The sequence below is a fragment of the Balaenoptera ricei genome, chromosome 15, assembly GCF_028023285.1.
Source record: "Balaenoptera ricei isolate mBalRic1 chromosome 15, mBalRic1.hap2, whole genome shotgun sequence".
NCBI lineage: Eukaryota > Metazoa > Chordata > Mammalia > Artiodactyla > Balaenopteridae > Balaenoptera > Balaenoptera ricei.
In genome coordinates, this window is record NC_082653.1 from 85027215 (window position 1) to 85090208 (window position 62994).

Genomic DNA, 62994 nt, shown 5'->3' on the forward strand with positions numbered 1-62994 from the left:
TTTTGGCCATGCCACGCGGCATGTGGGATTCTAGTTCCCGGACCAGGTATCCAACTCAGACCCTGATAGTGACAGCACCGAGTCCTAACCACTGGACTGCCAGGGAATTCCCTAAACTTTCTAAATTACGGCTTTGCTGTCCAACATGGAAACCTGTAGCCAATGTGGCAGTTGAGGAGCCCTTGAAATGTGCCCAAATGGAGATGTGCTGTGTGTGCAGAAGACATATTTAAAAAGAATGTAAAAGTTCTCATTCATAATTTAAAAAATCAATTACACATTGAAATGATACTATTTTGGATAGATTGGGTTAAATAAAGCATATTACTAAAATTAATTTCATCTGTTTCTTTTTACGCCTCTCAATGTAGCTACAAATTTTTCTTTCAATGACTTTTATGGCTTGCATCTGGCATCACACTTCTGTTAGGGCTGGTAAAGAGAGCACATGAAAGCCAACCTGTAAATCTTCGTTGAATGAATATCACGTTTAAAGTGTTTGCAACATGCAGTGTTAACTTTGTGATCAGATCAAGAAAATAAAGTTGAGAAATGTTTAACGCAGTTGCTGATATTTGCGTGGTGACCCCAATCGCACCTCAGCCCCTGGGATTTTGCGTCACCTGCTGGACTGGGAATTAGTTGGTGGAGTGATCAAGAGCATGGGCTTTAGAATTCCACAGACCAGGATCTGACCCCAGCTCGCCCTTTGTGGCCTTGGAGGAGTTCATTTAATCTTCTGAGCCCTGGTGTTTTCAGCCACAAAATAGGGCGAAACACGCTTTCCTCCATAGGTGTAGCTTGACTAAGGCGCTTGAAAGGAGAACTTCTGCCCCTTTGTTCCCTGGGCTTGAGCTACCACCAAGCCCTAAGGTGCAGTTTCCCTCCTAACTTTGTGGAGCTGAGATTGCTGGCTGTCCACCAAATCCATTTTCTCCTTCCACCGAAATGAGGTGGTAGCTGAACACACCACTAGATTCCTTTTCCACCCCCTGCCTCCCTGGCACGTGATCCCTGTACCTCGGGCAATGTAGATTGGACAGCCAAACTGAGCTGAGCCACTCAGAGTCTTTCCTAGGAGTTTAGATATGGTGGCCAAGAACATGCGCCTCCCAGGTCTCCTGCTGTGGGAGCACAGCTGACTTACAGCCCCAATCAGATTTTAAACTCAGAACCAGGCAAGCACCTCAGTTCCAGTTCTCTGAGAGTGAACATCGGGGGATGGGAGGATGGGGGGTTGGACCTGGGGAAGCGATGCCTGACATTTGCCCACTGGTCACCACCATGCACGCTTTACACACACCCTGGGCAGTCAGTGCTGCCCCCTCATCGGTCACTCTTCCCCAGAGCATATTCTGAACCTTCTCCATCATCCCCAGCTGGAGATGCAACTTCCTGCAGCCCCAGAGTTGCCATCTGGGTGCAAGTCTGTCACATTCCACTCCCCCTCCAGGCCTGTGTAATTTCCTCTTTCTGCCTCTCCTTCTCTCTGTTTCTTTTGCACACAGTCTCTGCCTCTCTCAGGAAATAGAAAACCAAAAGCACCCATCCACCAGATTTTAGAAACTGGAACACAGATGACCTAGTGGACCTGACTTAGCAGAGTAGAGAAAGCTGAAAGCTAAGCTGTCAGAGGCAGAAGCCAAGAAGCAGCCACCTGAGCTCCCCAGACCCCCAGAAAGCCTGCAGAATCCAAGGCTTCCTAAAAACAGGAAGATTGGTACAAAGTATTAAAAGGAGCCAGTGGGCCCCCAGACCTCCCCTCCCGCTTTGTATCCAGCTAAGAGACCCCTCCTCCTCCACCCTGGCAGAAGCCTGAGACCAAATAGGCTCTGATTTTGGGAACACTGGGCAGAGCCAAAGGCAGGGAGAGTTCATCTTGAAAGCAGGGGAATTTGATGAAATCTGCTTTCTGTAATATGAGAATCCTCTTTTCCCTAGAATCCTCTTTTCCCTAGTTAGGCTCCTAGAATGCTCATGATCAAGTTACTTCTCCAGGCTGGAGCTTAAATGAGTCCTTTCTAGAAAAACTGAGTGGCCTAAGAGGAAGTACTAACAGGTGTTTGAGGACACCCCTCCCCCTGGTGAAGTTCTCCAGTTGTTCAATTCCCTCTCTTGTATGCAGAGTGACTCACTCCACGCATATGACTGAACAACCCAGGGTCACCTGGCATGCTAGGAAATCCTCCAACAGGAGAAACAAAACAAACACATTAAAAAACAAACAAACAAACAACAAAAGGAACTGGAGCAAACAAAGATGACAGAGGGAGCAGGAACAAAGTTAACTGTCCTCAGAGAGATGAGAGCAAGTATTGTAATCATGAAACAAGAACAGCAAGTATGAGAAAAGCAACAGCTTGAGAATAAGAAAGCACTGGGAAATTGAAGACAGGATAGCAGAAATAAAAACATTCAACAAAAAGCTTAGAAGAAAATGAAGAGAACATCCTCTAGATCTGGGCTCTAGAAAGTGTACTGAGAGTTTAAGTGATGAAAAATGGAAGAGAAGTTAAAATGACTTAAGAGGATTAGAACAGAAGGTCCAATATCTTTTTTATATATATAAATTTATTTATTTAATTTATTTATTTGGCTGTGTTGGGTCTTTGTTGCTGCATACAGGCTTTCTCTAGTTGCGGCCAGGGGGGGCTACTCTTCGTTACGGTGCATGGGCTTCTCATTGCAGTGGCTTCTCTTGTTGTGGAGCACGGGCTCTAGGCGTGCGGGCTTCAGTAGTTGTGGCACATGGGCTCAGTAGTTGTGGCTCATGGGCTCTAGAGTGCAGGCTCAGTAGCTGTGGCACACGGGCTTAGTTGCTCCGCGGCATGTGGGATCTTCCCCAACCAGGGCTCGAACCTATGTCCCCTGCATTGGCAGGTGGATTCTTAACCACTGCACCACCAGGGAAGTCCAGAAGGTCCAATATGTGAATAATCAAAATTCTGGAAAAGGAGAAAAGAAAACAGAAGGGGGACACTATCAAATAAATAACTCAAATTCATTTCTCAGAACAGAAAAACATGAGTTTCCAGATTGAAATAGCTGCTTGAGTGTCCATTATGGAATTTCAGGATACAGGTTAAAAAAAAAAAAAAAGGTTCCAAAGAGAAAATACCAGTCACATGCAAAGGATCAGGTATCAAAATGGCCCTGGACATCCCCAGTAGCAATACTGGAAGCCAAAAGGCAATGAAGCAGTGTCTTTCAAATTCTGAGAAACAATTGCCAATCTGTAATCCATACTCAGTCACATGAGAATGAAGGCTTTTTGTACACGAGGGTTCCCCAAAATTTACTTGCCATATACTTTTTCTGCTGCAAGACTTCAAACTACATTTCCCAGACTCCCTTGTCTTGGCCTCAGGCTAGATTCTATTATACTAGTGAGATGCACTAATGAGAGATGGAAGAGAAGACATTTCCTTTTTCTGGTGGTGCCTTCATGGGTGGCTGGTGGGTCTGGGCTCATGAGGTTGTTTTGGCCTCACAGTTCCAACAGTGGGTACAACAAGCTTGATGACATAGCTCCCTGAAGTATTGTTTTTCCCCTTTGCTCCTCCAGCCCCAAGGGCGCTAATTTCTGGGTGGTCTCATCTTCCCTCTTTGTAATACTGAAACCCTTTTAACATGTTTGTACCATTTTCCTGTATTAAATGTTATGTTAATTACTTGAGAATTCTGCTGTTTTCCTGAATGGATTTTCCGGGTCTCGGGCTGACTGAGATTCCACTCTTGTAGTTGTACCATCTGGAACACATCTCCTCCAAGGCCACACGGCAGCGGAGGAGTGAGATGGAGGAAGCACACCAGCTCATAAGAGCTTTGTCTTAGAAGTAGCATATGTCACTTCCTTTCATAGTCCCTTGGCCAAATTATTCATTTAACCCCAATTTAACTGCATGGAAGGCTTGGAAATATAGGGGAGCTCTTGGAATATTTGTTGAGCACGAAGTGTCTCTACTACGATGAGAAAGAGAAAGACGTGGTATGAGGAAACAGAATGATGCGAGAGAGAGAGAGAGAGAGAGAGAGGCAAAGGAAAGTCCCAGATTGATGGCAGTGGAGAATCTCAGGCTTATGGCAGCAGCCCTGAGGGCAACCTGCGCAATTTGGATCCCAAGGAAGGAGGCTCCAGAAGGGATGTCTCTGGAAACAAAATGAAACAAATAGATTTTCTGACCAGTCTCACCAGGTGGAAAGTTGGGTTGAGAGGCATGTATAGAGCTGAAGGAAGATGTGAGGAGACCTAACTGTTGATTCTAAGAATGAATCAAAGAAATTTAGGAGAGAAAGAGAAAAGGAGTGATTAATTCCAGGAAGAACCAAGAGTTGTATAAGAAGGAAACTAAGAAAAATACTAGGCTGAGCAGTGAACAACATTTGTATAGATATAATTATGGAAACAGTAAACATGGATTTACCAAAACTGATAAAATTGTGTTGAGAGGTGTGGTACTGCACTGCAATTCTGACACTGACCACCAGAGTTGGCACAGACTCCACAAGTTAAGGACATGATCCCTAACAAGACTGCCCTGACCTCAGCTATCCACTGCAAGTTTGGAGTTTCCCAGGCCACCTACACCTTCTGACCAACTGGCTGCAAATTCAGGGGTTCCTATGACCCACTCAGGTTCGATAATGCACTAGGTCAACTCACAGAATTCAGGAAAGCACTATACTTATGATTATAGTTTTATTATAAAGGATACAAATCAGGACCAGCCATGGGCCATGAAGGGACCCAAGGTCTGGGAGAGTCTTGAATATGGAGCGCTCTGTATCCTCTCTCTGTGGAATCAGAACGCATCCCCCTCCTCTGATTATCACCAACCAGGAAGCTCAGTTGAGCTTGGTGTCCAGAGTTTTTATTGGGGTTTCATTACTTAGGCATGATTGACTGAATCATTGGCCATGAGACTGACTTCAATCTCCAGCTCCCCACCTTCTCCCCAGAGGTTGGGTTGATATCACTGGCTCAAAGCCCCAGTTACAGAATCACATAGTTGGTCTTCGGGGTATGACTAGCACCCACCCTGAAACTATCCAGGGGTCCAGCAGGAATAACAAAGGCATTCCTATCACCTAGGAAATGCCTAGGGTTTGAAGCTGTATCCCGGAAAACGGGATAAAGGCCAGACAAATGATTGGACAACAGGAGGATGAGAGGGAAAGTATGCATGTGTTTGTGTGGTTTAAGGAGTTAAATCTGCACCTTCCAAAGTGGGATGTCAATAGATACCATCTAAACTGGAAAACTCAAGTAATAGCATTAGAAGCATGTTATTTAGAAATATGGCAAGAGATATTAGAAGAAATGGGAGTGGACTCAGAAGTGAGGAGGTACTTTTCTTATTGCTACAGATTTTGTAGAACTATTTGACTTACACAGCTCGGTATGTGTGTTACCTTGATTAAAAAAAAAAAAAAAAATCAAAGGGAGGGAATTCCCTGGCTGTCCAGTGGTTAGGACTCCATGCTTCCACTGCAGGGGGCACAGGTTCGATCCCTGATCGGAGATACTGCATGCCCTAAGCCGCGGCAAAAAAAAAAAAAAAAAAAATTAAAGGGAAAACGAAGAAGAAAGGGTGGCTGTGGTTGAGCCGGTGCTCAGCTATGGACCAGAGAAATGATGCTCTTAGGGAGAGAACTGCTGACCTGGGAAGACACCTTACTGCAGGTTTGCAGGATGTAAAGGTGAGCAAGGAGCCTGTGGTAGGAAGCAGAGCCTGAAAAGGCAGCAGATCAGGAGGAAGGGGGAGCCAAGGGTGTTCTCCCAGCAGCCACCAGAGAGATGTCCCAAGCTGCCTAGAGGTGGAATGAGATGAGAGATTCAGTGACATGGAAGTCCCTGGTGACATTAGGGAGCTATCTGGGTGGAGTGGTGGGGCAGAGGCGAGGCTGCAGAGGGGGAAGGAGGGACAGGCTAATGGGGATATGGATGGAACTATTACGGGTCATCTTTCCGGGAAGTTTGGGCACCCAGGGCAGGAGAGAGAGGGGGTTGTATGTTTTTAAGATGAGAGAGCCATGAGAGTGAGTAAATGCTGTTGGAAAGCAGCCAGCCGAGGGGGAGGTTAAAGATTCACGGGGTGAGTGGATCCTCTGGGTATGAGGTCTCCCAAGAGGCAGGAGAAGGCAGAGACAGCTCTGCCCTCGGCCCTCCCCGGGGAGCGGAAGGTGCACACCTGCCCTGTGCAGGAGGGAGATGCTCACTTATCCTCAGACACACGGCTAGTGGGGTGCAGTCCCCACCCCACAGATGGAAGGCAAAAATTGGCCTCATTACGTGGCTGGAAGAAGTCCCTGGGAACCCAGATTTTTCTGTCTCCAAAGCTAGGCTCTTACTGCACTTGTTCCGCAGAGGAGGAAGATGTGGCCCTGCCCTCTGGAGCTCCTAGTCTGAGGTGAAGCTGCCAGACAGAGTACAGGCAGTTCAGGCAAGGGCCAGAGGGGAAGCCCCAAACTCCGTTGCCTGAAGGGCCAGGAAGAATCCAGAAGTGGAACAAGGGGGCCACATGTGTGGCAGCTATGTGAGCATGGAGACAGTAAGGAGGGGAGGGGGCTGTGACCACATGAGGGCTCGTGTCCCCCTCCAGTGGGGCATTCCCATAGTCCACCCCAGGAGCAGCTCCCTACGGCCAGCTCTTTGGGTTTTGAGAGAACTGGAGTATCCCGATTTCAGGGGGAACTCGTCTCCAGATCAGAGAGACAGTGCAGTAAAGGGATGGGATGTTGAGATGGAGGGACCCCTGACCAGCCGGGAAGTGGCTAGGCACGTCCAGGGAGGCCGCTGCCAGGTGCTGCTGAGGAGGGGCTGGGGAGGGCAGAGGGTGGGCGTGGGGCAAGGGGCCTTGTGCACAGAGGAAGCGAGCAGCGGGCGCGGAGAGGGACGAGCTGACCAGGGTGGCCCGAGGGTGGCCCCTACGACGCCATCTGGTCCTTTGGGACCCACGCCCACCATCCTCGCTGCAACACTCCCCGCCCCCTCAGGCCTGTCCTCGCCACTCCAGGGTCCAGGACCGGGGGTCCAAGGTGAGGAGGGGGAGGCCTCTTCAGGCGGCCTGGGATGGGGCTTCACTAACTGAGTGTCATCTAATTGAGTGCTAATTAAGCCCAATTTGTACCCTGGCCTGGGGCGCCCTGAGGCCGTGCCTGCCCTTCACGGGGCGGCAGGGCCCCAGCTGGGAGCCTCCCGTTACAGTCCTGCGGCGACAGTCGCCAACCCCGGCGCGGACGCGCGCACCCAGGGATGCGGCGGGGCGAGTGGCCGGGTGGGGAAGGGTTAAGCCCACCGAGCTCGCGGCTGCCTAGAGCGGCGGCGGCGGCGGCAGCGGCGGCCGCGGCAGCGGGGGCCGGGGCGCGGGGCCGCGCGGGCGGCGGGCGGGGGACAGGATGCGGATGCCGGGGGGACTTCCTGTGCCGGCCCCCGCCGCCCCCGCCCCCGGCCCGGCCGCTGCCCGCACGGACGCACGGCCGGCGGGTTGCACGCTCGGGCGGGCGGGCGAGCGAACGGGGACCCCGGCCCGGCCGCGGCGCCCGCCGCCCGCGGGGCCCGGCGCAGGCTGCCCGCCCGCGGGCTCCCGGCACCTGTGGCCGCCGGCGGACCCCGGCCGGGCCCGCGCTGCCCCGGGCTGAAAAGACGCCGGTGGCACCCAGCCCCGCCGACCTCGGGCCGGGCCGTCCACCGGGGCCGCCCTCGGGGCCGCCCCGCAGCCCTGGGCGCCCGCGATGGTCCCGCACGGCCGGCCCTGAGCCCCGCGCTGGTTCGGGGCTCGGCCTCCTCCAGCCCCCACCCCAGGGAGCCGACACCAACTTCTGCTCTTGAACTCCGCTCTGCCCCCTTCTTTTGGCCCAGGGCGACCTCGGCAACCAGACCGCGGCAGACCCTCCTGAGTGCCCAGAAAGGCCCCGGGGTGGCCTGGCGCCTCCCCGGCACTTTCTGGATGGAGGCGCCTCGGGAAGGTGCTGGCTGAACGCTTTGGCCTTCACCTTCCAGCCCCTGCTGACCACACCTCCCCTAGTGCAGAGGCTGCGTGAGGAGCAGGAAATGCTGTACCAGGTGAGGCCCAGTGGGTAGGACACTGGGTGAACCTAGGGACGCTTCTCTTAAAGAGGCTTTGGACTGGATTCTGCAGGGCTAGGGAGACCTGGAGTCACCCTGTTAGGAGGGGAGGGAGGACTGGACATGGGCACACCTCTGCGGGGGCCAAGGTGGACGCAGGAGAGAGGCGGGGGCCCCTCCAGACCTCAGGACTGCCTGGGCACCGGGCCAGGCAGGCAGCCCGCTAGTTCCGTGGGTCGTGGTGCCCTGGAAACCTGCCTTCCTGGGAGCTGAGGTGGCACCTGGACCGACCCACATGGCCTGGCACCGCTGGTCTGCTGGCGGCCTGGGAAGGTGGGGTGAACCCCCAGAGCAGCCTGGGAGGCAGGAAGCCAGGGAATTGAACAGACTTGTCAGTGCTTGGAAGGGGGCTAGGGGAGTGTGAGATGGACAAGTCTCTCTTTTTTCTGCAGACTTCCCCAAATGTCCCTTCTGGGAGTGCAGCTAGCCACCTTAGTATCGTCCCTCAGTGACGCGCAGCTGCACGGGCTGCCCCGGGTGTGGGGCTGAATGCGGGCCCTGCACAAAGTCTGGAGAGGCGGGATTCCTTGTGCAGGCGAACGGGCTGGGGATCCAAGCCTCTAGGCCACCCCTGCTCATCCCTTTCCTGGCTGTGGACCACACGGTCCTCCTTTCCAGCAGGAGTGAGCTGCCAGCTCTGGGGGGCGTCGAGGGAGTTGGTGCCCCTGGGCCTGGGGCTCACAGCACTCCCACGCACCTGAACAGCTTCCTTCCTTCCTCAGCACAGCTGGCTCCCTGGGATCTCGGTCTGACTGCCAGGATGGAGGTAGGGCCAGCAACCAAGACCTTCGTGCTGGAGCTTCGGTGTCTTGAAGATGGGGGCTCAGGGCCTGACACCCTCTCAGGTGAGGGGCTGGGGGGGTGGCCTCCGACCTCCTAAACCAGGAGATGGTCCTCAGGTCCCCAGCGAGGATCCTTTGACGGAGCCCAGGCCTGCCACAGCTGGGAGGGAGCCCTGAATGGTGGCGGGCAGCCTGCTGTCCGGAGGGGCGCCCACCTGGCAGTTTCGGGGTGTGGAGGGCAGGCTGCACCCACTCACATCGGCAGGTTCACCTCGAGAGAGCAGTGGCTCTCTCAGGCTGCAGTCTTGCTGGTGAGGGCTGCTTGGCAGCGCAGATGTTCTCAGCCCCTGCCCCGGACCTGGGTAAGTGCTGGCTGGGACCCTCTGCTGTTTCCCCAGGGCTCACACAGCCTCCATTTTCCTCCCACTTGTCCCTGGCTCCAGACTCAAGGTCCCAGATCGAATTCAGCGGCAGAGGGGCCCTCTTGTCATTGGCCGCGTGGCTTTTCTTTGGCCTCTGACCTCGTCCACTTTTCCTTGACCTCTGCTTCCATCCAGCTTTCTCCCCTCTTGCCCAGAGGCAACTGTGGCCCTGCAGAACCTTCCAAGACCCCGTCTCTCTCTGGGACCTGCTCTGGGCGAATCTTCCATGGTGGCCACACTCGTGGGACTCGAGTCCCTACTCTGGGCTTCGAGGGTGCTGAGTGAGGGGCTGGGGCAGGGTTGAACAGAGCATGAAAAGGACCAAGGGAACTGGAGTGGTTGGATGGGGATGTGTGGACTTAACTAGGACTCTTTTGGCTTTTTTTTTTTTTTTTTTTTGCCCATGCTGCGCAGCTTGCAAGATCTTAGTTCCCTGACCAGGGATTGAACCCGCACCCTCAGCAGTGAAAGCTCCGAGTCCTAACCACCAGGGAATTCCCAGGACTCTTTTGGCTTAAATATTTAACTGACAAAAATCTCACGAGAGCAGACACATCAGGTGACACTTAAGTATACGTTTACTACAACATTGTTGTTAACAATGTTTAAAATGCCATAAGAAGTCGGGAGTGGCCGTATGGTCAAGCACTGTCCTAGAAATGAGAGGACCCACACAGAGGTGTGATGTGTCCCTGCTGCCCCCAGAGGTGGTGGGAGAAGGGAGTGTCCATGTGACCTTCGATTTGCCGAGAAAACAGGTTTTCATGGCTGTCTTCCCTCCCTTCCTGCATACTCCCACCTGGTGTGAGTGTATAGGAAAAATGCATTCATTGGTCCATTAGTCTAAGCAAAGGTTATTGGGAATAGTTTCCTAAAAGGGAATTATTTACATGTAGATATCCCTTGGCTTTATTAATTCAATATACTCCTGGAAAAGTAGCCAGAAAACAAAATTTACAAAATCAAACCTCTACTTTCCATTACAAAATTGAAAAGATGATATTGTAGGAAGAACAGATGTTGAAATCCGACTTGGGAATGGAGAAAGACTCTTCGGATTTTCTGATAACACAGCAGGAATGCTCAAAGTGAGAAACTGCATGTGGGTTTTGTGAAACAGCAACGGAATGAGTCCTGTTTAGCTGAGCTTACACTACGTCCTGTACCGTGCTGGGGCTGTACATTTATCCCCTCTAATTCTCACGATTTCCCTGAAAGGGATTTGTCTCCTTTAGCAGATGGGGAAATTCAGGTTCCCAGAGGTTAAGTAATTGGCCAGTTGCCATGTTGACTTGGGGCTGTGAGTTGGTCCTTTCCATCCCAGAATAACAATCTAAAACACTTCCAGCCTAAGGACTGTTTCAGATGGAGCTAGTTATATCCTCAGTATTTCCAAACTGTTTGTTAGTTTTCAAACCCATTCCAAACCCACAGGGAGAGGAATTTTTCAAGCACCTGCTAGGGGTAATGTCAGGGCTCTTCCTGCTTCACTCATCAAGCTGTTGGTGTGGGTGTCCCTAAGCTATGTTACAGACAAGGAGGGCCCTGAACCTGCAGGAGGTTAGACAGCTGCTAACTGGTAGAGTTTTTCTGAACTGAGGACTTCCGACCTGGAAACCTCGCGTTCTCTCTGACACTTTGGTGACGTTTAGAAACTGCCACAGAAACACTTCCAGGCAGCCTTACAGAAATTCTTTATTATGTACAGAGAAGGTGAGTTCCATTTATTTGAGGTGTGACCTTAACTGAGGTCTGAGTTCAGCATGGGCTTGTGGCTTAGCCGTGGGAATGGCTGCTTCACTGTTTCCTACTGGATGGCGGTTAAGCCCGAAGGACTTCTCAGGGAGTGGTGTTGGGGAGCCGCAGGCACCCACGGTGGTGTCACTGCCAAGGTCTAAGGCATGGAGCCTGTGTGGAAGAAGGCCCAGAGGAGAGGTCAGGGGGCTGGGGTCCAGAGTGATGTGACCAGCTGTCCCTGGGGCACACTTCCAAGCCAACTCCGCACCTCTGGGCATTTCCGTTTCTACCATGCCGCCATTGTCACTTGGTCCAGTGTTTTGGGGTCCCTGCTGAGGCCTCGGGAGTGTATCGTAGAGTGACTGTACACGGGGCAGGGTAAGGGGGGAGATCCTGGGAGTCTGGATCGGAGAGCTGCCTGTAGATCTTTCTCTCCTGGCTTCCTGCCATTTCCACTACAGGTGGCAGCGGTGGGAGTGAGAGTCAGGAGGAGGAAGAGGCTCAGGAGAGGAACAGCAGCCCACCGCGGCCAGCAGTCTCAGCCCCGACGGGGGCTGGTGCAACCGCTGAGGGAGCCCCGCCAGAACAGCAGGAGTTGCAACCCCAACAGTTAGAACAGCAGCCAGAGCTGCAGCAGCAGCCACAGCAGGAGCAGCTGCAACAGCTGCAGCCACGAGATCAAGTGTCAGGACATCAGCCAAACTTGCAGCAGCAACAGCAGCAGCAAGACGGGCAAGAGCAGCCGCCTCGACCACAGCCGGAAAAACCCCAATCTGTGCAACAGGAGCCACTGAAACCACAGCTGCAGCTGATGCAACAGCAGAAACAGTTACAAGAGCAGCACAGGCAAGAGCACCAGCTGTCACAGCAACAGCAGGAACAGTTCCAGCAGCAGCAAGATGGGCAACAGCAGCTGCCTCGACAGCAGCCAGAACTACAGGAAAATCCCCAATCTGTGCAATATGAGCAGCGGAAACCACAGCCGCAGCGGCTGCAACAGCAGGAACAATCACAGGAGCGGCAAGTGCAAGAACAGCAGCTGTCACAGCAACAGCGGGAACAGTTACAATCTCAGCAGCTGCCACCACAACAGCAGCAGTTGCAACAGCAGTTACAGCAGGAACAGTCACAGCTGCAGCAGCAGGAACAGTTACAGCAACAGCAGACACAGTTACAACCACAGCAGGAACAGTTACAGCTGCAGCAGCAGCAACAGTTACAGCTGCAGCAGCAACAGTTACAGCAGCAGCAGCAGCTGCAGCAGCAACAGTTACAGCTGCAGCAGCAGGAACAGTTGCAGCAGCTGCAGCAGCAACAATTGCAGCAGCAGCGGCTGTTGCAGCAGCAGCAAGAACAGTTACAGCAGCAGCTGTTGCAGCAGCAGCAAGAGCAGTTGCAGCTATTGCAGCAGCAGCAAGAACAGTTACAGCAGCAGCTGTTGCAGCAGCAGCAGTTACAGCAGCAGCAGCTGCTGCAGCAGCAGCAAGAACAGTTGCAGCAGCAGCAGCTGCAGCCCCGGCCACTGGAGCCGGAGGAGGAGGAGGAGGAAGAGGTGGAGCTGGAGCTCCTGCCGGTGGACCTGGGGTCGGAGCAGGAGCTGGCGCGGCAGCAGGAGCTGGAGCGGCAGCAGGAACAGCGGCAGCTGCAGCTCAAACTGCAGGAGCAACTGCAGCAGCTGGAGAAGCAGCTGGAGCAGCAGGAGGTGCAGCTGGAGCTGAGCCCGGTGGAGCTGGGGGCCCCGCCGCCGGAGCTGCAGCTGGAGCTGACCCCCGTGCCGCCGGAGCTGCAGCTGGAGCTGGTGCCCGCCGCGGGGGGCGGCGCTGCCGCCGTCCCGGGGACGCCCGCCGCGGTCGTGGTGGCGCCCCCGGGCTACGTGGTGCTGCAGGAGCTCATGGTGCTGCCGGCCGTGTCGGCGCCCTCGGTGGTGGCCATCCCGGGCCCGGCGGGCAGCGCGGCCCTGACGCCGGCCCGGCAGCGGCGGCGGCGGCGCGCCCGGGACCGGCCGACCATCTGCGGGGAGTGCGGCAAGGGCTTCAGCCGCAGCACGGACCTGGTGCGGCACCAGGCCACGCACACGGGCGAGCGGCCGCACCGCTGCGGCGAGTGCGGCAAGAGCTTCTCGCAGCACTCGAATCTGGTAACGCACCAGCGCATCCACACGGGCGAGAAGCCCTACGCGTGCCCGTACTGCGCCAAGCGCTTCAGCGAGAGCTCGGCGCTCGTGCAGCACCAGCGCACGCACACGGGCGAGCGGCCCTACGCCTGCGGCGACTGCGGCAAGCGCTTCAGCGTCTCGTCCAACCTGCTGCGCCACCGCCGCACGCACTCGGGCGAGCGGCCTTACGTGTGCGAGGACTGCGGCGAGCGCTTCCGCCACAAGGTGCAGATCCGCCGCCACGAGCGCCAGCTGCACGGCGCCGGGCGCTCCCGGGGCCTGGGCCTGCTCCGCGGCGCGCGCGCGGCCGCCGGCGGGGCCCCGCGCGCCGAGCAGGCTGCGGACAAGGCGCCGTGACCCCGGGCGGGGCCGAGGTCGGGGAGGGCGCCGCTTCCCCTTGCCCCCCACCCGGGAAGCGCCGCGCCCGCTAGGACGTCCTGACCCAGTTCCGGGGTCTCGGGACGTCCTGGAATATCGCCGGGAAAAGGCTGCCATCCTTCTCCCGGGTCAACTGAGTGGTCGGACGGGTTCACCCTCAGAAACACTCCGCAGGAGAAAGTCGACGAGGCTAAAACAGCACGGATGTTGCACATCAGTACAAACAGCACACGGTTCAAATTCGGCATCGGGTACCGATGGGTGAGAAGTCGGTCAGGGAAGCCTCCCTGGGAAAATTGGACTTACCGGAGATGAGAGCCGCAGGGGAAAAATTCCAATGACAAGACGAGACAGTGGGTGACGTTCGACAGAGCTCGAACACTGACCAGGGAGTCCGATATACGTGGTACAACGCACGTGAAAAGGATTTGGTCCTGGTGAAAATTATTTCATGGGAAAAAAAGGAAATGTATCTGCACTACGTAGAAAACTGATCAAGGCATTAAATTGTCCTCAGTGGCATTTGCCTTGAAAATACTTCCTAGAATGAAAATTCATCAGGGTGGATAAAATCCTGATTAAAATGTTTGTGTTCATAAACACAGGGTCCGAGTGTCCGCTGGGTCAATGTGCAAACGCCAGGAAGTCCACTCTGGCCGAAGGTGAAACCTTCCCTCCAGGGCCACCCAGGCAAGCCTCAGGCTGGCTCTAGGCCTCTTTGCTGCCGTGTTCCCATGCCCGCAGCCGCTCCCTAATGCCTCTTGAATAGAAGCCTGGCGCTGAAGCAGAGGGCATTCTGGGAGTGCTGTCCAAGGTCCTAAGGGGTGGTCCCTCCATCCTTCCCAAAGAGCTCCGGGTAGCCCCACGCTAGCCTCCCTTCTCAGATGCCCGTCCAGGGACTGAGGCTCTGGGGTCGGGGCCTTGAGACGCAGGGGCAGGTTCTCCCGGGCCAGGCTGTGCAGAGTAGACCCTGCCTCATCGCCAGGAGTCAGAGGGAGAATGTCAGGGACAAGGATTGGAGGCAACAGAAATGCTCTTTATGACAATTTTGTAAACATCTGGGGCTCAGTCAAAGCAGCAGCAATCATGATGCCTTGTGGGAAGGCAAGATGATGCCAGGGGCGGGGGGCACCTGTCACCTCAGGCCCCCAAGCCCTTCCTGCTCTCGACTCCCCCGTGCAGCTCCTTAGATGCTGCCCTGCTGTCCTTCCTGCTTCTCCTTTACTAACAGAGCCTGCTACGTTTTACAGATGTGTTGGTAAGTGAGAAACAAACAATGAAAAATAAATAAAAATGAGGAAATACCTTGTCCTGCCTGTGTTTTCACCTCTGGGTTGTATGGGGCTTCGTTTCTCTGGCACATTTTCCTGGTCGCTCTAGAAGCAAGGGACTCAGTATTCAGGCCCGTGTCCAGTGCTCCTCACCCTACAGCCTTCCTTCTAGCCTGAGACCCTTGGTGGGGGATGGGCTCATTCAGTAAAACCCTCCTGGGAGCAATGAGGACCAGAGAGCGGACGCTGGAGGAAGGCGGTTTTGGCGTCTCCATGGCCTTAATAAATCACTCACACGTAGACCCTGTTTCAAGGTCTGCTCCTGGGGAGCCCACCTTAAGACTGACGGTGTTGACAGCGGTCTTAGCAAGTGGAGTCTAAAGTGGGGACCCTGGGCTTGGACCACTCGCCCATTGTAGCAACAGGGGCCCCCTTGTGGATGGTGACCCCTGGCCACTATACTGATGGACGGGACAGGATACCAGGTGAGAGGGGATGCCCCAGCTCATGCGGTATCTCGAGCACTTCAGAGATGTGAGAAATGGTTATTATAGGTACTGTGGAATTGGTTGGTTTTGCTGAGCACCATTAAAGCCACGATGAGGGTAAAAGAGAGGCTCGGGACCACAGTTATCAACTGAAGGCACAGAGAGACCATCAGAAGGCCTCCATGCAGTATTTAAAGGGACTCAGTTCTTTCTGCCAAGCGTCGACTACCAAGGACTAAGCACAAGGCGTAATGCAAGAGTAGTGAAGCTTCTGGCTTGGATCGGGGTATCTGGGCAATGACCTTGAGAACACCAAGCCCCAACATTCCCCTCAACTCTGGGCAGCAGATGTGACCCGATTTCCCTTGCTAGAAACACCAGCTGTGCCTCTTACCTTGTCCAGAGACCATGCAGAGGTCTGGTTGAGGCAGATGTCTTTCAAGACAATACTTGCCCTCCTATAATGAGGTTCTAGGCCCGGCGCGGCCTGGCTGGGGCAGCGCTGGCTCCGCCAAGGAAGGGAAGGGATTATTCACCAAAGGACCTGCAAGTCCTGGCTAATACCTACCGGCGGGAACAAGGGAAGCACACCTAGGAGTGGATCTGGAGGTTGAGGGGCTGGGAGTGGGTGGCATATTAGCCTGGAGATTGAGACACACCTCTGTGTCCCCCTGGGTAGTGCCCTGGCAAGGGCACCTGGAGCTGGTCCTACTGCTCTGCTGAAATGACCACTGGAAGCTTGGACATGACGATGGTCCACAATAAGTGAGCTGGGGTTGCCAGGACTGCCTGGGCAGAGTGTTGAGTTAAAGTATCGGAAGTCTGGAGAAAATAGATGTTTTATTCCAAAGAACCCATTGTTGACTATGCTCTGGGAGAGCCCAGAGGACCTTCCCTCCCCGAGGAGATAAGCAATGTGCAGGTGAGAAGGCACTGGCTTCATTCAGGAGCTGAGCAGAGGCTGCTGTCTGTAGACCTGGGCTGGCATTAGAAGTGCCTTCACGGAACTGGACTCTCTCTCGTGTCAACAGGGTGGCAGCATCCTTGGAGTGGCAGCGGCCAGCTGTAATGCTTAACTACCAGGACAAGGCGGACATAGTTACTGGAATGGGCAGTAAGCTTGGGATGGTGACCAGAAGGCCCACGCCTGAAGGGATCCATGGTGATGGGTAGCAGACAATGGTGTTCCCAGGGACAAGATGGGTGAACAGCCAACTAGGCTATTGCTTGATTTATATTAAAAAAAAAAAAAAAAGCGGTGACCTTGAAGGCCAATGTCAGCTTCCCCAATGGAAAGTCACAATCTCTTTCCCAGTTCCTAGATCTGAGCCAGTTCTGAGCCAGAGCCCACTGATCACCGGAGAAGCCGGCCCCCTGGGGAAGGACTTTACGATGCAACAGTTCCCAGTATTCGTATAGAGTAGTGTTTCCTTGGTCCTTCCCCCAAATAGACCTGGGTCCATTTCCCTGAGCAACCATTCACTGAGAGGACAAGGGTATCCAGATCTTTCAAGCAAGGGCTCTGGCCCCTTGGGGGTAAAGTTCTGAGTAACCCCATCAGACAAGCCACCTAGGCCAGCAGAGATGCTAAAGGCAAGGATGGGGAAGATGAGAAGCATCAGCTGGGGCCTCAGGGGCTGTACGTGACCCCACCAGCCCTTCTCCAGTCAGCGTTCTCCACCCAGAGTGGAATTCTCATGGGACGCGAGTGGATCTGTGTGGGTTAAGGAGGGCCCGGGACAGATGTTGATTCTCTGCCCACCTCTCCTTGGACGGGTCCTTACAGACGTACGGTCCCCCCATCCCGCCCCACCTAGCTTCCCACAGCAGCACCTGTGGGGGAAGGGGACGGAGCTCCTAACTCTGAGGAGTGTGGGAGTGTGAAAGCCCAGCTCCCTCCTCAGGTCAGGACAAGGCTGTGGCACCACTTCTCCCCCTGAGGAGCCCTGGGATGCCATGGAAGCTTCCTTCCCTCTGTGTGGCTGTGCCTGAGCCCTCCCTCCCCCTCACTCCCCTTCCCTGTGCTGCGTCCCCCTCTCTCACCAGCTTCCCCTGGCGGCATTTCCTTGAGTAACCACTGGTGCGCAAATGGTCTTCCGTGGTCTGGTCCTGGGAAACCTCAGACAGGTGCCAAGACAGGAGGGGAGGCGAAGCTGGTGGGCGGGCGAAGGTTGTTCTGGCGGCAGGGTGAACAGGCATCGCTGAAGAGCTCAGAACCCAGGGGGAGAGGGAGACACAATGGGATGGGCCGCGGGGACAGAGCCACGAGCTCTGCCACGGGGACCCAAGTGGCTTCACGGGAGAAGTCTTCCTGGGTCAGAAGGTGTCTTTTTGGTTTTTGTTGTTGTTGTTTTCTGGCCACGCAGCATGTGGGATCTTAGTTCCCCGACCAATTCCACGCCCCCTGCAGTGGAAGCTTGGAGTCTTAACTGCTGGACCGCCAGGGAAGTCCCAGAAGGTGTTTGCAAGGTGAGGGCTGGAGGGACAGCGGGGCTGGCTGTGGGGTGGGAAGCATCCAGACGGAAGTCACGCTGTGTGTGAAGGATCAGAGCCGGAGAAGCTCTGGATGTGGTTAGGAATGAGGAACTCCAAGGGTTTCCCGAGGGCCAGACGGAGGTGCTATGGGAGACAGTTGTTGGGCTGAGGGGGTGGGCTGGGCAGGGGCTACAGTTTGTGGAATCACATGATTTTCAAGCCAAGAAGCTTATATTTAACCCTGTGGATCAGGTTTCCCATACCTTGGACACTGGCATATTGTATCTATTATATTCACCTGTACTGCCATTGTCGTAATATTTGTCTTAAATGACTGATTTTGTTCTTAAACAGATGTATGTGAAAAGGGAACTGGGTTTCACCAGTACAGATGGAAGGCCAGTGGGGCAGCTCTGTGTGTCAGCTGGGTTGAGCCAACCACGTTTCCCAGAATCCCCTTTTCTGTCTCTGGTTAAGGAGGCCACACTCGGGGGCCTGCTGGGGGCAAAGAGAACACACACTGGGTGTGCAAGAAAGCAGTTCTAAATACAGTTACAACCACGTGACCCGCTGCACAAACCAGGGCTGTAATAGTTCTCAGCGTTCCGCCCTTATTTTGATGTGAATCTGTTCATTTACATATTAACCATTGTCTCCCTTTCCTTCTCCCATTTCTCTACCGTCTCACATAAAATACAGTCATAGTAGTTAATTTCATAGCTCAGTATTTAAGTTACAGAGAATTAAAGGTAGAAGGGAAATGACGGCACCCAAAGATGGATAAAGGGACTTTGTGTCCTCTGCGGGAAGGAGTTGGTGTGCTTTGGTTGCACGGGAATGGTCGCACCATCGTAGGTGGACTGGTGTGTCTGCTGGTTAGGTAAGGTTTGTGGTTGTGGTTTCACACACCTCTGAGGCCATGTTAGTGATGGCGCTGTGATCCATTTTCATCACATCCTCTCCCTTACGCTGTAAGAATTCCCTGTTGAACCACGGATCTCTGATGGGCTTCACAGGAAAAAAACCAACCAGTCACACTTAAAAATAGAGAGCACACATCTGATTTTAATTCCCAACAATATAACAATATAATTCCCAACAGTAGAAAACATATATATATATATATATATATATATATATATATATACATACACACACATACATATATATACATATATATATGTATGTATCTATATCTCACATCTAAGCAATCATCTTCAGGACGTGGCATTTCCACTTAGCACTGGGAGGACATGTGTGATGCTGAGATGGGAAATTCACAAAAGTTCCGCCGTTCATCCCGGCTCCCTTGGAAGGCCACCTGCAGAGACCCCCGAGTCTCCACTGGCAGAGCCTCTTCCTGGAGTCCTGGGAGTTTGCACAGCTGTCCTCTCCCCATCTTCTCTCCCAGAACCCATGGGTTTCCAGCAGCATCCTTGAAGGTGACTGCAGGGTTGAGATTGAAGGCCTCCTTACTTGTATGGACAAAACTCCACCAGGAAGCCCAGCCATGAACAATCTCGGGGGACACTATCCTTCTGACTCCCATGCTGGGTTCTCTGCTCCACGGCTAAATGTGGGCAGGTTCCAGGGTCTGTCGGAGTCTGCTCCTTCCCTGTCCACAACCTTACACCAGGCGGCCTCGCCTAGCCCCCTGCCTTAATTACCATCCCTTTGCCCCAGACTCCCAATATGGCTCTGACTTCTCCCCAGAATTTCTCAGCATCTCTCCCACCCCTACTTGACTTCTCCATTCCAATAGCATCTTAGACTACCTAGGCCTGCCCTCTGTGCCTGCTGTCCCCGGGATGACTCCTGAGTCCTGAAGCCAGCCAAGTGTGGACCCTGGAAGGCCCATGAGCCAGGCCCTGCCACTGGGGTTCCTGCCCAATACTGATCCTCGCCTTCCCCTCTCCTAACCCTCCCCTACCTTGCTCTTGCCAGTTTCCCTCCTGAGTCCTAACCCTAACCCTAACCCTAAGTCACGGAGGAACTCTGCTTTTCTGGGTTTATATCACATCTTGGCCGTTCTGTGCTGGCAGCCAGCTAGACCTGACTAATTCATATGTGTTGGGAGACATCAAAGGAAAACATAGAGACAAGAATATTACGAAAAGGAGTCTTCCTTGGGGAATTTTGTAAAGCAGTCCAGACCTTACAAGGCTGGCTTATCAAGTGAAAAAAATACAGTGGGAAAAATTTTTTAACCCCCCAAATTACTGAGTATAATTAGTCTCAATTTTTCATATAATGATCATATCTGCAAGGGTTTGCAAAAGGTAGGGAGAAGGTTGTTTCTATGAGGGAGTCAGGCTAGGACTCAAGGTTTTACCTATTTTAGGCACTAGTGTGAGACAGAGGGACCAGGTAAGAAGTCCTTCCTGTCTCTTTGGGATGTGTTAGTCACAATAATGGCAGTAGGGCAGGGTGTCATTCTTCTTCTTAGCAATCAGGTAAATATCTCTCTGGGCTGACCCTTGGGCTGTATTTGTGCCATATAAGGGGCTGGCTGGCTGAGCCCAGAAGTCTCTGGTAGAACAGAGAATCTCCAGGGAATAAGATAAAGTCAGACTTTGAGTCAGCCTGCCGTCTTTCAGAAACTAGCAACGGTCCTCCAGTGAGGACTTGGGGATTGGAATTCTAGTCACCAGTTACTATGTGACAACTTTCCTTGCCTTTAGAATGTGAGCAAGAGGGTCTATTGTTCTGGGTTATTGTGTGTCAAACAGGTAAAATAATATGTGCGAATGAACCTGGCATACAGTAGACAGTTGGAATATGTTTGTTACATTGAAAGCAAGAGACCAACACATACTCTTTCCTCTGGTTGGATTTTCTATGAGATAAGGCTTTCTACTATTCCAAGATTGAAAAGTTTAGACACTGTAGAAATGAAGACTTTGTGAGGCCCCCAGATGGTAGAAAGGCAGAGTGATGCCCTTAGGATTCTCCCTTGCAGGTAGGGCCTGGTAGGGCCTGGTAGGGCTCCCAGGTAACTTTATCCATCCTGTGACATCAGCCACCACCCAGGCATCTCCCCAAAGCCCTGGACCTGAGGACTCATTGGTCTCCCAGACTTGGATGTTCCAAAGATCTAAAGCTCAATCAGGCCACACGGAGCTCTCAATCCCTGGCCAAGCCTGTACCTCCTGATTTCTCCCTTCAGTGGCTGGCAGCACCGTCCACATGGAGACATTGAGACACAAACCCAGGAGTCCTTCTAGATGGCCCCTGCTTCTCCTAACACCCTCTGTTGCAGTTAACAATTGCTGTGCAATAATCCACCCCAAAACAGTGGCTTAAAACAACAGATACTGTATTATTTCTCACGGTTCTGCAGGCTTCCTGGGCTCAGCTGGGTGGTCTTTCTGCTCCATGTGATGTTAGCCAGGGCTGTATCATCTGAGGGCTCCGTGGGGCTGAGACATCCAAAAGGGTTCATCACGAGGCTCATAGTTAATACTGGCGTTCAGCTGGAAGCCCAGTGGGGCTGTGCCCTGGGGCACCTACACGTAACCTTTCCATGTGGCCTGGCCATCTCTCAGCAGGGTGGCTGGGTCTCAAGAGACCTGGGCTTGGAATCTGCAAGACTTCTTAGGATCCAGCCTTAGAAGCTGTGCGGTGTCACTGATGCCACATACTACTTATTGAAGTCAGTCACCGGTCCAGCCCAGAAGAAGGGGAGGGAAACAGAGTCTACTTCTTGATGGGAGGAGTTGCAAACAATTTTCAGGCATCTTTTATCTACCACATACCCCATTCACGTGCACCAAGTTTTGCCTTGAAATTAAGCACAAAAGTTTCATCCCAACTCCCTTCTGTATTGTTATTTCTTCAATATTCAAGAATCACTCTGGGGACGTTGATCGATATTAGGCACTAAAGAAAATCTCAATAAATACGTAAGGTTGAAAATGTGCAGGCCACATTTTCCAAAATAATACAATATTTAAAGTAAAATTAAATTGTAAAAAAAAAAAAATCACTCTGGTAGTTTTGCTAAAAGCAATAACCCCAGGCCCCCATCCCACTGTCACTCCTTTAGGTCAGGCCACGCTCCTTCCCATCTCTGCCCTAAATTTAAACATGTGTTGAATTTCTCAACCACTGATGATCCCTTCCTGTTCTCTTTGTCCTTGTGGACTCATACCTCCTTTTCCTCCTTTACTGTACTTTTAGTGATGTTTTGGGAGGGAAATGTAAATGGATGAGGTCAGCTCTCCATGTTTAATCAGAAATACTTGCCTTCAGTTTCCGGCCCCTTTTAATCCAACCTCCCCAGCATTTATCACGATGGTGATTCCAAAACACCAATCCGCCGATGTTCCCTCCTCTGGCTAAACTCCTTCTGTGGCCCTCTTTTCCCTGGACCAATGTTTGTGACTTCACTCATTTTTGCCATATGGACCTACCACTTGTACTATCATTTACTTGGCAACGTTCTTTAAATCCGGTCACTTTTCAGCTGAGGTTAATTTATTTTAAGGCGATTATTGATATAGTTGGATTAATAGCTACCATACTTGTTACTGTTTTCTATTTTTTGCCTTTGTTCTTTGAATCTTTTTCTGCATTCTCTGGTGTCAGAGAATTAAATTTTTTTTTTGTTTTTTGTTTTTTTAGTGATTGTCCTGAGTTTACAGTATACATTTACAACTACTTTCAACTCAGCTGGGTGGTCCTTCTGCTTCATGGGATATTGGCTGGGGCTGTATCACCTGAGGACTCAGTGGGGCTGAGACATCCAAAAGGGTTCATCGCGAGACTTGTCGTTGATACTGGCGTTCAGCTGTGAGCTCAGCGGGGCTGTGCGCTATACTATATCATGGGAGATAGATATATCTTATGACAGGGTATTCCCAATTCCTACTTCTTCTCCCTTATAACACCCCAGTCATTCATGTCACGTCTCCATGTGGTCCTCCTGGAGGTAAAACTCACACAAGTGCAAGGCCTTCCTAAGACTGGAACCTCTGGAATTTTTAAGTCTCAGACTTACCGCACCGAGGTCCTAACAGTTTGTCTGTTACAGTTGAAGTCTTGCTGCACCAGCACCGGCTCCAGTGCAGTTTCTGCTCCTGCAGGAGCTACTGCTCTAGTAAGCTGTGATTCTCTGTATCTGCTGTCTGTCTCTCCAATTTTGGGGGCAGTGGTTTGCCCCATGATTTCAATTCTCTGATGGATCTAGGATGAGTTGTTGATTTTCATTTGTTTTCTTGTTGTGATGATGGAGTAGTGACTTCCAAGCTTCTTAAATGTTGGACCAGAAACTGGAAGTCCTGCTAAATTCATTCTAAAAGCTAAATTTATTTACCGTAACTGGAAAACCAGTGTCACTTGACATAAATAGAAGGTAGTTGTAAAAAAAAAAAAAAATACAATGGAAACAAAACGACGTTGTTAAATTATCTTTGTTTAAATGGGAGATGAGCAAATGTCTGAAAGGTGTTAGAGACCAGGGAGCCCCAAACAGAGACTTTCTCTCTGATGTTATCAGAAGAAGGAGAAGAGTAAAGGTAACAACTGCTTCCGAATGGAATTCAGTGTTACTGAAAGTCCCTTCCCAACACCTCCTAAAATGATCTCTGTCTCACATGACCTACAGGAGAACAATCTAAATTCCTTACCTCAGTAAAAGGCATTTCAGACTCTGGACGCTTTTTATCTACTAGGCTCTTTCCTACCACATTCTGCCAGGCACTAAAAACTCTGGCCATAAATTGATTTACCCTGCCAGTTTACTTCCAAGTTATTTATCTGTTTTAGGAATAAGTAAACAATGATGTAGTAAGTACATAAACATGAACCAAATTTAAATAATGCAAGTTAAACTGCCCACCAATAATTTGTGCCTCTTGCTCCCAGCAGCATGGCTTACAAGCTGCTGAGTGACTGACTCCGGAGAGGGGAGGCGAGAAATGGAGTGGGGTTAGGTCGTCCATGGCCTTGGGGAGCTGCTCGACCAGCCCCGGACCACACTTCTTCTCTGACCTGAGGACAATCACATCCTTGGTGTGCATAGATTGTTGCTTAAATGATCTTTCCTGTTACTCGGTGCTGAACTCAATCTTGACTGATTTCCCAAATTCACCTGGAAAAGAAGTAACTTTACCTATTTATTTATTTATTTTTGGCTGCTCTGTGCAGTTTGTGGGGATCTTAGTTCCCTGACCAGGAATCCAACCCATGCCCCCTGCAGTGGAAGTGTGGAGTCCTAACCACTGGACCACCAGGGAATTCCCAAGAAGTAAATTTAAACACATCGAAATAAGGTGTAAGAAATCGAATGGTCTCCAAAAAATAAATCAGATACTTTTGCATTAATAAAATTTCCTTTCTTATAGATCTATAAACCTTTTAGTGGATGCATATAAAAATGTATCCACGAAATCAAGTTCATGGCGGGAGTGGGGTGTGTCATCTGCCTAGGTGCTGCTGTGCCCTCCACGGGGGATGCTGGTGGTGAGGAGGCCGTCAGCCATCCAGTGACTGCCATGAAGTTCATTCTGTGTGTCAGCCTTCCTGTGGCTCTGCAGCAGGGACACGGGATGTGAGAGGTACGAGGCATCTAGGTGCATTTGGAATTTGTGAGATCCAGGATGTCTCCTTCAGGGCATATGGGCTTTGATCTGTCCCCACCTTTGCACAGACTCATCCACAGGCGTGCACTGCCTTCAAAGGCTGGCCCCCCCAGCTGGGCAAAGCTCCCTCCCACTAGACTCTTAGGACATGCTCTGCTGTCACCACCTGCAGGTAGTCCTCCTGGGTTCTCCTGCTGTGGGCTGGCAAAGAGTCTGGCACAGAGGAGTGCTGACCAACGTCCCCACCCAGCCCCTACATGCCCCGTGTAGGGAGAGGGCAGTAGTGTCACTGTCAGAGAGAACCAGAGAACATCACCTAGGGAATGGTGGGGGTGAGGATTCTGATCAGATATCCAGGGTGGGGATTCTGGCTAAACTGACCTGACAGGATTTCTGCTAAAACTGGGCAATGCAAAGATAGACACGGGAGCCCCAAAGTGGAGGCCTAATTGAGATGAGCCTCAGACTAAAAGTTTGGTGTGGGAGAGAGTCTTTGTCACACTCGGCTCATGCCTCATCTCTCTGCAGTCCACACCCCATCCCTGCCTGTTCCCTTCTGCCTGGACTTGAACCTCTGCCCCTGTTTGGTGGACATTTTTGTCATTTCTGTCTGCACCCAGGCTGGGAGGGAGCTGTCTGCTCTTCCTTTCTGCCCTCTGGCAGTCCCCTGCCTGTCCTGTCCCCAGACCCGGCACAACCACTCTCTGCCAGCCTGCCCTGCACTGCTGGGAGGGAGGCTAGGATGGACTCGGGCCGGGCAGGGGCAGGCATCTGAGGGAGGGGCTGGGGCAGGGAGGGGCTCCCTCCGGAAGGACAATGGGCAGAATTCTTCACAATAGTGTCAAGGATCACAGAACCAGGAGGTGTTCCCAAACTGATCAGGTTTCCCCCCATCAGCAATTCCCATTTCCACAGCTTAACTCTGTCACCTTGTGCTACAGACTGAATGTCTGTGTCTGCTTCCTGCTCCCCTCACCCCTCAAATTCACACGTTGAAGCCTAATCCCCAACGTGATGGTATTAGGACGCGGGGACTGTGGGATGTGATTAGATCATGAGGGTGCAGCCCTCATGAAGGATATTAGTGCCCTTAGAAAAGGGACCTCCAGAGACATCCCTCACCCTTTCCACCGTGTGAGGACTCAGTGAGAATGCTCCAGTTATGAACCAGGAAGAGGGTTCTCACCAGACTGAATGTGCCAATGCCTTGATCTTGGACTTTCCAACCTCCAGAACCGTGAGAAATAAATGTTTAAACCACCCAGTCTATGGTAACTTTGTTATAGCAGCCCAAATGGACTAAGACACTTTGTTACCTTGAAGCCTTGTCATTTTCCACACGGGTTACCTCAACAGCCTTTGGACAGCACCCTGCATCCCATCTGGACCCCTGCTATTCCCACCACCCCCCCCACCATCCATCTTGGTAAGTGGCAACCCACCCCTCCCTGATGCCATTGCTGGCTGCCTGCTGCTGTGGTGCCCCCACTGAGATGTGAGGCCCCAGTCATGGGATGGCCCCACCCCCTCCCCAGACTTGCCCCAAGCTCCTCACCTACAGGCTCTTGCTCAGGCCAGGTCTCCCCTGCCCCATTGCATCCCAGTCTCTGGCCATCTTTCAGGTATGGCGGAAATGCCACCTGTCTCATGAAGGCGTGGGGACCTCCTCACTGCAGCTCCCCTCAGCTCCTGGCCCATGGCTCTCACAGTTGGGACCTCAGGACTTGCCCTCCTCTGGGCATGGAGGTCCTCCACCCCTCACTGCTCTGTCCACCCTTCACCCCAGACCAGCCCAGGTGGCAGGCGCTGGAGGAGCTCACGCTAAGGCCAGTCCTTCCCCCTGCCGCTTCCCCACTGCCCAGCCCACCTCCACCAGCCCCTTTTCCAGAACTCCAACTAACAGGTTAGTGCTGGCCAGGCCAAGCGGCAACGTCCAGTTTGGGTCTCTGTTTTCCCTGTTCTTGCTGCTTCCTGCTCGCTCGGGCTACAGGCCCTGGCGGGCCCTGTCCCTGGGACACGCTGCCAACCACCCCTCTCCTCTCTTCTTCTGGCTCAGAAGCAGCTGGTGCAGGGTGGACCAGCCCAGATACAGGCCCACTCACCCTCCCTTTATCCCCAGGCAGCCTCGTGTTGGCAGAAGTCTCGAGTGGGCCTGGGTCCCTTCTTCTGATGGTCCTTGTGTTTCTGGCCCATCAGCTGCCCCTCACAGAACCAGGCAATTGGAAGGACTGGGGCACATCTGGTTAGCCCATCATGTCCAAAAATGGCATCAAACCCCTACTCCATTTCCAATTATCCACAACATGGAATACTGACGCCTTGTTTTCATTTATAATTGTTTTCAAAGGGCTCTCTATCGCTGCCAGGCAGGATCGTATATTTGAGTTCTGAGAGACCCCACGGTAAATTCAGATGGCCCTAAGTGGGTCTCCCTGTGGGTGGCGCTGGAGCCTTAGCTGAGTCTGGACTCACGAGTTGGGTCACCAGGTTCTCCTGGGAACGCAGTGAGTCCTGCGGGCCTTCTCAATACTTCTCTTCCTGGTCCCACCCCTCCTAACCTCTCTCTCCCATCCCCTTTCACGCCTCAACCTGCAGCCCTTCTGCCCCCATCAGGTTCTCACACGTTTCTACACACGATCCTTAGGGCCTGGTGAGCCACGGGGCCCCCCATCTCCCCCGCCCTCCCCACCAACTGGAGTAAGCACAGGGTCCAAAGCTCATCGGGTGTGCAATGCATATGGGCTGAGTGTAAACACGTGGACACACACCCAGATCAAGAATTCCCGTTGAGAATGAAGGAAAAGCAGGGATAGGGCTGCTGGCCTCGGAGGGAGTGAAGGATGCTGTTGAGAGCCTGAGAACCCACAGGAAGGGGTGGCCAGAGAGGGCCAGTGGCCAGGACTTGTTGAGATTCATAAAACCCAAGCAGCGGGGTCACGTGGTGCTTTCTGGAACATCACTGCGAGGTGGACTAAAGGGGGGAGGGGAGGAGGAGCTTCAAGGCTGGAACCTGGGTCTCTGCTGTCCAGGAGCCCTGTGAAGATAGGCCTTCCTGGCAGGGGTCCTGCCCCATGGTCTGTGCCTACAGGTACCTGGGGGCAGCAGCCCTGACCCCTGGCAGCTCTGGACTTAGGTGGCTGTAAGGGTCAAGGCCAGGTGACTTTGGGTCATGAGAGGCCCAAGCGTGGCCCATTTGGGACAGCCTAGCACTGCCCTGAGTAGGCACAAACGTGACCTCGGGCCTGGGGGAGGGGTGGGGGGGGCGGGTCATCTGCAGAGGCTCAGCCAGCCCAAGGCCGTTGGCAAGCCCCACACATCCAATCCAGGTCCAGTGGAGAACAGGCCTGGAAGGAACGGGGTCAGATGGGGTCACAAGAGTGGGGAATTACATTTATTTGATTCTGAAATAAACACAGATACTAAGGACCCTATCAAGTGGCTTAGGTCTTATATTCTCACAGAACAGTGGGCGGGCTACCTGGGCACACCCGGCTCCTGTAGTCGAAGGCGCGGGGCAGGGGAGGGGTGGAAGTTGACCTCTGACCTGGAACACACTGAACACAGTGGGCTGTGTGGTCACATCACTCAGTGTCCTGGACAGGACGAGCTTTGGGGACTCTGCCTGTCACAAGGCAGGAGGAAGGAGAGGCTCTGGGGGGTCTTGGGGAGGAGACCCTCAGAGAGGGAAGGAAACCGAAGCGCCTAGGGTGGCAGCCTCTGCTCAGCCTCTGGAGGATGGCGGTCAGCTGAGGGCAGAGACTCGGGCAGGGACAGGGAGGGCGGGGCCTGCTGAGTGGGCGGGGACTGGTGGGCTCCAAGCCTGTGAAAATCTGCAGACACACAAGGGGAAGAAATCGGGTCTTAGGTTAGGGATCAGGTGGGAACAGGCCAAGAGGACATCTGAGGAGATGCTGGGGCACTGTGGGCTCCCTGCCTGCCAAGCTGGAGGGTTCTAAGGCAGGGGTGAGCTGTTGGTTCTCTGCTGTATCTGCCCCGTCCCCCATTTGTTTTCTACCTGGCTCTGGGCCCCGACTCTGACTGCATCCCCTGGGCTCCCCTGCCCCTCACATTAGGAGTGGATTTGACCAGTGGGCAGCACAGGCAGGGTGGGAGAGGGGAGGACAGGGCTGGCGGAGTCTCACGTCAATCCCAGCTCCCACCTGGTGAGCCATCTCCATGGCTCCAGCCCTCTGCAGGCCCAAGAGCATCCTTCCCTGCCCCACCCCTTCAGGTCCAGGTGGCAGACTCTGGTGCCTCCATTCCTGTTGCTCCCCTTTACCTGGCCTCTGCTACTCTTGTGAGTTATCTCACCTTCGGATCTTCTCATTGGAACCACCTGGGGTGAAGGGTGGGGAGGGGGTCCAGGGTTCCAAAGCATAGAGGACCACAGGACCAGAGGGGGGTGCCACGTAGAAGAGGGCCTACAGAAGTGTCGGGGGGACGGTGGGCATGGAGCACCTCAAAGCCGAGGCTCATCCACAGGGGCTGCTCACTTCTCAGGTCCCTGACCAGGGCCCTGCAAACCATAAGCTCTACATTGGCAGAACTTCTGATTTTTTCCATCTTTTAATGAGAGACCCTCAATTTTTAAGTGTTAGTTATTCATTTTAAAACATTTTTAAAACACCAGGAGCCAAACAATAACCGTGAGGAGCTGGATTCAGCTGGAGGCCGCACAGCAGGTGCTTTGGGCTGGGGAAGGCAAGGCTTGGGACAGGGGGGTGGGGGTGGGGGTGGGGGTGGGGGGGGGGTGGGGCTGCAGGCAGGTTTGAGTCCTCAGTGGGCCTGAGCAGCTCCCCAGCCAGGTGCTGAGGTTCTGGGAGGGAGAAGCTGTTACTTCAGGTAGGTGTGACCCCTCCGCGAGCCCAGTCAGACTATGATGCTGATGCCCTGTCTTGAGGCGCGGGGACACTAGTGAAAATGTAAGAATAATGGTACCCATGGGGTAGGAGCTGGGGAAGCAGCAGGGCCCAACCTCCGTGGGTGCAAGAGCTCACCGGCAGACCCCAGCTGCGGCCCCTGGGGGGCGGAGGCAGGTAGGTCTGGGGAGGGCTGCGGGCGTCCCCTGAGTCCACCAACCTCACCTTCTCACACCTCCTCGGGCGGCCATCTGTCCTTCCTGCCTCCTGCTGGGGGAACGCTTCCCTTCCCAGAGGCAGGCGCTCCCCATGGATCACTTGTAAAGCCTCCAGATCTGAGGCCGTTATTGCATTCATCCAGCTACCCCGGCCCACCGGCCCCCTCAGTCCTTGTCCTGGTCCGTTCTGGGAACCCCCTCCCCCCGCCCATGTTTACCCAGCGTTGGCCCTGCACGAGCTGTAGACGTCCGGCCCACCTGCTCCAGTACTGCGGGCCCATCACCAGCAGGGATCGCCCCCCGCCCCTGCCTGGGTCTGAGGGCACGCGGGCCCTCATAGGGGTCATCGCCTCCCTCCACCGTCGTGGGGCCCGGGGAGGGTCCCGAGGCCCGGGTGGACCTGGCCGGGTCTAGCGCTCGGTAGCGCCGCCCCCTAAATCATGTTTGCATGAGGAAGCCGGGCGGGTTTTGGGAAGCGGGCGGACCTCGCGGGCATCTCTAGGGGCAGGGCGGGGCCGGGGTCCCCAGAGGTGGGGTCGGGCCCTGGGGCGGCGCGGGGCGCGCCGGAGTCCCCAAGGCCCGGGACGCAGTGCATACGAGCGCGGGGACCCAGGTCGGAGGGCACCCTCGCACCAGGGCCGCTTCCTTTCCCCCCACGCACTCCCCCTCAGGGGCCTCGCTGGACCCCGCGTGACCGGAAGTGCCCCCCCGTGGGCACCGGCGGGGCGGAGCCCGGTGGCGGCACTTCCGGTGCCCACGCGCCGCCGCCGCGCAGCTCCGGGGCCGTCACTTTGTGTAGCGCGGGGCGCGCAGGCCCCGGCCCGGCCCCGGTGTCCGGCGGCGGCTCGGCGGCCGGCGCGCGCGGTGAGTGGGCGGCGCGGCGAGTGGGTGGCGAGGCCGGCGGGAGGCGGGCGCTGGCGGCAGGTGCCGGCGGGCCAGGCGCGGGCGTGGGGTCGGGGTCGCGCCGCCCCTCGACGCCGGCGCGGGAGGCCGCGGGGAGGCAGCGGCGCGCAGCGGGGCGGGCCGGTCCGGGTCGGGCTTGGGTCTGAGGGGGCCCGAGCGGCGCTCTGGCCTGGCCTTCCGCGGCCGCGCCCACGCTCGGCGCGGCCCGTGGACCCCCGCCCGGGCCTGCGCGAAGGAGGCGGGCCCCGACCCCCAGGGCCGGTCCGGGCGGGCAGCGCGGAGTAGGCGGGCTGGGAGGACACACACCCGCGACCCCTGGGAGGTGCCCGCCGCCGTCTCGGCCGGAGGGGCGGGGGTTGGGCCGCGGCCGCCCCTGGGGACACACCCATCCAGGAGGGACTGTCACGGCCCTGCCCTGGCTTCTGAGGGAGGCGGAGGCCCGATAAGCCCCCTGGAGGGATGGAGATGGCTTGGCGCCCCCGCGAGCTTGCTTAGTGACCTTGGGGGCCTTGCCTGGGTCCTCCCTCTGCAAATGGAGGCTCCGGTGGGCTGCTGTGCCGAGTCTTCTACCGCCAGTAGGCGGGTTGGGGAACTCATTTCTGGGGTTGGATGGGGTCTGGGCTGCCCCATGTGGCCGGAGAGGTGGGAGAGGGGCTGGCCTTTGGTGGAGGACCCAGTGGGCAGGGGGAAGGGGAGGTGTGCAGGATCAGGTCCCTAGCTGTGCCTGTGTGGGGAGACCCTGGTACTGGGTTTGGTTCAACACGTGTTGGCAGGTCTGGGGAGCTGGCCAGCAAGGTGAGGGGCTGCCCTTGGGCAGCAGGGTTGGCCCCGTGGATACACCTGCACCAGGAGCAACCCCAGGAGAGCAGGGGAGCCCAAATCCGTGGACAAACAGTGAGGATCCTGGTAGTCAGGGAAGGAAGGTTTCTGGGCAGAGATGAAAGCCTGGAAGGCCTTGAGTAACAGGTGTGGTCAGTGAGGCCACCAGACGGAAGGAAGGGGCCTAGGTCTACCTGCACCCACACATTTCTTCTACTTCTCTGTGTAGGTTCCCTGGATATGGGACTTCAGTGGAGAGTTGCTAAAAGTTTTCTAAGTTTGCCTCTTTCTGTCTGTGTGGTCCTTCTCCCGGAGGCAGGCATCTGGTTAACCGCCCCTCCTCGCCCCGCGCTCCATTCTAAATTCTGCAGCACTATATCCTAGGGTGCAGCCCCGCCCCAGCCCCCATGGAAATAATGGTCTGGGATGACCTGAAGGGTTATCATGATCAGGTCGCTTACCTGACTCTCTGTGGCGTCCTGAGCTGGATGCCGGAAGCGAGTTTCTGGTAGGCTGGCAGGCTGGAGAGAGAAGAAAGGAGAGTGTGTGCGTCTGGGGGTATGCCCAGCACACACCTGTCCTGGGGGGGCAGAAGGGGCATCTGCCACCCAAGTTACCGAGGCCCGTTTCTCAGAACCACTCGGTTCTGGATGCCGGGTCAGGGTTTATGGGGCGTCTGGCTGTGCTAGGCCCCGTCCCACCTGCAGGGTGACTGACCACCTCCACGACTGCTGGGTCTTTCCCTCCTCTGGTCAGCAGCAGGTGCACCTCTTGGGAGAAGGGACCTCAGGTCGTAACCTCTTTAGAGGCAGAGACTCTCCAGTGGGTTCTAGTCTGAAGGACCCTCAGCAGCAGTCATCCTGTTCTGGGACATGACAGTGGGGCCAGAATACTGACTTTGGAAAATCTCATGTTCATCACGTTGACCGCAGACTTCAGGGTCATTTTTTTCTTTCTTCTTCTTTTTTTTTTTTAATATTTATTTATTTATTTGGCTGCACAGGGTCTTAGTTGTGGCACATGGGATGCGGCACGTGGGATCTAGTTCGCTGACCAGGGATTGAACCCAGGCCCCCTGCACTGGGAGCGTGGAGTCTTAACCTCTGGACCACCAGGGAAGTCCCTAGAGTCATTTTATCAATAAATATTTGAGTGCTCACTCTGTGTCTGGCACAAGGAGATTCAGAGATGAGCAAAGGGAACTTCTGCCTTCTTGGAGTTGAGTGTGTATTTGGGGAGACAGGCAAAAAGCAGACAGTTCTGTAAGTATATTAAAATGTGGGTGCTAAGAGGGCAGAGTCCAGGGAACTGTGTGTGTCTTAGGGGCCCAGGGGGCTGCCTCCAAAGGATCAGTGAAGAAGAGGGGAGGAGAGTGCCAGGGAGCAGGAATGGCATGTGCAAAGGTCCTGAGGTGGAACAAGCACAGGGCCACTTTATTCCTAAGCCTCCGGTCCTCGGACGGGGGCCTGGCCTGCAGGAGTGTGCTCTGCGAGGGGGCCAGGCAGGAGGGGCTCTGCTGAGCTTGGCACGGCATCTGGGCTCAGCCTGAATTTGTAGCCCCATTGTCCTGTGTGGCCTGACATCTCAGGCTCCTCCGGGGTTCGTGCTCTCTCCCCGGGGTTCTGGGGTCGCTGTATTTGTAGTGGGCTTGGCTTACTTTGGAAGTGGCCCTAGTCAGGTCTGAGAGACTGATGGGGCCATGCTGGCTGATGGACCTGTTCTTAGGTTTGCACTCAAAAAGGAGCCACAGAAACTGGCTCGTCAAAACCCATGACTCTGTCTTGTCCTGGGACTTCACTGGGGCTGGTGAGGAATGCGCAGCTGGGAGGGAGGAGTGGCCCCAGGGCCCGTGGTATCCCATCCCTCTTGGGTCCACAGCCCCGGGCTCCGTGCTGTGCGGCGGTGTGGCTGCATCTCCCAAGTGCCTGGGCTGAGCCGTCTCCGACATCGATGTGAGAGGTGGATGCTGTGAGCCACTGGGGCTTTGATGATTCAACACTTAGGATTCTCTGATCCCCAAACGTGAAGAGGTGTCACAGGGCATTTTTTTTTTCACCTTTGCTGGTCTAACGATGAACCAAATCCCTGATCAGCCGAGCTTTTTCCAGATGCCCTGGACGGAGCCAGCGGTGAGGGGGGCACAGGGGTAATTGCCTGCTCAGGGCCTCTTCTCTGCCGCCTCCCACAGGAAGGTGCCTGACCTGCTGGCTTGGTAGAGCGGGCCCTCCCGGCAGGGTGGTCTTACCCTCCCCCGCCCGTCACACTGCACTGGGGTTCCTGGCCCACCCGTGCTCAGACCTCGGCTCCCACACTCCCTGCCGCCGAGTTCGTGCCCAAGTTCGTGCACGTTCAGAGCTGGGCGAGCATCTCCTCCGCCCCCGTATATCAGGTGCACTGTTCCTTATGGGCTGTGTGCACCCGTTTCAGCTAAACGCAGGCTGGGCCACTCTCGGGCGTGTTGCCTGGACTTGATGCTTCCATGTTCTTGAGGATAAAAACCCGGGATTAATCCCTGGCTTACTCCAAGAAAGCATGGCAGTTCACACCAGGCCTGTCGTTGCCTGCAAGAAAGAGCTGAGGCCGCGTCACGGGGGTCACGGTGAGGGGCTCTTTGGCAGCTTTTCTGTTACAGAATCTAGGTTGTGCCACATGAGATCATGGAAAGAGCTCCAGTCGTGCCTCAGCTCTGGTGCTGTTACTGTATCGCGGGGCAAACCAACCCCACCTCCCTCAGAGGGCTGCGTGCCGGGCGGCTGGTCACCGTCGCCCGTCTGTGTTGCAGGCCGAGCTGAGGCTCCCTTCCAGAGACGATGGCAGCCCTTCACACGACTCCAGACTCCCCAGCCGCCCAGCGGGAGAGGGCGGAGGACAGGTCGGAATGTGATCCTAATCGGGAGGAAGAAGAGGAGGAAGAAAAGGGGGAAGAGGTGGAGGAGCTGGCGGACGAGGAGGTGATGGTGGTGGAGGCCGAGGAGGACGAGGCCGTGGTGGAGGTGGCAGAGGAGCTGGAGGTGGAGGGGGTGCAGGCAGGGCCGGTGCAGCAGGTGGAGGTGGAGGCGGAGGACGACGACGTGGAGGACGTGGTGGCAGAAGAGCGGAGTCCGGCGTCGGGGACCCAGGAGCGCCTTAGCTGTGGTGGGGATGCCCAGTCCCCAGGTCTTCAGGAAAAGGGTAAGAAAAAGGAGCTAGTCTTCGGGGAGGAAGTTAGGGGGGGCTTGGGTGGGCAGGCCGAGAAGAGCTCTTTGACCCGACAGGGTGCAGCTGGAGTGGCAGGGCCCAGGTTTTTTTCTTTTTTAAAAAAACTTATTTCATTGATTTATTTTTATTTTTGGCTGCGTTGGGTCTTCGTTGCTGCACGCGGGCTTTCTCTAGTTGTGGCGAGCAGGGGCTGCTCTTTGTTGCGGTGCGCGGGCTTCTCATTGCGGTGTCTTCTCTTGTTGCGGAGCACGGGCTCTAGGCACGTGGGCTTCAGTAGTTGTGGCACACAGGCTCAGTAGTTGTGGCTCACGGGCTTAGTTGCTCTGTAGCATGTGGGATCTTCGCGGACCAGGGCTCGAACCTGTGTCCCTGCATTGGCAGGTGGATTCTTAACCACTGCACCACCAGGGAAGCCCAGGGCCTAGGTTTTGAAAAGAGGGAGTGGCCAGGAGCTGCTGACCCTGGTAGCTGGATGGACAGACGTCGGCCAGGGCAGTGAGGCCTGATGCTAAAGGCTGGCCCCCAAGAGGTCTCTCCCCTCAGCCCTGCAGGCCTTCCGGGCTCCAGCCATGTTGAGGGATGAGGACCTGGAGCAGGACGAGGACGAGGACGAAGAAGAGGAGGAGGAGGATGAGGACGATTCCCTGACATCTGGGTCTCAGGTGAGCTGCTCCTTTATTTGGGGCTCAGTTAACCAGGCTGGGTTTTCCCAGGGGGATTGGCACCCACTGTCCTGGAGACCCCTGTTGGCAGGGCAGTGGCACTGTGGTCCTCAGGCCGAGCCCAGGCTATGGGCCAGGACGGGGCTGCAGGAAGCAGCTGGGAGTCTCCAGCCCCAAACCCGTGGGGTATGGTTCCGCTCTCCTGGGGCCCGACCCTTCCCGGGCCGTTGGAATGTCCTGATCATGTTGCCCACCAGCAACTCACCTGCAGCCTGCACAGTTCCGGCAGCCCTGGCTCTCCCCCAGGGTCACGCTGTGCCCTTACCTGGAGCGCCTGTCACCTGTCCAGGCTCTGGTTTCCTGTTGAGCCCAGTTAGATCGGGTGCCAGTGCCCACACTCAGTTTAGTTGGTGCCGCTTGTCCAGCAAGGCATGGGCCCTCACACCACTGACGTGTCCACTGGCTTGAGGCAGACAGTGGAGTAGGAGGGGGCGAGGTGCCCATGCAGCACATACATGGGGTCTTGCGCTTCATCGCCTGTGGACTTCGGCGTGAGTCCGGGCTCTGCCCCGTCTGAGCTGAGCGCTCTCCCTCTCTGAGCCTGGGCCCCTAATCTCTGGATGGGCATGGGGTCCTTGCCTCCCGGGGCTGTGACAGGCCTGCAGGACCCTCGTTCCGTCGGGTGTTTGTAGACTTGCAGCTGCTGGGCTGCTGGGCTGTGACCCCTGAGCTCCACATTGCAGGGTCAGCTCAGCGCCCGCTGAAGTGAGCTCCTGTCTTCTCCTCGTGGGACGCCCCTGCCTCTTGCCGGGGCAGTGTAGGGCAGCGGCCAGGGTTCTTTGTTTTCCAGGGGCTGGTGACCTTTGAAGACGTGGCCGTGTACTTCTCCCTGGAGGAGTGGGAAAGGCTGGATGCGGACCAGCGGGAGCTCTACAAGGAAGTCATGCAGGAAAACTACGGGATCCTGGTGTCCTTGGGTGAGCAGAGCCTTTTGTCCCCAAGAGGCATCCTGGCGCTATGGCTGCCAGGGGCTTAGCTGTCTGAGAGGGTGGTTTCTGGAGCCCCAGGGTCTTGGAGAAGGAGGTGTTGGAGCCAGCCTGCCTCCCAGGGAAGCCCTAGGGACCAGCCTGGCCTCTGGGCCAGGGCGTGTCTTGGGGGGGGGCCCCCCTATGGCCCAGCAGCGCCATGACCCAGGTGGACATGTTCTGGGGAGCTGCGGTGCCGCTCTGGTCTCTGTGCTGTACACTCCTCAGAGGCCTCAAGGGGTGAGGAGTCAGGTGACGAGGAGAAGGGCGGGCGCCCTGCAGATGGCAGTGTGTGGAGGGGGCTGGACAGGGGAGCTGGGGATGAGGGCAGGGCTCCAGAGAGAACGGAGTGTGGGACTTCCCAGCGGAGGCAGGGAGCTGGGAAGGCTGGTTCTGGAAGGGCCGGAGAGAGGAGCCAGTGGTGGCGGTGCTGTGTGGGTGAGGGTGGGGCCTGCAGGCGCAGCCCTGCAGCTGCTGCCTGTTTTTTCCGGGGCAGGATACCCAATCCCCAAGCCGGATCTGATCTTCCGGCTGGAGCAAGGAGAGGAGCCTTGGGTCCCGGATAGCCCCCGTCCCGAGGAGGGAGACATCGTCACCGGGGTCTACACAGGTGAGCGTGACACAGACTCTTGCGGGTTTCACCAGACTTCGGCCTGTGCCTTTGCTCTCCACTGCGGCCCCGGTACTGCTGATCTGCACTCTTGGGGGGCCTCTGTGGGGACACAGTGGCACTGGGGGCTCACCTCTACATTTGTGGGTTGGCTCCTCTTGGTTCTGGTCTGCAGAGGCCCAAAGGCTGGGGAGTCTTTAGAGAACCTAGAGGTTCCTGTTACGAATCTTTAACAATGATGCCCTGTCCCTGCCTTGAGCCTCTGATTGTTTTTGTGTGTGTGAGGGTCAGTTGTCAAGTTACCAGCTCAGAGGGGCCAGGTGAGGAGCAGACCGTTGCCCTGCAGTGCTGGAGCTGGGCTTCCGGCTCCCAGGATTGAACGGCTTCCCTGCCCATTTGGTCATCTCCTCTCCCTGGGAGGCCCAGGGTCGGGGCCTGGGCTGGCAGCCCTGGACCTTCCAGAGAGGAGATTCTGGAGAGAGACATACAGGAAGCGTTCAGGGTGTCGGATTTCTCTGAGACCTCGGACATGGCTCTGGCCCTGTTCCTTCAACTTTCTGGGCCTCATTTTTATTCATCTGGAGAATAAAGAGTTTGAACAAAACCCACAGTTTCCCACCCGAGGCCGTCGGACCACTGGTTCTGTGGAGGTGCCCCATGGAGGTCTGTGAGCTGTTCCCCGTGTGTCAGAGGTTCAGTGGAGGCCCTTGCACGGTGTGTGTGTTTGGCTTTGGTCTCGGGTGATGCCAGCCTAGTGCGGGGCTCTGGATGTCTCATGCCACTCACGTGCTTGGATAGACTGGGAGCAGCTTGTAGAGGTTTTAAAATAAAATACAGAAAAACATAGACAGTGCTGTGTCTACACGTGTACTCTTCAGAGTATTTCCCTGTATACTTTCTATCCTCGTAACAGCTCTGTGAAGTAGCAGGGGAGGGATTATTGGTCTCACTTTACAGTCAAGGAAATTGACTTTTAAAGTAGTGATTAAGTCACTTGCCCACAGTGGGTTCAGGCCTCGGGCCTTACTCTCCACTGTGTTTCGGGGTGGCCTTCCTGCCCTACGTCTCCACATTCTCTGGGACCCTCTTGGAATGTCTCCTGGCCTTCAGAATCAGGAGGGCTCTGGCTGGCAAAAAATGTTGCTGCTGCCTCCAGGCTGAGACTGGGATGTAGGTGATGTTTCTTGGAGGGTCTACTGGGAGGTGTGCCCTGTTTCTGGGCACAGATCTGAAAAGCCACCTGGAGAGGAAGGGGCTGTTGGCCTCCACTGGCCAGTCTCCACACGTGGTCTGGATTTGCCCCTGTTCTCCATGCTTCTTGGAGGGTCCTGGGGTGGATCCTTTTGCAGGCTCGAGTCTGGGTGGTCCCCACAATGTGCTCTGTGAACCTAGCTGGGGTTTGGCAGCTCGCTGAAGGGGCAGGCTCGCTGGGCCAGTGCCTCCGCCTTCCCCTGCGGAGCCGAGGTGGGTGCAGGATGCGGGCACAGGCTTCCACGTGTCACCTGTCTCCTGGGAGGGGCTGTGGCAGCGAAGGCTGGGGTCAGCTCGGGCAGAGCGAATCTATCTGAGGTCTCCCTTCTTAACTGTCACTGTAGCCTGTCTGCCAAGTGCCTTCCTCCCCTTTTCTCCCCGTGCTCATTTCTGTGCAGCTGAGCCAGTTGAGAATTGAGAATTGCTGGGTCTGGGCAGGACAGCCGGTGTTCCAAGCCTGGCAGAGTTTCTGTATTTCTAGATCATAGTCCTGCAAAACACAAGCATATCCATCTCTTGCGCTTCTTAACAAGTTGGGCCACACATAAGGTTTGGACTCTGGCCAAACGCGCCCACTCAGGTGCCCCAGGGCCTCTGAGTGCTGAATTAAAGCCTCCTTGCTCTGGCTCCCCTCGACCACCACCTCCCGCTCCCTGGTCCTCACCCATTACCTGCCACCTCTCTCCTCACCCGGCTGAGATAGTAGGCTCCCCCATTCCTTGCAAATGCCCAGTGTGGTCACCTGGCAGATCCCTGCCCGTGGCTGAACCCTATTTCCTGCGGCTGAGGATGCCCTCGCTACCTTGGCTGGGTGCTCTGGCCTTACTTCCTCGTCGCATTAGCTTTTCTGCTCTGCAGGAGGGACGCCACGTGCCCCTGGTCTCTCTGCTGCCTCTGGCTGCTTCCCCACCTGCCACTGCATGTCTGCAAGCCCCAGGACAGCCCTGTGCCCTCTCCTCTCCTCTCTCTGGGTGACCCCCGCTGGGCCAGGGACTGAAGTGCTCTTTGTGCTCACCTGCCCATTCTCAGCCTCTGTCTCCAGCTCTGACCTTGTCTGTTCCGCCGTCTGCTTGACGTCTCCACTTGGGTGTCTGAGGGCATCTCAGAGTGAGCTAACCCTGAAGTGGCACCATGTCTCCCACCCCGGGCCCCTCCTGCAGCGTCCCTGGCACGTGGTGGGCCTAGCTGGGGCCCGAGTGGTCCTTGTCCCTCTGCCTTCCTCACCCCAGCCCTGGCCCAGGCATGAGGTTGTCAGGCATGTGGCCACAGGCGTCCCTGAGCTGCTGGCTGCCCCCCACCCCTAGACTTCCCCGGGCACTCGGCACAGTACCTGAGATCCTCTGCGGCCTGGGGGCCTGCACCCCTCACACACCCATAGCTCTTCAGGCTCAACTCCACCGACAGCCTTTCTCTTCAGGCTCTCACCTGCCTCGGGGCTTTGTACCTGCTGTTTTCTCTGCCTGGAGTGACCTTCGTGTGGCTGGCTCAGCGTGTAGGTCCCACTTGAGTCGTGTGTGTCCTCTGACCACCTTGATGTCGGGAACCCCGCATGTCACTGCAGGACGTTCCCTGCGTCTGCAGCGCTCAGCGAGGTCTGGAGCGGTCCCGCCCAGGTGCCTGCTTCCTCATTTCCTCCAGCAGACTCTGTGAGAGCGCGCTGTGTTCTGTTCACACCTGTGCCGCCTCCACAGTGCTCCACTGATGACCCCCCTCCTTGACTGCTGTTCCTGCCCCTCGTGTGAAAGTGAAAGATAGAAGAGAAATACAACAGGCAGGCTTGAACCGGCTTAAACGTTACACAGGAAAGGAGAGAGAGAGTTGAAAAGCGATCAGGTGAACGCACACCAAAGTGAGAGACTCTGATGGTTGGTGAGCACGGTCAGCGGTTCTGGAGAGGCGCTCGGGGAGGACCCCCTCCCGGAAGATGTGTCATCCTGAGGACCCCGCAGCGGGGAGGATAGATCCATCGCAGAAACCCAGCGCTGCCGGGAGCCCCCGCCTCCCGGGTGGCCGAATTCCTGCTCAGAGGGAAGGAGGGGCTACTGACGGCAGCCGGACGGGGAGGAAGGAGCCCGCCTGCAGCTTTGGCCACCCCCTTGTCCACGTCCCGCCTTTGTCCCTGGGGGCGGGGCTCTCCCCGAGCCCACCCTGAGTCTCGGTCTGGCCAGAGGGTCAGGAGCAGGTGCTGACTTCACACACATGACTGCCTTCTGGGCCCTGTGCCGTGGCTGGGTTCCTTGGGGAGGGGTTAGAGCAGACCTGCAGCTGACTCACTGTGGGGCCAGGCCTGGGGACAGGTCTCGGGGACAGGACAGGACAGGGGCAGAGGGTGCTCGGGGTGGGAGTCATAGAAACCCTTGGCTTGGTTCTCGGGGCAGAGCGAGTGTCAGCCACCTCCCAGCAGCTCGGGGAGCAGGTGCGCCAGGCAGGTGGCCGCAGGGCCTCCTCCTCCCCGAGGCCGTTTATTCGTGACTTACCTGGGGCGCCTTGGGGGTCTGCTCACAAGGCCACTGGTCGGCCCCCCGTGAGTGTCATCAGGCTCAGAGCGTGGGCCCTGGCCTAGCTAATCCTCACCCAGTGTCAGAGTCCTTAGGAGCGGATGTCTCAGGGAGATGAAATGCCAGCTTCCCCTCCCCAGGGTCCACTTGTCCACTCTCCCCCTGTGGGTTCTGGAAGAGGCAGCTATGTTTGACCTTCTGGGCCACTGTTGGGAAAGGCCCTCCCCCCCCACCCCCCACCTTGTCAGAGCATCTCCTCTGCCTCGGCCCTGGTCTCACGAGTAGGCCTGACGGGTCCTCACTTGGATCCAAAATAGGCTTGCATCCGGGGCGCTAGCAAACCCCCTGGGAACCCTGTCCCCATTGCAGCCGGGGGGTAACCCCGACAATGGACACCCCCGCCCGGGGGCCCAGACCTCCAGATCCTGGGCCACTTTGGCGGCAGAAGGTGAGAACAGAGCCTGGCCTGGAGGCAGGCTGCTGTCCCCCTGAGTCCCCTCTGGTGGCCCTGCTGCTTCCCAGAGATCTTGTCTCGGGGTGCAGCCAGCTCTGCCTGCCAGGGACCTGGATGCCCTTATTGTCCTTTACTCGGTGTCAGTGGTGGCCTCTACCAACTTGCCTTATGTTTAATATTTTCTCATTTTTGGACAAGTGGCCATGCCAGCTCCAGAGCCAGTGATGAGGTCAGGTCCCCTCCTAGGATCAGCCCCCTCTGCAGAGCTTAGCATTGTTTGATGTTTGGGGTGGGGGCAGGGCAAAGGATCACCTCCCCAAGTGGGGGGCTTTCCTACTCTCAGACCCCAAGGAAGAGGTGTTGTGGATGAGTCGTTGGGACCTAGCCTGTCCCCCGCTCTGTGTAGCTGAGGCTGCCAGCTGGCAGGCCCTCATTGGCCTGGGTGTCCACTTCAATCCAGCAAGTGCCACTGACCCTTGGCTGGGTCCTGGGGTACATTCATCCCACGAAGACATTGTACTTGTTCCCCAGCTTGAATCCCCCGGCCTTAGGGACTCTCCAATTAAAACTACTCCGGACACTCACCAGAGTCTTAGGGAAAAGCCTTTTTGAGACTCACTGGAAGAATTTCCAGCTAATCTGACCATGGGCCCAAACTGCCTGTCCCTCCACCAGCTCCCCTTAGGGGTGCTCCAGCCTTCACAGTGAGGAGCTGGGCCTTTTCCGTGCTGTTCAGCCACTTCTCATCCCTCACCGTGGGTGGCAGTTGGAGATGAACTCAGCTTAGTAACAGGAAACCACTGTCCTTTATTTAAAGCTTATTTTTACTATAATAGTATATTATTACTAACTACAGAAAACTTAGAAAGTATTGCAAAGCATGAAAAAATAAAATAACCCATTTTTGTATCCCTTTATACACATGTTTTCTTCAGAGCAGAAATCATGTCCGTGCAGTTCTGTGTCTGGCTTTATGTCACTCAGCACTGTGCTGTGTTTTCCCATGTGATTTATCACCATATGTTTGGGATGCCATATAGAAGACAGGACCAGGGCCGAGTCAGGACGGGCATCCCTCCTGGGACCCGACCTTTCCTCGGGGACAGGACTCAGTGTTGAAGGCCACCCAGTCAGGTGATGGCTGACACCAGCCACAGCCTTGGCAGGGGACCCGGGAGTGGTGGGAAAGGGGATTCCTACCTCTGTGTGGGAGCTTGAACCTTCCAGGTACTGGGATTGTGAGGTGGACTACACTGTACGTGGCCACGGTAGACACACACGGGGCAAGGTGTACCAGAGGAAGTTGGCACGCAGGTTCTCTGGAACACCTGGGCTGCCATGGACCAGGCCTTTTTCTTTCTGTTTGTTGTGTGACTTAGTGCCTGCTTTGTAAATATCAGATTGGCCAAAAAGTTCGTTCGGGTTTTTCCATAACATCCTATGGAAAAACACGAACGAACTTTTTGGCCAGCCCAATACTAGTTCCCTGCTGGGTGTATCACGATGGCAGGCACATCACTCTTGTTTTATAAACCGAATCCCTATCCTTACTCTGCACTGAAGGGAGAGGTCAGGGCGCTGCTTGGTGGAGGAGGGATGGAACTGCAGGACCCAAAGGCGGGTCCTTGGCCTTCTGTGATGGGAAGATGTTTGCAGCTCACCCAGTCTTAGTCAGTTAGGGACCGTTTCCCAAGTGCACAACCGCTCAGAAAGCCAAGCTTCAGAGAGGCTTAGCGGGGAGGCTGGGCTGTGCCTGCACAGTTGCTGGAGCCCTTTAGGGTGAGTGCAGAGAGCTGGGGCCTACAGGCCCCTCGAGGTCTCCTTGGCCCAGGGCGGCCTTTCCCAGCTGTGCTCTGGGGGTGGGAGGGAGAGCCCTGGATGCTGGCCAGCCTGAGACTGGTGGAGAGATCCAGGGGAGGGATGCCAAGCAAAGCTTAGGTGTTACAAAGGCAGGTCCTCAGTGGCCGTGCTGGTGCTGGAGCCTTGGCTGCCTTGGGCCAAGCAGGCCGGGGGTGTGTGGAGTTCTCCAGGAGACAAGGGGCTTTGGGGAAAACTGACCTGGCGTCTCTGTCTATTTTTCTGGGCCCTGGACCCCTGTTTTGGGCTTGACCCCTGGTCTCACAGGAACCCAGGCAAGATCACCCACTTCATAGGTGTCCCTATTCTCAGCAGGGTGGCAAGCCCTGAAGGGAGCTGGAGATCTGGAAAAGGGATTAGTTGAGGCCATTTGAGGAGAGTCCACGAGGTGAGGGAACCCCAGCCTTCCTAGGAGGGACACCTGCATGTGCATTTCTCCTGTCTGCACAGTTCCTCCTAACTCAGGGAGGAGGCGGGCACCACCTCTCACTCCCGTGGAACAGTGGCGCCCTGACCCTGGGCTCCGTGCTCCGAGAGCCTGGGGTCCTGCAGAAATCGCCCCTTACAGGAGCAGCAGTCTTTAAGCAGCTTCTGTCAAGGCTTCTTCTCACCTCTCTCTCCTGGCCTTCCCTTGTCGCCTTCAGGGGCCTGGTTCTGGACCGACGACATAGAGGACCACGAGGAGGACGACGACGAGGACTTCCTGGCAGAGGTGGCTGAGGAGGAGAACGAGCCCCCAGGGCTGTGGTCCGCGGCCTACGGCGTGGGGGACGTGCCTGGGACCTGGGGCCCCGACGACTCGGATTCGGCGCAGACTCCAGAGGGGTGGGGTCTTGACCCCGGCGGCCTCGGGGTCCTGGCCGAGGGGTCCGAGGCGAAGCCCTTTCTGCAGGGCCGGGAGCCGGGGGCGAGCCTGCTGGCGCCCTGGGCGTTCCCAGCCTCGGTGGCCGCTCCAGCCGGGCGGCCGGAGACGACGTGTGACGTGTGCGGTAAAGTGTTCCCGCACCGGTCCCGGCTGGCCAAGCACCAGCGCTACCACGCGGCCGTGAAGCCCTTCGGCTGCGATGAGTGCGGCAAGGGCTTCGTGTACCGCTCGCACCTGGCCATCCATCAGCGCACCCACACCGGCGAGAAGCCCTTCCCGTGTCCGGACTGCGGCAAGCGCTTCGTGTACAAGTCGCACCTGGTCACGCACCGGCGCATCCACACGGGCGAGCGGCCCTACCGCTGCGCCTTCTGCGGCGCGGGCTTCGGGCGCCGCTCCTACCTGGTCACGCACCAGCGCACGCACACCGGCGAGCGGCCCTACCCCTGCCCGCACTGCGGCCGCAGCTTCAGCCAGAGCTCGGCGCTGGCGCGGCACCAGGCCGTGCACACGGCCGACCGGCCTCACTGCTGCCCGGACTGTGGCCAGGCCTTCCGCCTCCGCGCCGACTTCCAGCGCCATCGACGGGGCGGCGGCTGCGCGGAGCCTGGCGGCGACGGCCCTCAGCGCGAGCCCTGTGAGACGGTGCCCTCGGCGGGGCCCGAGGAGGCCGAAGCTGGGCCCGAGGGGCCTGAGGTCGACGAAGCAGACGGAGAGGCCGAGGGAGAGGCGGAGGCAAGAGAGGCGGCGATGGAGGCGCCCACTCCCGGGAGAAAGGACGACCCCGAGCCGGACAGGCGGTTTCTGGGGCTGGGCAACGGCCTGGGGGAGGGTGAAGGCCCTTCCTCGCACCCGCTCGGCTTCCACTTTCCCATGCACCCCAAGTCTTGGCTCCACCCGGATGGCTTTCCGATCCTGGGCCTCCCGGACTTCGCGGAGCGGCTGTCGACTGACGGGCGCCCCCTGCCCGGGCCCCTGGGGGGCCGGCTCTCCCTGGTCGAGGGCACGGGGCTGGCCTGCGACCCTTTCGGCGGCGGTGCTGGGCCCGGGGGCGGCGGCGGCCTGCGTGCGTTCGGGCCTGCAGTCGGAGGGCTGCTGCCGGAGCCTGCGCCTGCCGCGCTGGCCGAGGAGGAGAGCCCGTGGATATGTTCCGACTGCGGCAAGACGTTCGGGCGCCGCGCGGCGCTGGCCAAGCACCAGCGCTACCACGCGGGCGAGCGGCCGCACCGCTGCGCCGACTGCGGCAAGAGCTTCGTGTACGGCTCGCACCTGGCGCGCCACCGCCGCACGCACACGGGCGAGCGGCCCTTCCCGTGCCCCGAGTGCGGTGCGCGCTTCGCCCGTGGCTCGCACCTGGCGGCGCACGTGCGTGGCCACACGGGCGAGAAGCCCTTTGTGTGCGGTGTGTGCGGCGCGGGCTTCAGCCGGCGCGCGCACCTAACGGCGCACGGGCGCGCGCACACGGGCGAGCGGCCCTACGCGTGCGGCGAGTGTGGCCGCCGCTTCGGGCAGAGCGCAGCGCTGACGCGACACCAGTGGGCACACGCTGAGGAGAAGCCGCACCGTTGCCCCGACTGCGGCAAGGGCTTCGGCCACAGCTCGGACTTCAAGCGGCACCGGCGCACGCACACGGGCGAGAAGCCCTTTCGCTGCACCGACTGCGGCCGCGGCTTCGCGCAGCGCTCCAACCTGGCCAAGCACCGGCGCGGCCACACGGGCGAACGGCCCTTCCCGTGCCCCGAGTGCGGCAAGCGCTTTTCGCAGCGCTCGGTGCTCGTGACGCACCAGCGCACGCACACGGGCGAGCGGCCCTACGCCTGCGCCAACTGCGGCCGCCGCTTCTCGCAGAGCTCGCACCTGCTCACCCACATGAAGACGCACCGCGGCGCGGCGGGCTCGCCCGGCCAGACGCCGGCCGCCCCCGCGCCCAAGGCCGAGGCACCCGCTAAGGGGCCGCCGAGTGCGGGCGTGGGGACCGGGCCCGGGGAGCGCGGCAGCACCCTCCTGGAGTTCGCAGGCGGAACGAGCTTCGGCTCCGAGCCGACGGCCGCGTTCGCGGGGCCCTCGGGCGCCTACGAGGAGAGCATCATGTGAGGGCCCCAGGCCGACGGAGGCGCAGCCCGCTAGGCCACAGGCCCCTTGCGGCTCGAGCGCCGGCCGCTGCGCGCCGGCCCCTTGCTCTTCTGGCCTCAGGGGGCTGAGGGTCCCAGTCCTGGTGCGGTGCCTTCCCCTCAGCCCCGGTGCACCGCTCCCCGGCCTCGGGCTTTCCTCCTGCCCGGCCCTAGAGAACCGGCCGCCGAGCTCGTATGGCCGTACGGGGGGCGCAGGGGGAGAGGAGAGCTGCGCGCGGAGCAGATGGGGACAGGGGGCGGCAACCCCGACAAGAGACTGCGACATCACTGGATCGATGCGGTGAGGCCAAGCGGTAGGGATGGCAGGCGAAGTGTTATTTATTTTACTCGGATTCCGATATGGGTGGCCCGGGGGACAGGTGGCTTGTGAGTTAGTAACTGGGTTTTACAGCGAGGGAGGGGAAGCCCTTGCATCAAGGGAGGGTGGGGTGGTCGAGGGCAGAGCATATGGCTACTCCAGTGGGTTTGGCTGATGACTTCTTCCAGTTCCTCAGCGGGAGACTTCAGGGTCCTTCTGGTCATTCGAGTTTGTCCAGAAAGTTTTGAGGACTGTGCGCGTGGCGAGGGGAAGCCTCGTGGGTTTTCAAAGGACGGTGTTCCTCCCTAATCCGGGGTGGGGGGTAAAGTGGAGATGCACCTGGGAAAGCTTTTGTTTTGTCGACTGGATATTTACTTCCATGGCTTGTATGGCCCGAAGAATCTGGGAGGAAGAGAAAAAGCTGGAAACCACATTGTGGCCCCAGGCAGATGGGTTGCAGGTGTTCGCAGGGTCCCCAGGGAGTTTGAAGCCTTATTCCCCAGAGTCGCTCGCTGTCTTCACCCCGCTTGAGCACCGAGAGCAGCCCGGCCGTGTGGGTTTTAGTTTCAGCCTCCCCTCTGAGTGCTTGGGTACTCTCGCCTGGGACCACTGGAGGCGGCATACTCGGAGATCCTCGGGGAGCCCAGCAGCCAGGGGCCCCAGCCTTTGGCTCCCTGGCTGCCACCTCCCTGAGTGGGTGGACACGTGGGGCCCTGATCTTGTGAGCCCGCCGCTCATTTAGACTTAATAGACAAGTGTAAAGTGACAGAGGTTGGTAGTAGGATTGTTTCTTACCTCCCAGGATTAGGGCCTTATGACCTACTCGGGTCCGTTTAACTCTGCTTCTGTCGTTATTCTACACTAGAAGCGAGTGGTGTTTCTGGTTAGGTTCCCATCTCACAGAGTGGGCAGTGAGTGGAGGCACCGTGGGCCGGGCTGTCTGCCCGGCAGTGGTACACCTCTGGGAGTTCGGACCTGAGCCCGGGGCTCAGTGACTGACCAAGTGTCCAGCTATGCAAGGCCCGCAACCGGCCAGCACCGCTCCTTCCAGGCTGGGCTCTTTCGAGCCATCGGGTCACCTGCAAGACATCCGCCCCCTTTAATGCTTTCTGGGCCAGTGTGAATGGGGCCAGAAAACTGAAATTTTGAAGCAGCCGCATTCCCTTTTAGACCTAGTTCCTTCTGTTTTAGCGTAGACATGGCCCTGGGGCCTGAGAGCCAGCAGCGGGCGGGAAGGGGGCCTGGACGGTGGTGGTAAGAATGGGCCTGGCTGGGTGAGGGCGGGGGTGGGCGGGGTGCTGAGGAGGACAGGGGTTCCCGCAGAGGCGCCGGCGGTGCTGGGCAGTGCCGCCTGTCCCTGGGCGCTCTCTCCCTGCTGCGAGAAGGAGCCTCAGGAAGGGCCCAGGGCAAGGTGCACCAGCCCCGTGGGACCGAGGGCCGGTCCGCGCCCATCCCGCCTGGCACAGCCCTGAGTACCCACCTTTGGTGCCCCTCCTGGGCCCAAGCCGCCCCGCGGCTGTCAGCAGGAGGACCTAGCTTTAATAAAGAGTGGACAAATGAGCTTTGTGACTGGATTCCGTGTTGTTGCCACTCCTCAGGGCCCTCAGGGGGGCCCTGCAAGGCGTCAGGCCCACCTTGTTCCTGCAAACGCTCTTTAGAAGTTTTTCTTCTTAGAAACTAGAATTGGCCTGTGAGGAGTCAGCCCAAGAGAGCTTTGGCCCCTGCCACCTGTGTCCACGTTGTCTTCCCGGGAGTCCCCAGTGGGCCTGCACACTGCCACCTGCTTCTTGTAATATGCACACCTATATCGGGACATTGACATGTGGAGGGTTGTTGTAGCCAGGTCCCCTTCCTGGTGGTCCAGACCCCTGTTCTGAGGCCCCAAAGTCACATGGGTTTATCCAGGCTCACCTGCTCTGTGCCAGGGCAGAGCACACACCGCCGCCCCCCCCACCCCCCGGGGCCCCAGACACCTTCCTTTGAACTGATTTATTGACTTCTCACCACATGGTGTCCCCTCGACCAGACCTGACCCTCCCATCCTTTCCCCACAGATTTGAAAAATACGAAGTATGAAGTAAATTCTCTTTTCAAGTGTGATTTGGAGGCATCAGAACAGAAGCCGGTATTTCAGTGGCAGATGGACATTAAGACCTAGTTTAAAATGGATGGCCTTGAGAATCTTAAAGTCTATTCAGAAAACTTAAGTTATTCCCTGAGGGGAAATAAGGCAATTCTGATGGTCATAGAAAAAAAGTAGACAGCCTCCCTGGTTTTGAGAGGATTTCCAAGTTTCTGGAGTCCTGATTCATTCCACAGATGTCAATCTAGCATCTCCCATCATTGCCAAGGAGGAAAGGAAGCCCCCAGTGCCCCATGAGATGTGACCCATGAAAGCTGGTGCTTTGAGAGTCACAAGGTCCTGAACACCCTCTGGTCTCCACTTAACCTTTATTGCTTGAATTTCCCCATCCTCCTCCCTTTCTCCTGACCCTTTCACGTAATCTCTTCAAACACTTCCTTCTAACTTTTTTTCTTTTCCTAATTGGCTACACATGGAATAAAATATTTTGAAATTTTTTGGCTATATTTATTAAATAAAGCTTTATGATCCTTGTTCATTATTTAATTTTTTCCTGATTATAAAATTCACGCTAGTTGTAAAAATTCCAACAGTGCAAAAATGTGTTAAGTACACACTTTTCATTTCCTAAAGAGTCACACTACATCCAGCCATCAGGTACCACGGTTGCTTCAGGAGGTGTGGGAGCACACTTCTATGTACGTGGAAATGTTTTAAAACTAGGGACATGCTTTACATGCTCTCTTACAACTTGCTTTTTTCATTTAACCACGTGACATTCTTTCTTACCTGACAGAGCTACCTCACTCATTTTAACTGCTCCATCGTATTTTCATTTTGTGACTATACCGTCATCTATGTAACTTCTCCATAAATGGCTATTTGGTTGTTTCCAACTTCTCACTGTTGCAAACAGTGCTTCAACATAGATTCTTGTACGTATATCTGTGCAGTTATGTAGATTTTTAAGGTACCTGTTTATATGAGGTAAAGTCCTAGAAGTGCTGTTGCTGGGTCAAAGGGCATGCATATTTAAATTGGGGGATATAGCTAAATTGCCACCGAGTACGGCTAACTCCAGCCCGGCACTGTGTACTCCCAGCGCAGTGAGAGAGTGCTAGTGGGGTCCGTGGCCACCTTAACACGGAGCATCAGTGTTCAGTTTAGTCTCCGTTCTTCATTTGACAGAGAGATGAATGGCTTGCATCTCTCTATTTCTTTTTTCTTTCTTTCTTTCTTTTTTTTGGTCACCCGGCACATGCAGCATGCGGATCCCAGTTCCCTGACCAGGGATCTAACCCGTGCCCTTGCAGTGGAAGCTCGGAGTCCCAACCACTGGGCCGCCAGGGAAGTCCCTCTATTTATTTTTGACATATAAATAGGTTATTTTTTTAAAACCCGTGGCCTTTGCTAAGATATTTCTGTGGCTGTGGATAGAAAGTATCCCCACCCAGACCAAGTTGGCCTCTCTCAGATTACAGCTCCTTCACTGTTTGTGTGTGACCTGTGTTTTCTGCTGCAGCCTCTCCCACGGTTCCAAGGAGCCAATAGGAGGTCCCCCTTTCTTTCTGTTCATTCTTTCAGTAGAATCCCTGAGCAGAGCACCCTACTGTGGGCATGTTCAGTGGCCTCCGTCCTCAAGCCCATTAAAACATTCTAATCCCCCAACTCAGTGCTTTGAAAACTGGCTTGTAATCCACGGTGAGAAATCCATTTTACATAGTTGTGACCTAGCGCATGTGCGCATGCAAACACACACACACACACACACCACACACACACACACACGCTTTCATGAACCAGTACTTAACCCTTACTGCATTTTTTTATCCCACCATATTTAATCTATTTCATTAAAAAAAAAAAAAAAACTCAACCCATGATGAGTCATGACCTGCAGTGTGGAAACCACAGTTTGAATTCCCCTGCACTCCAGCCCCCTTCTGAGTGAGAACCTCCCCCAGCTATGGGGGCGGGGGGTGCTTTCCCAGTGTCCAGGAACGCGAAGACAAGAGGCTAGGCTGGGACCCTGCAAGACTTTTGTTCAGATGAACCTCTGTCTGAGCTGCTGCATCTAAGGCCATGAAGGGACTAGGGTGGACCTTGGTGACCTGGGCAGGGGTGCGGGGGTGGGGGGGAGCTAGGACAGTGTACCTTTCTGGATGCCCAGAACCCTTATCTCCAGGGACTGGGTATGGGGGCTGGCTGCCTCGTCTCCCTTCTGTCCTCTTCCCCTTCCTGTCGCTTCTCAGAGAGGGGGAGATGCCAGGGCTGGTAATAATAGCCGCTCACACGTCTACAGCATCTGTATCTTAGGCTCTGTTCTGAGCGCTTTATGTGAATTAATTCAATTTAATGCAACAAATCTATTATTGTTAGTCCCATTTTGCAGATGAGGAAATTGAGACACAGAAGTCTCCTGCCCAAGATTTGCCATGATTCAAGTCCAGGCAGTGTGGTTCTCTGGTGTGTGCCTGACTCTTTCGGGAACTGGAGTTGATGGGCAGAAGAGTGGACTCCTTTAATGGAACAAGTCTTTCTTGGGGTCAACCTATCCCACCCACATTGGGTGTGCTGACCCCCTGATGATGGCCCAGGGGAGAGCATAGGACCTAACCAAGCAGTTAGATTGGTCCCTTCAATGTGAAGGGGAGAAGAAATTCTCTTTCTGGAGGGTCACTGGGTTGGTGGGATGTGCTTTGCGTTGCCAACAGGTGCTGCGTTTGTCATGTGGAGAAAGCCTGTCTTGGATTTGCAGAGAGAGAAGGCTGATGCTATTCCTCCTGTCCTTGGATAGAGCCATTGCCCAAGCCCTACAGGGATAACGTTTTGCTCTAAAGCTGGTTGGAGTTGGGTTTCCATTGCCTGCAGCAGGTTGAGGCCTGACCAGTATAGGGGAGTCTGGGAGCTTTCAAAATGACAGTGGAGGTTACACAGTTATTGGATGCCCACCTTCCTGACTTTCTGCATTTGGAAGGTTCAAGCTCTCAGGGAGGCATGGGGCCCTGACCAGGACATCTAGCCTGGCTGGCGTGGTGTGTGATCCCAGGGGCTTATGTGCCCTTGTGAAGGTGCCCTCAGAGGTGGCTGTGCAGAGACCAGTTTTCTACATGTGTGAGGGTCACAGGGCGCTGTGCAACCAGAATGCACCTGCTGCAGATGCGTGGGTGGTCGTGGAGTCAGAAGCTCTGTCCTGTCTGTTGTTTTGTTGACTGCGTCTGTGTCAAAAACAACCCCCAAACCTAGTGGTTTAACACAAGCACCATTTGATGATATGCATGGATTCTGTGGGTCAGGAGTTCAGACGGGCACAGTGGGGCTGGCTTTTCTCTGCTCCGTGATGTCCGAGACCTCAGCTGGGGGAGACTTGGCAGCTGGAATCGTACACCTGGACTTGGGCTAGCATGCCCCCAGGTGGGCCTCCCTGTGTGGCTTGGTAGTCTCGGGGTGATTGGATACCAGTGATCCCAACGTGTTCCACACACAAGGCAGAAGCTGCATGGCCTTTTGGGACCTCACCTGAGAAGTCACATTGTGTCACTTCTACCATATTCCATTGGTCAAAGCTATTTCAAGGGGAGGGATGTAGAACCCCAATTCTCAGTAGTAGGAATGTCAGAGAATTTCATGGTCATTTTTTAAATGGCCACATCTATCATTCCTCATATAGGTGTTAGCCCCCTAGAATAAAGCCATCTTCATTTGGATTTTTAGGAGACCCTCAGCAGAGTGGCTGCCCCCTGCCCCCTGCTCTTCCTAAAGGGAAACTTGCCACATGTGAAACATATGTGTATCTCCAGGAATCCTCAGATATGCAGAGAGATAGTCCTGCAGATCTATTACTCAACCAAGAGGAGCCAGCCAAGGACCACCAGACATTTGAAGGAATCCTGCTAGATGAAAGCAAACCACCAAAATAAACAGGAAAAAAATGGTGTGGGAAGAAACAGAGAAAATTCAGGAAACAAGAGGACTTTAAAGATTTATAAATTAGTATCTTCAGGAAGATCACAAGCAGGATGGAATTTCATGGGTGTGGGCCAATTCTGTCATCCACTGGTAGGATTAATTCTGTGAGAGTGTGGAAGGCAGAATTCTAAGAATGACCCCCAGTGACCTTCACCCTTGTATGGTTGCTCCCTTTTGAGGTTGGGGGGACCTATGAATGGGAAGAGATATCATTCTAGTAATGACATTTCCTTGTATTGCAACACTGGGTGGGCTTGACCTAAACACACGAAACCTTTAAAAGCAATGAGTTTTCTCTGGCTGGCAGCAGAAAAGGAAGAAAGAGATTTGAAGCTCAACAGTGCATGCTGGCTTGAATACAGAGGGGGCCACATGCCCAGGAATTTTTCTCCAGGAGCTGAGGAAAGCTCTTGTGCCACAGTCAGAAAGAAAGTGACGCTCCAGTCCTACACCCTCAGGGATCTGAATTCAGTCAGCAGCCTGCATGAGCTCAGAAACATATTCTTCCCAGGAGCCTCCAGGTGACAGCCCAGCCTGGACAACACCTTGACTTTGGCATTGTGAAGCCCTGAGCAGAGAATCCAGCAGAGCCTACCTATACTTCTTACTTAAAGAACTTTGAGATAATAAATGGGTAAGTTTTAAGCTGCAAAATTGTGATAACTTGTCAGGCAGCATTATGGATTGAATGTATGTGTCCTCCCCAAATCCATATGTTGAAGTCCTAACTCCCCAGTGTGGCTGTATTTGGAGAAAGGAAGCAATTAAAGTTAAATGAGGTCATAAGGGTGGGGCCCTGGTCCAATAAGATTATTGTCCTTGTAAGAAGAGACACCAAAGAGTCTTTCTCTCTCTGACTCTCTCTCTCTGTCTCTATCTCTCTCCCCTCTGTGCCATGTGAAGGCACAGCAAGAAGGTGGCCCTTTACAAGCCAGAAGCACCACTCTTATAATTAATTTTACTTGTCAACTTGACTGAGCCATGGGGTGCCCAAATATACGGTCAAACATTATTCTGGGCTGGTCGGAGAGAGTGTTTCTGGATGAGATTAATGTCTGAATCAATAGTTCAAATGTTGGCTGTGTCACTCAACACAGCCTGAATAGAACAATAAGGCTGAGTAAGGGAGAATTCCCCCTTTGAACTGGGACATTGGTGTTCTGCCTTTGGACTCAGACTGGAACTATAGCATCAGCTCTCCTGGGTCTCCAGCATGTCAACTGCATATCTTGGGGTTTCTCAGCCTCCATAATTATGTGAGCCAAATCCTTATAAGGATCTCTTCCCATATGTAGATCCTGTTGATTCTGTTTCTCTGGAGAACACTGACTAATACAGCTCTCATCAGAAACCAGCCCTGCTGGACCTTGATCTGGGAATTCTAGGATCCAGAACTGGGAGAAAATTAATTTCTGTTGTTTAAGCACCCCCCCCCAATATTATATCACAGATTCATGAAGACATTGCCTGTATGAAATAAGAACTGGATGTTAGGAAAAAGGAACATCAGGGTACAAGAAAAAAACCTGGCAATTAAAAATAATGGCCCAAAAGAAAAACAAAAGAAAAATTAGAAGTTAAAGTTTATCTCTCAGAATATAGAGCAGAAGAAAGAGGCAGAAATAATGACACAAAGGATGAATTCAAGAGTCTCCACACCGAACTTTTCCAGAAGGAAAGAAAAAAGAAAATCGTGATTGAAGAAATTAACAGAAATAACAGATGATAATTTCCTAGAGGTCATGGACCCAGGTCTTCAGAATGAAAAGGTCCACCAAGTGCTGCGCAGAATGAATGGAATTCCATTAATAGATGTAATCTCATGAAAATCCAGGACAACAGATATAGAGAAGATTTTAAAAGCTTCTAGAGAGGAAAAATCAGTCACCTGCAGAAGAACAGAGATACAACTGACATCAGATTCCTCATTAGCATAACTGGAGCAAAGCCTGCAACCTTCTTAGGGAAATTACTCTTCTTTGTACTTTGAGATTTACTCTGGAAAATTTCAAATATATACAAAACTTGAAAGAATAGTCTACCAAATGCATTGTGTCCATCTCCTACCTTCAAGAATTGACGACTTATGGCCAAGTTTGCTTCACCTACACTCCTGCTGACCTCCCTGTCTTCCAGTGCCTTGATTTTTTGGAGGCAAATTCCAGACATCTTATCATTTCATCTGTAACTATTTGAGTGTGTATCTCTAAAAGGTAAGGATTCTTAAAGAAACACAAACCACAATACCATTTTAATGCCTAAACTTACTGCAAAAATTGTTCAATACCATCGAGTATTCAGTGTTCAGATGTTGCTCATTGTCTCATAAATGTATGTGTGTTTTAACAGTTTGTTTGAATCAGGATCCAGATAAGGTCCTTACATTGCAATTTGTTGATTTATCTCTTATGTCTCTCTTAATCTTTAGGGTCCCCAAATCTTACTTTTTCCCCCTGGAATTTATTTGTTGGGGAGACTAGGTCCTTTGTCCTATAGAGGTTCCCACAGTTTGGACTTTGCTGAGTGTGGATGTGTCGTGTTATTAACATTTTACCTTGCGTTTTTGAAAATTAATCAAATTCATGTCCCCCCCCCCCCACAAGACTGCTTCATTGATGGTGGTGTGTACTTCCATCAGGAGACACATACGTGTCTGGATGTCTCTCCTGTTGTGGCATTAACACTATTGATGATTATTGCACAAATATGATAATTCACTAGGGGTTACAAAATGACTGTAGTCTATCACTTCTTTCTCATGTATTAGCTGCTTACTTCCCAAAATAGAAGCTTTTCCTCATCAACTATTTCGTACCTTGAGGTACAGTTTGTGTAGGAAAGACAGGAAAAAAATGTTTGGGTCTTTTTCTTCTTTTTTTTTTTTTCCTTAATTATTATTTATTTATTTATGTCTGTATTGGGTCTTTGTTTCTGTGCGAGGGCTTTCTGTAGTTGCGGCAAGTGGGGGCCACTCTCCACCGCGGCGCGCGGGTCCCTCACTATCCCGGCCTCTTCTGCTGCGGAGCACAGGCCCAGCAATTGCGGCTCACGGGACCAGTCGCTCCGCGGCACGCGGGATCCTCCCAGACCAGCGCTCGAACCCGCGTCCCCTGCATCGGCAGGCAGACCCCCAACTACTGCGCCACCAGGGAAGCCCTTTTTCTTCTTTTTAAAATAAGTTAATGCGTTTTATTTTTTTTCCAGCTCTATTGAGATATAATTGACATATAACATTGTGTAAGTTTAAGGTGTACAGTGTGATGATTTAATATACATACATATTTCAAAATTATTACCATAATAAGGTTAGTTAACAGACGAGCCACCTCACATAATTACCACTATTATTTTTTGTGATGAGAACATTTAAGATCTACTCTCTTAGCAACTTTCAAGTCTACAATACAGTGTTGTTAACTGTACTCGCCATGCTGTACATTAGATTCCCAGAACTTATAACTGGAAGTTTTTACCCTTTGACTAACACCTCCCCATTTCCCCCACCCCCAGCTCTGGCAACCACTGTTCTACTCTGTTTCTGAGTTGATACTTTTTCTTTATCAGTTTTCAAAAACTTGGTTCTCTAGGATCCTCCACAGGTTTCAAAGAGCTGATTTTTTGAGGATCATTTTAACCCATTGCAGTTACTATTCTTATTAATGTTCAAATTGTTCCATCTATAGCTAATTGGAGCCTCTTGAAGGTGGCGCCTATGATTTTTACTCAACACTAATGATCTTTGATAGCTTCCTTACTTCCTGGTATGACAAGATGTCCCAGGCTTACCTTGACAATTTCCTACCCCAAACCTGTAATCAGCCAATTCTTCAAAAGCCCTGATTCCTTTAGAGGGAAATGATATATAGGGACCACAATTTGGGTGCTGGGGTGCTCAGTGCTACTAGGTGGAATTTTTTTCCTAAGGAAAAAATAATTTTCCGTCTGGAATTCTTTTTTTTTTTTTTATTGATTGATTGATTGATTGCTATGTTGGGTCTTCGTTTCTGTGCCAGGGCTTTCTCTGGTTGCGGCAAGTGGGGGCCACTCTTCATCGCGGTGCGCAGGCCTCTCACTATCGTGGCCCTTCTTGTTGCGGAGCACAGGCTCCAGACGCGCAGGCTCAGTAGTTGTGGCTCACGGGCCTAGTTGCTCCACGGCATGTGGGATCTTCCCAGACCAGGGCGCGAACCCGTGCCCCCTGAATTAGCAGGCAGATTCTCAACCACTGCGCCACCAGGGAAGCCCCCCATCTGGAATTCTATATCCAGCCAAGCTATTCTAGTTATGAGGACAAATAATGATATTTTTAGATATGCAAGAATTCAGAAATTTTACCTTCCATTAAATCCGTGTTAGGAAGCATGTCAGAAATGGAAAGAATCAAAAAAAAAAAAAAAAAAGAAAGAAATGGAAAGAATCAACCAAGAAAGAGAAAAATTTGGAATGTAGGAAACAGTGGAGCTAGTCTGGGAGAAATAGCTGCCCAGACCAACAGCTATACATCAGTCCAATTTGAGCAAGAGGATGGGCAGCTTCAGGAAGTAGGTCTCTGTGAAACAGGGGGAAACTGATAGAGTAGAAAACATGACTGAATGGTTGGTTATGGAAGAGCAGAGCTGCGGTGAAAGGCAGGTCAGCATGTAAAAACGAACTTTGTCTGGGAACAGACAACATGGGGCATCTCAGGGCCATTAAGTGAACTCTCTTTGGGCACAAATTGGATCAGGGAGGAACCAGGGTATTGCTCCCACCTTGAGTGTGCTTGCCAGCACAGTGCTCGAAGCAACAGGAAGATACACTCTCCTTTCCTCCACTTGCCAAGTCACACACAAGCACATCTAACTGGCCAAGTCTAATTTGAATCGAGAACCCTAGCAGCAAGGGAGTCTGGGAAATGCAATATTTAGCTTTCCAGCCTCAGTAGTACAGGAAGACACACTAGACAGAATGAGAATGGGTATGTGTGCCCACTTACCATATCCTTACCCCCTGCCATCAATGTGGAACCCCACAGGAGGCCACTTGTGGACCCCAGAATTTTTGGGGTGAGGCTATCTGGTCCCCAATGTTGAAATGTGTCAGCCCTGCCCAGACCATGGATGAAGCTCCATGCCTAAGACCTGCAAACACTGCAATTTCCATCCACAGAAGGTTCTGGATCTGTTTGTGTATCTGAGAAACTTGGACTGTCTCTTCTGGGAGGTGTCATAGGAGAACTAAGGAACCTTAGAGAGGTCAGAACACATCTATTCTTCTCCCACAGGACAATATTAACTACTTCATCCAGACACCTTCCTAATGTTCTGGACCCTTGCAGTAGAATCACACGCAGTTTCTTTCTTTTTTTCTTCTTTTTTTTAATTGAGATGAAATTTACATAACATTAACCATTTTGAAGTGTACAGTTCAGTGGCATTCACTATATTCACAATGTTGTGCCTCCACTACCTCTATCTAGTTCCAAAACATCTTCATCACCTGGAAAGGAAACCCCACACCCATTAAGCTGTCACTCCCGATTCCCCCTCCCAACCCCTGGCAACCATGAATCTACTCTCTCTCAGTACATTAGCCTATTCTGGATAATTCGTATAAATGGAACCATACAATATGTGACCACAGTCACTTAGTCATGTCACTTTGCACAGTGTTCGCAAAGCTCATCCACACTGTAGCATGTATCAGTACCTTCTCCCTTTTTGAGGCTGAGTGATATCCCATTGTGTGTGTAGACCACACTTTAGTTACCCATTCATCCATTGATATGGACTGTTTCCACCTTTTGACTGTTGTGAATGGTGCAGCTGTGGACATTCATGTACAGGTATTTGTTTGAGTCCCCGTTTCGGATCTTTTGGGTATAAGTCTAGGAGTGGAATTGCTGGGTCATACGGTAATTCCGTTTAATTTGTTGAAGAATCACCAAACTATATTCCAACACAGCTGCACCATTTTACATTCCCACCAGCAATGTATGCGGGTTCCAATTTCTCCACATACTCACCAACACTCATTATTTTCCTTTTTTAAACAATTATAGCCATCCTAGTGGGTGTGGGCACTGATAAACAGGGTGTAGGCATAAGAATTTCCCATCCACAAACCAAAATGGATGAGGAAAATTTGCCCAGGGTCACAAATTAGTCAACATTCTTTTGACACTTTTCTCCATGGGACTAAATTGCATCCCAGTGATCTGAAGGAGAAAATTATCACCTAAGACCTACATCTGCCTTGATGTCAGTGTAACAAGGAAGAAAATGGTACACATTTTGGATGAAATGCCCGGTGAACTAACAGGTTTACAACTAAGGGAAGTAAAGATTTGATTTTTCCCACCCTAGTTCTGACCAGGCAGGACCTTGTCCTTGGCAAGGGCTGGAGCCCATCATTTAGACCAGAGGGTTTAAGCATTTTCTGGGACAGGAAGGCTTCCCTGTTGCTTGTCAACTTGTGTGACTTGAATTATTTCTCCAAGATAGGAAGCCATTTGATCTGGATATACAGACCTGGAACTTGACTTCCAAATGGCGCTTTGTCTTCCCAACATTGCTTCTTAGGTTCAAATCTCATTTAACTATGACCATAAACAAATCCTTGTAGACTCAAGCAGTCCCATGAGAACGGATAACAAAATCTACTGGGGCAAAGAGAACACTGTGAGGATAGGCTGCCCCTTACTTAAGATTGTGGGGACGAAGAATGAGAAAAGCATGCAGATTCCATGGCTGACTTTGGCTTTACAGAGAGCCTCCCGAGAACAAAGGCAAAGTGTATTAGTTAGCTAGAGCTGTGTAACAAAGCACCACACACCGGGTGGCTTAAAACAACAGAAATTTTTTGTCACACAGTTCAAAGGTTAGAAGTCCAAAATCAAGGTGTGGACAGGGCCATGCTCCTTCTGAAACCTGTCGTGGAGAATTCTTCCTTGTCTCTTCTAGCTTCTAGTGTGTGCTGTCAATTCTTGATGTTCCTTGCTTTACAGATGCATCACTGAAAACTCTGCTTCGTGGTCATGTGGCTATCTTCACTTGGCATCTTTCTCCTTGTGTGTCTCCTCTTCTTATAAGGACACCAGTTACACTGGACTAAAGACACACCCTACTCCACTATGACCTTATCTTAACTAATTATACCTGCAAAGACCTTATTTCCAAGTAAGGTCACATTCTGAGATACAAGATGTTAAGACTTTGACGTATCTTTTGGGGGAGACACAATTCAGCCTATAACACAAGGGAAAGTGGCAAACATGGCCAAGTGACAGAAACAGACACAACCCTGATGTGACTGTTTGGGCCCAAAGGTCTGACTGTGTCTGAAGCTAGCAAGACCCATCCTGGACTTTTAGTTACTTAAAGACAACAGTTTTCCTTTTTTGATATAAGCTCATTTGAGTTGGATTTCTGTACTTGCAGCAGAAAGGGTCCTAAATGGCAAAGCATCCTTCAGGTTTCTGTTTAAACATCTGTTCCTTGGACAGGTCTTCTCTGCTCCCCTAATCTATGTTAGATGTCCCTGTTCTACACTCTAATAGCACTGCATGGGCTCTATCTTTCACAGTTCTTATCACAAGTTACATTATTATCTGTGTTACTGGTTTAATGACTGTCTCCTTCATGAGAAGGATCATGTGATCCAACAAGGCAAGGACAGAGTTTGTTTGGATCTCTCCCCACTGACCAGCGCAGTGCCTTTTAGTAAAAACAATCTGTACAATAAACATGCCTGAATGAATGAATCATTGAATGGGTGACATGTAGACCTAGAGACACCTGGTTTGGGATGGTCTCCAGCTAGTGACAATTCTTTACTGAGTTGGGGAGCCTCTCAGCCCATCTTAATCTTCAAAGCCCCATAACCTCCCCAGCCCAAAGGAAGCAAAGACAGACTACCTTTTTAGAAATTGCTACTAATAAAGGCAGGATAAAAGGATGACATGGACATTAAAAGACCATTAATACAAATGTTTTTATATTTTTGAAAAATTAATACATGCATATCATAAAAATTCAAACATGTTAAAAGGCTTTAGTTAGGAGTGGCAAAAAATGTTATTCTTTTTCTCATAGCTATTCCAGAGCCCCACCTGCTCACCATTCCCTTCCTGAAAGGCACCTGCTGTTATTAACCTCTCGTGTGAATCAGAGAAACTATGTTCATATTCAAATACATATATATCCCTCCCTTCTTTTTAAACAAATGGTGCGTTACTAAACACAGTGCTTGTATCCTCTTAACCATATTTCCTGAAGCTAGTTCCATATTAGCACAATGAGATTTACCTCTTCATTTTAATGCTACATAGTTGTATTGTATGAATGTTTGTTTGTTTGTTTGTTTGTTTTTCACTCAGATCCCCTTTAATGGACACCTTGGATGCTTCCTGTCTTTTGCTACCACAACCGATGCTGGAAGGCATGTATGTCCTCTGCCCACACTTGTTAATGTGGTTGGTAGGATAAATTCCTAGGGGTGGGATTGCTGTGTCAGAGGGTACATTCGTGCTGAGTTTTGCCCAAGTAACTATAACAGTGTACACTCTCATCAGCAGCACACTCGCTCCTGTTTTCCCACACCATTGCCAACAGTACGTATTAGCAAACCTCTTGATCTTTAGCAACCTGATGGGTAAAACAGAATGCAATTGTTTTAACTAAAAATGTAAAAATCACTGGCGTAGAGAATATACTATAATGAATAACCGTGAATCTTCCGTCTATATCCAGCCTTAATGTTTTCCTATATTGCATCAGCATTTTAATTTTGTTAGAAAAAAACATTACAGGTGCAGAAGAACTCATCTACCTTTCCCTCTCTAGTTTCATTCTCTTCCTTTTCTCTATGGAAGTGATTATTATCATTAATTTGCTGTTCATCATTCCTGTGTTTGTTTTTAGAGTTATACTACATAGTTTATGTCTCTAAAACAATATTTTTGAATGTTGTTAAACTGTACATATTAGTCAAGTTCTGTGTATATATAACTATATAAAATTGTATATTTCACTATACATAATATATGTATACATACACACACACGTGGTGTGCCTATATATTATACATGTTACTATGAATAATATATACTAATTATATTTTACAGTTATATATAACTATTTAAACTGTATATATTAGTCATCAACTTCATATATTACAACAAAAAGAACATTAGATCAAGTTCAACAAATTAGAAATAGAGGGAAACTTTCTTAGCCTTGTATGGGGTATATAACAAAAACCTATACAAACTTTACACTTGTTGGGAAAACATTAGATGGATTTCATTTAGAACTGGAAACAAGTGTATCCACCATCCTGCTACTGTTTAACATAGTGCTGGAGTTTCCATGCAAGGGCAGAGGTGGTGTAAGAATTTAAGTGGAAGAAATAAAAATGTCATTCTTCTCGGATAACATGATCTAGAAAAATGTAAGAATCCATTGCTAAAATACTAGAACTTATAGAAGTGTTCATACAAGATCAACCTGCAAATATCAGCAGTGTTTCTCTGCAATTGCATTTGTAATTGCAACCCAGCAATCCTAATGCAATCCTATTAAATGGTATTCCATGCGCTTGGAAGGAATGATTTGGAAGGAATGATGTCAATTCTCCCCAAATTCAATGCAATTTCAATAAAATTTTCAGTTGAGCTTTTTGAAGGCCTTGATAAATTTCTGTGGAAGAAGAAGCGTAAAGGGAGTAACTTACCCTACCAATAGGAGGAAAGCACAGACCGTTGGGCAGATGATGTTAGGGCAACTGGCTGATAATATTGGATCGCTATTTAACCTTGTATAAAGAAGTGGATGCCAGATACATTAAAGAACTGAATGTAAAAGTAAAATCATAATACTATCAGAACAAAATGTAGGTGATATCTTAGTGACCTCAGGGTAGGAAAGGACTGAACAAAACTCCAATACCATAGCCATGAGGCAAAAAATTGATGAATTTGATTACTTCAAGGTTTGTAAATTTGTACTATGAAGGACTCCAGAGATAAACTCAATAAACAGATATCAGAGGGGGAAAATATTTGCAATGTCTAAAATACTCAAAAAACTCCTATTAATAAAAGAAGACAGCAGTCTAATGGGAAGGTGTGTATTTTAAAATTTTGTCTGGCATAGAACCTATTTTATTTTCTGAATTGATGTATGAACATATTTCATAAATCTGGAAAGTTCTTAGACCGTACCTTATAATATTGCCTTTCCATCATTCTATTTTCTTCTTCTCAATTCCTATTGGAACACTGGATTAAACTGTATTTTTATCCACCCCTCTCTCAAGCTACCAAAATCAGCTCAAATTAGATCAGAGGCCTAATGTAAAACCTAAAACCGTGAAGCTTCTGATAAAACATAGGAGAAAATTTTCTGAACATTTAGAAATGTTAGACAAAGTTTTTTTAGATACAAGATCCATAAAAGAAAATAAATGATATATTGGACTTTATTAAAATCAAGAACTTTGAAAGACATTGTTAAGAGAATGATAAAACTGGGAGCAAATATTTACAAGTCACATATCTGATACAGGGGTTGTATCCAGAAATATATAAAATTGTTAATTAACTATACTTCAATTTTTAAAAATTCCCAACAATAAAAATAATCTGATAACAGGATGAAAATAAATATTTCACTGAAGAAAGTATCTGGTATGGTTAAATGTATTATCCATCAAACACAGTTCTTTTCAATTTATATGATTGCCATATAGTTCTCCAGGTAATAAAAATGGAAATGTTTGATTAACTGAGCGGCTGTTCTTTATTGTTTTGCATTCTCCTCATAGCTTGTAAGCACTGAATTGTGCTGACTATGTAATTTGTATTTTATTCCATTAGTGGATATAAAGATTTACTGAT

General features: G+C 53.2%; 2 protein-coding genes across 4 annotated transcripts; both read left to right on the forward strand.

Annotated features, from left to right (window-relative positions):
- The first annotated feature begins 7609 nt into the window (after positions 1-7609).
- ZNF853 (zinc finger protein 853) lies at positions 7610-14904 on the forward strand. Of its 2 annotated transcripts, none has more exons than XM_059896237.1 (3): positions 7610-8065; positions 8856-8973; positions 11531-14904. In XM_059896237.1, exons 1-3 carry the CDS (start codon positions 8054-8056, stop codon positions 13579-13581), a joined length of 2181 nt encoding a protein of 726 aa, XP_059752220.1. In that variant the 5' UTR covers positions 7610-8053; the 3' UTR covers positions 13582-14904. The 2 variants fall into 2 exon arrangements, with proteins under 2 accessions (XP_059752220.1, XP_059752222.1); XM_059896239.1 differs by having other exon boundaries at positions 7611-8065; positions 8851-8973.
- Positions 14905-30301: 15397 nt separating this feature from the next.
- Positions 30302-47626, forward strand: ZNF316 (zinc finger protein 316). Of its 2 annotated transcripts, none has more exons than XM_059896226.1 (6): positions 30302-30358; positions 33999-34387; positions 34958-35076; positions 35927-36053; positions 36598-36711; positions 43416-47626. In XM_059896226.1, the coding sequence occupies exons 2-6, from the start codon at positions 34027-34029 to the stop codon at positions 45728-45730; spliced, it is 3036 nt and encodes a 1011-aa protein (XP_059752209.1). In that variant the 5' UTR covers positions 30302-30358; positions 33999-34026; the 3' UTR covers positions 45731-47626. The 2 variants fall into 2 exon arrangements, with proteins under 2 accessions (XP_059752209.1, XP_059752207.1); XM_059896224.1 differs by lacking the exon at positions 30302-30358 and adding an exon at positions 33231-33345.
- Positions 47627-62994: the final 15368 nt, after the last annotated feature.

Bases quoted from the DNA above. Each gene is read 5' to 3' on its own strand.
- ZNF853 (XM_059896237.1), top strand. The intron at 8,974-11,530 runs GTGAGGGGCTGG...TTTCCACTACAG, and splicing joins AGGGCCTGACACCCTCTCAG to GTGGCAGCGGTGGGAGTGAG.
- ZNF316 (XM_059896226.1), top strand. From the start codon at position 34,027: ATGGCAGCCCTTCACACGACTCCAGACTCCCCAGCCGCCCAGCGGGAG. The intron at 34,388-34,957 runs GTAAGAAAAAGG...CTCTCCCCTCAG, and splicing joins CCCAGGTCTTCAGGAAAAGG to CCCTGCAGGCCTTCCGGGCT. The intron at 36,712-43,415 runs GTGAGCGTGACA...TGTCGCCTTCAG, and splicing joins CGTCACCGGGGTCTACACAG to GGGCCTGGTTCTGGACCGAC.